Source organism: Antennarius striatus, chromosome 8 (genome assembly GCF_040054535.1).
Source record: "Antennarius striatus isolate MH-2024 chromosome 8, ASM4005453v1, whole genome shotgun sequence".
NCBI classification, from domain to species: domain Eukaryota; kingdom Metazoa; phylum Chordata; class Actinopteri; order Lophiiformes; family Antennariidae; genus Antennarius; species Antennarius striatus.
The window spans coordinates 12,521,722-12,593,810 of record NC_090783.1 but is presented as its reverse complement, the minus strand read 5'-3'; the positions used below and the strand labels follow the sequence as shown (position 1 = coordinate 12,593,810).

The following is a 72,089-nucleotide window of genomic DNA, read 5'->3' as shown; positions in this document are numbered from 1 at the left end:
GAAACCGGTGGACTGCCTTCTCCGAGTGGGGGATGAGGTCCTTCCACAAGTGAAGGAGTTTAAGTATCTTGGGGTCCTGTTCACAAGTGAGGGAACAATGGACGTAAGATTGGATGGACAATTGGGGCAGCAGGAGCGGTATTGTAGTCACTTTACCACACTGTCGTCACAAAGAGGGAGCTAAGCTGAGCGACAAAGCTCTCCATCTACCGTTCAATCTTCGTTCCCATCCTCACCTATGGTCATGAGCGATGGGTCATGACCGAAATAACGAGATTGCGGATACAAGCGGCTGAGATGGGCTTTCTCAGGTGGATAGCTTGTGTCTCCCTTAGAGATAACGTGAGAAACACTGCTCTTCGTGAGGGGCTCAGAGTAGAGCCGCTGCTCCTTCGTGTGGAAAGGAGTCACTGGAGGTGGTTTAGGCATCTGATGCGGATGCTTCCAGGGCGCCTCCCTAGGGAGGTATTTCTGGCACGTCCAGCTGGGAGGAGACCTCGGGGCAGACCCGGGACCAGGTGGAGGGATTATATGTCAACACTGGCCTGGGAAGTTTGGGGCTCCCTGTTGAAGCTGCTGCCCCTGCGACCCGATTCCGGATAAGCGGTGGAAGATGGATGGATGAATTATTTTCAAGAAATTACAGTATTTTCCGCACTATAAGGCACACCTAAAAGCCTATAATTTTCTCATAAACCCACGGTGTGCCTTATAATCCAATGGATTAATATTCATATTAATATTGGTTAAAAACAAGATCGCTGGAAAAAAGCTGGCAGTTTTGCCAGCAGTCATGCCGCACTACGCCACCAGGGGCACCCTCAGAGGGCACTACGCCCCATAACAAAGGTAGTCAAGGGGCCTCGCCAAAGTGCCGGTTCTCACTGACCTGTTGTCTGATGGCAGAGCAGGCTGCGGAAAGCACCAGTGCCTGGCTACGATAATGTTGCAAAACATAGGGAATTTTCAACAATTCTATTAAAGTTTGACTGACTGACTTATCTCAGTATTTCCCAACCACTGTGGAGCCAGAAATAACCCACTTTAACTTGGTCTAAAAAATGCCATCGTCGAGTGTTACTACTGTAATCTGGAATCTAGTGACAGTCCATTCTATTAGTCTGCGAAAACACACGGAGAAACTGGCATAAAAGTGAATGAAAGACCCTCAAAGCTGAACTTCCAGCCTTTTCTGAAATTTCAAGAGCTGAGTCAGTGCTGGACAAAGGTCCCTGGTGTGCTGCAATTGACTTGCAAATGTAGTTGATACCTGAAACAACACTTTACTGTGGGTGGGTGGCACATTTAGGCTTGTGCATTCTGTCTGGAAGCGACGTGCTGTGAGATTCACGGCGGTGACACACCGACGTTAAAGTCAGTTCTATGAGTAAAGCAGAGTGTCGCATTTGCCAGTAAATTAACAGCCTGATATTAAAAACTGGTTACAAATTTGTTTCAACACACAGTGCAGCAGTAAATAGCTTTACCTCACCTCCGACTGGACTACAGATCGATTGAAACAAGATTTAATTATTAAGTAAAGAAGAATGTCGGAGCTTAAAAATCTGCTTCGAACTTTAGATCAGGAAATAATCCGCCCTGTTCGAACTGAGTGGTCCCCTCGTAATGAATTTAACCAGTTTTTAATATCAGGTATTTTAATATGGCGTATTTTGCCAGACAGAGTGGCAAATACGCCACTTTGTCTGGCTCATAGAACTGACTTTTACATTGGTGCTTCACCTCCGTGAACCTCACCACATGTCACTGAGAGCTATAGAAATAAAATCTAATTTTACTGTTTTTTAGATAAATTTTATTTAGTTTTATCAGTACTACAAAATATGAGTTCGCCTGTGGAGGAGATTCACCCGGCCACCACTAACCTCTATCGTTCTCGCCAAAGTGAGATCCCTTCATAACAAGAATCGCCACAGTACGGACATACGCAAGGTACAGTCATGATTTCCGTGAAGCCTCACTGTTTGTTTTCACTGAAAGCTGGTTAAAGCCATCAAAGCCAGACTAACTCTATGAAGTCCCTGGCTTCATTCTGGTGTGAATGGACAGAGGAGGGGGGAGTGTCTACGGTGTGATCTGTGTTTACAACAATGATCTCTGGTGTCGAACCTTCTCAATAAAAACCAGGATATGTGACAATCCCAATGTGGAGATCCAATGTTCTACATCCCTCGTGAGTTCGGGTGCATCCTACTGTTTGCTGTTTATGTTCCCCCTAAAGGGCCAGGAAGAGCTGCACAAGCAGCAAGAACCATCGCTGACTGTGTACATGATCTGCAACTACAGTACCCAGAAGCACCAGCAGTCATGCTAGGGGATCTGGATCAGTGCTTCCTAGACACTGTGCTGCCAGGATTTGAACAGTATATCATGGATGCGACCAGAAAAAATAATATATTGGACAAGTGCTATGTCAACATTAAAAATGCTTATGTAGCCAGGGTTGGGCCACCTATATCGACCTCTGATAATAATGTTGTGTGCATTATTCCAGTCTATAAATCAACTAAAAAGAGGAAAGCCTGAGAAGAAAGTAGCTAGGACATGGACAAACGAAAGCAAGGAACAACTAAAAGCATGCTTGGACTGGACTGATTGAGACACTTTTAGAAAACAAAGCAAATAATCTATTTCCTTCACTGTCTACATTCTTTTGATGAAAGTAAAAGGATTCTTGTCTTTTTTTTTTAACTTATGTTATTATGAGTGTTCTTCAATACTGTAGCACCACCTGGTATGAATGTCTGTCTGTAGCACTAAAGTCACAAATGTCACATCAAATAAACATATGCTCAAAGATTGTTAAACAGGAACCTCAAGAACTGTATACCTCCATGTATAATAACAGCATGTTGACACTGGTAAAAAAACATCACCTCAAACACCATTTATGTTTTATACAGTGAATACAGTCTACTGCCTTCAGGAAGGAGATACAAGGTACCACCTTTCAAGAAGGTTAGACTAAAAAAGTCCTTTGTCCATCAATCTACTTTAATGCTCAACCAAGAGCAAAACCGGAGATAGGCTGAGTGGGGGACAAGTGCTCAACTACTATGTTTCCATGTTGTCAATATGTGCCATGTCAATGTGTGTGATATGTGTGTGATATATGTTCTTCTTTGTTACATAAAACGGCTGCGGTGTTGCAAAACAAATTTCAGCACTGCTGATGAATAAAATCCATGTTGTTCATGTTGTGTTAGTAAATCTCAGCAGCTAAGGAAAAAACCCATGCGTGTTGACTTCTTTCTATGGTGGCAAAGTGATCAAGTGATGAGCTTTTCTTGATGAGGCTCAGAATGGCCTCATTGACATAACAATAGGGGCTGTTCACAGTTGATTAAAGGTACTCACAGGGTCCGTTTCACAAAGCCGGTTTAGTGGAAAACCTGGGTAAGTTAACCCTGAAATCAGGGAAAACCAGAGCTTTCGGTGTCACAAAGGGAGGTAACTTAACCCAGAGTCAGAGAAGTAAACCTAGCCTGTGTCACGAGGTAAACCTCTAGGTTTGTTACCACAGTAACAGACTCTGAAGCTAGCCTGGTCTGGAGGAGGGGCCGAGTCACAAAGCAGGTGCAGTGGAAACCCAGAGTAAGTTAACCCTGAAATCAGGGTTCTTGGTTTCACAAAGGGGGGTAACTTAACCCAGAGTTAGAGCAGTAACCCTGGCCTGTTTCACGTAGCAAGGTAAAGTGAACCTCTGGGTTTGTTACCGCAGTAACACACTCTCTGAACATAACCTGGTCGGGAGCAGGTTTTATTCCACAAACCCAGGGTTTCTTTTGACTCCACCCCCTTTCACCGCCGCTCGCGCGGCTTCATTTCCTGGTTCTGTGAGACGGAGAGTTTTACTGAAGTAAGGTTTAATAAATAACTCCGTATTTTAGAGGCGAACATGTCATGTCCGTTTGACGTGGAGCCCTTTGATGGAGTTTCCGCATTCATTCACAGAGAATTAAATATGTTTGTATCGCGTTCAGATGTCCCGTCATATCCAGACAGTTCTCTTTATGATCGGTACCGATCATACTGATCGGTAAACACACACACACATCCATCGTCACATCTGCAGCAGTGCTGCGTGTAGCGCTCCGTTCAGTTTTTCATTTTTTATTTGCAAACGGTAATTTTCCTATGTAATGTGGGAGATGCTCAGTGTGCCTCGCCTTTAAACTTTTACCCCAGTTTTTCTATTTCCCTGGAGAGAAAACCATCAGAATCATCAAGGAGGAGTTCCACAGGATTGCAGGTGAATGATGTAGAAATCTGATTAATTTGAAAGTATGTTCTCTTAATGATATTGTGCTGCAATCCCAGATATTAATTTCTTTCGGATGTCCCAATGTAATTTGCTGCCATAGATGGTACCCACATTCCCATCAAGGCTCCCTCACATAATGAAGGTGATGATGTGAAGAGGATGTCCATTCACAGCAAATATATGCAGGTACAAGTACATTGACTACTGTTTCTACACGTTTAAGACTGCATCATAGATAAACTAACATCTGTCCAGATCACATGTGATGCAGCAAACTACATTTTCCACCTTTATTTATATAGCACCTAATCACTTCAGCAGACATTTCAAAGAGCTTTAACAGACAGACACCCAACAGAACCCTCCAGAGCAAGCATAGCATACTGATGTGGAGATGGAGTGGTCCTAATCGGTTCCTGACTCACAGGTGTATGATGAGTCTCACCTGAGCAACAGACTAATGCATTAACTAAAGATTAGCACAATAATTTACTTGTCTCCATCGTTTAATCCACTCTAATGAATCTACTTTCCATCACAGGAGTCTGATGGTTGTTTTCTGGGGGACAGGGGTTACCCATGCTAAACCGAGGCTGCTGACCCCTTACTAACCCAGGCCTCCAACAGAACTTCAAATGGGTTCACTGCAGGACGAGAGCCCGGGTGGAGATGACCATAGTTCTGCTGAAAGGCCGTTTCCAGTGTCCGTGACACCTCAGGATGATTCCTGAGAGGACCTGTGATGCAGTTCTGTTCTTCATAGTAGTATTGCCGCTATCAGAGGAGAACAGCACCCTACCCCACAAACTGAACACCCCGATGATGACCCCGTCCACCTGCCAGCTATCCAGGGTGACAGAGCAGTGACTCCATCTGCCAGAATCATTTCAGAGTCTGTGTAACTCACCATCACCACAGTGGGCAATAAAAACATACAATATACATTTCATTTGGTCATCTTTATTACTTATAAATACAGTTATTTCTTAGAATATTTTAGTGGTGAACATTCTAATATTCAACATGATTTACCTGTGAACAACACCCACCTCTAACTTTGTATTTGTATGTTCAAATCTGCCCTCCAAATCTGGAGGTCCAAAGAAACCATTTTTTATCTGTTGTCTGTATTTCATAGAAAGCGAATTGGATAAACTTCTCTAACAAACAGCTGGAAATACAGGAGGAGGACATCAAAACATACAGTTGCATATGAATGCCACAGAAAGAACCGCTGGTGTTCACTGAGCGTCTATCTGTACATTGGATGTGACGGACTGTCCTGCTTGCTCTGTTAAAAAAAGATGAGAAAGTGGTGATCCTTCAGTGGAGGCTAAATGTCTCTCTATATTGCACCAGAATGTTAAGGAATAGGAACAATCGGTAACAGAAAATATTTGACCATCTTGCTTAACTTCAATTTCCTGTTAATTTTTTTTTCTTTTTATCAATTATGTATTATTTGACTAAACGACACAGAGAATTGAACATGGAATGCCTATAGATGAGAGCACATTTATGTGTGTGACAAGAGCATTCTGTTGGTGATAAAACAACTGAAAAGCCGAACGTCCACTTATTATTTACTGTACAATGTCATTATGTTATAATGAGGAAGAGGATCCCTAACGAGATGACGCAGAAGTCTGACCTGAGTGAACGATGTTTTTAAACTTCGTTCTCAACTGTTGACATGTGCGCTTCTCCCCCGCTCGATTGCATCCAATAAAATAATTTAATAAACTATTATTCAAGCCGTTTACCTCCGTAATCGTACCATGAGTCCAACGGACTACGTTTAGACGTACGCATCGACTTGAGCAGCAGTTTCAAGTCATCTCATTCTTCTTTACAGCTGCAACACTGTTCCTCTTTTCATAACATGTCCTCAAAGTCTTCATACACGTAGATTACAATCTGCACTTCAACTGCGTGAAGTAACGCGGAGCGCGTCTCGTCCATCGTCATGGTGACTCGTCGAATCTGGGCTCCATTGATGATGGCTTTTTAAAGTGGCGTCGCACCTGTCAAACTGCGGGTCAACTTACCCTGGGTTACAAAAACTAACCCTGAGAAGCGCTTGTGAAACCGAAAACCCTGGGTTCCCGAGTTCAGGGTAAAGCAACTCAGAACCACAGGTTGTACTTGGGGGTTGTTACCCCTGCTCCGTGACGTGGGGCCATTCAAAAAGCAGGTTTAGTGGACAACCAGGGTGAGGTCACCGTGAAATCAGGGAAATCAGGGGAACCAGGACTTTCATTTTCACAAAAGGAGGTAAGTTAACCCAGGGTTAGAGCAGTAACCCTGACCTGTTTCATGACGCGAGGTGAACTGAACCTCTGGGTTTGTTACCGCAGTAACAGACTATCTGAACTTAACCTGGTCGGGAGCAGGTTTCATTCCACAAACCCAGGATTTCCTCTTACTCCGCCCCCTTTCACCGCCGCTCGTGCGGCTACATTTCCTGGTTCTGTTGGACGGAGAGTCTGACCGAAGTAAGGTTTAATAAATAACTCCGTATTTCAGAGGTGAACATGTCATGTCCGTTTGACGAGGAGCCCATTGATGGAGTTTCCGCATTAATTCACAGAGATTTTTCTTTTTTTGTATCGCGTTCAGATGTCCTGTCATATCCTGTCGGACAGTTCTCTGTATCAGTTCTCTTTAAAAAGGGATAAGAATCTGTTAATACTTCAGGAGCGGATAAATGTCACTCTGTATTCCACCAGAATGTGAAGCAATGGGAAGAGAACAATCAGTAACATAAAATATCATCCCACCTTTGTTTTCTTCAATTTCTTGTTAATTTCTTTCTTTTTTGTAATCATTATTAACTCCTGTGTGTATCATGTGACTAAAACAGACAGAAAATAAAACCTGGAATACCTTAAAGCGGTTATAAGCAGTACAATGCCACGGCCACTGTTGTATGAACTAAAGCAGTTTTGGCTATGACTGTATGAAACGAGCTAATGTCAGGTCTTGATTTCAGTTCTTATATATTATAGGTGTACGCAATGGTGTGAATATCCTTCTCAACTGTTTTTGTAACGTGCATATGTCGATTTACTGTTTCATCTACACAACAATAAAACGTTTTAATGTATTTCATTATTTAACAGAACCTGATATAGATGAGAGCGCATTTATGTGCGTGAAAAGAGCGTTATGTTGGCGATGAAACAACTGAACAGTCAAACATCCACTTAATATATATTGTACAATATCAAACATAATGAGGATGAGGAGGATCCATAACGAGATGATGCAGAGGTATGACCTGTGTGAACGATGTTTTTATTTTCATTCTCAGCTGGTGACGTGCCCTTCTCCCCCCACTGGATCACACCTAAATAAAATAAATTAATAAACTATTCTTGAAGCCATTTACTTCCGTATTTTACCGTGAGTGCAACGGACTTAGAACTTACCCATCGACTTGAGCAGCAATTGACTCCCACGACATGTCGCTCGTCTTTGCAGCTGCAATGCTGTTCTGTTTCTATTCAGAAATTAAAATCTGTACTCCGACTTCCGTAAAGTGTTTACTCTGGGTTAGAAAAACTAACCCTGAACTGCGTTTGTGAAACCGAAATCCCTGGTTTTTCCAAGTTCAGGGTAAAGCAACCCAGAACCACAGGTTTACCTCAGGGTAGGTTAACCCTGCCTTCGTGAAATAGGCCCACAGTCATGAATGCTGTATCTAGTGGACGGATAGCGCAACTACAGCCACTAGTTTTTTAAATCTATTTTAATTTTTTTTATTATATGCGCCTTTTAATCCGGTGTGCCTCATATCTGAAATACATTATAAAATACACAGTTCATAAAAGGTGTCCCTTATAATCCAGTGCGCCTTATAGTACAGAAAATACTGTACAAGTTTTTGTATCACTAACCCACTCATCCACAAGCAGGGTCACATATGACCCGAATAGGTTTGATGGATTTTCAGATGAACCTTTAATTTTTAGCCACTTTTAATGTCCCACTCAGACACCTGTTGTCAATTATTCCTTCTGTTGGAGCTTTCCAATCAACACACTCAGCGTCAGCAAGCTCTCCACCTGAGAGCTGACTTCAGCAGCCCCGTGAACCACCTCATGACACACAACCCGAGCCTCCAGCAGGATGGCGGGCATTCGCAACACTATTCCCAGTCCCCAGCAGCCTGGCAGGTGTTTGTAACATCCAGCAAAGCCTCCACACACATAACCAGAGCCGTCAGCGGGCCAAACAACCTCTGCTGCACCGCGCACATCTCCCACATACGCGGCCAGCTCGTATGACTTGTTAGTTATTTCTCTAAGACCTGAATTTTTAGTGATTATTCTAAAGTGTAATCACTTTACCGGTTAAATTTATTTTATCCATAGTAAAATGGCTAATAGGAGGCCAGCTCTGCTCTCTGTGGACCATGTCCAAGCAATGATCCAGGATGGATGGAGTGACAAGCCAGACGCAGTCATTGACTCAGATTCTGACATCTCAGATATGGAAGACCCAGTCTATTGTCCCCCCACTGAACAAGGGCTGTCAGACACACACGAGTCCTGTTAGAATCCCTGATTAGTCGTCTGAAGAGGTCGTGGATGTTGTGCTGGACCAACTGAGCCACAAGGGCTCATACTGGGCAGAGTAACCCCCCAAACAGGCTGCTACACCAAGTCACAGTTTGATATGTATTCGTCCAGGACCTGTACCTGGGTTTAGGAATGTCTCCCTAATAGATGCATGGAAGGAGTTCATGTCTGATAACATAATAGAAGTGGTGCTGACATGCACAAACAAGGAGAGAGAAAGAGCAGCCTCAGACATGGGGAGAGAGTGGAGAAATGTAACCAAAGATGAGCTGGTGACCTTCATTGAATTGACCATTCTTGCAGGAAGTGAGAAGAACAGGGTTGTGCCAGTGCGTATACTTTTCGGTCCTCTACACAGCCCGTTGTACAAGGCCACTATGTCAATTTGAAGATTCAAAGACATTTGCCGGCTCTTCAGTTCGAAGACAAATTGACCAGGGCTGACCGAATGCTAACAGATCATCTGGAACCTTCCGCCGCATATGAGAGGATAAGTAACACACCTTCTGCCAATTATCTTTTGATTGATGACTTTGACCTCTTTGACCCCTCAAGTCCCGCCCCTTCCGGTGTATATCCCGACCCCTTTCCGGTGAATGGCCCGCTTCTTCCGGTGAATATCCCTCCCTATTGGATGACGTCATATAAATTTAACTGTCAAAAAAATACGGAAAAAATATAAGCCCTCCCTCTTCCGATGAATATCCCTCCCTTTGTCAGTCATGTGTTGATCATGCGGTGATCACATGCTGTTCGCATGGTGTTCGCATGACGCAATGTGTTTTTCCCGGAGGGGGTGTAGGGTGAGGGGCTTCATACGGAGGTACAATGAGAAAGTTGTGGTGATCATGCGGTCTTCATACCCCTCCTTTTTAACTGAATGTCCATCCCTTTTGTCAGTAATGTGGCGATCATGCAATGAGAGTGTCAAGTTAGCGAATCATGGGGTCAAGGGGTTTTCCCCAGTGAAGATCAATTAGTTAGGTAGGGGTTGGGGTAGGTACATGTGTTATACAAGTACCTTATTGTCACACTATGGGGTGAGGGAAAGGCTGTGTGTGCGCGTGTGTGTTCGTGTGTGTGTGTGTGTGTGTGTGTGTGTGTGTGTGTGTCTGTGTGTGTCTGTGTGTGTGTGTGTGTGTGTGTGTGTGTGGAATCCGCTCTGAGTGACTGATGTAGCAGATAATAAAGATGAAGGAAATCTAAGAATGAGTGTTTTTAATAACAAAGTTATTAAATCATACGGATGTTTAGGAGAAACTTGTGTGAAACATTTTAAATGTAGCCACAAGAGGACACAAATTAGTGTCTTATTTTGCCGGGCCCAAGCCTGGATAAATACAGAGGGTTGCGTCAGGAAGGGCATCCAGTGTAAAACTTTTGCCAAATCAAAGATGTGAATAAAACCTATGACTTACATACCGGATCGGTCGAGGCCTGGGTTAACAACGACCGCCATCGGCGTTGTTGACCTACAGGGCGCCGGTGGAAATTGGACTAGTGTTGGTCGAAGGAGGAGGAAAGTGTGTTCGCACGAAGAGAGAGAAGAGGAACACCAAGATTATAGGACTGAGAGTAGGGACGTTGAATGTTGGAACTATGACAGGAAAAGGAGGAGAGTTGGTTGACATGATGCAGAGGAGGAAGGTAGACATACTGTGTGTCCAGGAGACCAGGTGGAAAGGTAGCAAGGCTAGAAGTTTAGGAGCAGGGTTCAAGTTGTTCTGTCATGGTGTAGATAGGAAAAGAAATGGAGTAGGAATTATCTTGAAGGAGGAGTTTGTTAGGAATGTCCTGGAGGTAAAAAGAGTGTCGGATAGAGTGAAGAGTCTGAAGCTAGAAATAGAAGGTGTGATGTTTAATGTTGTTAGTGGGTATGCTCCACAGGTACGATGTGAGCTGGAGGAGAAGGAGAAATTCTGGCTGGACTTTGATGAAGTAATGCAGAGCATACCTAGAAGTGAGAGAGTTGTCATTGGTGCAGACTTCAATGGATATGTTGGTGCTGGAAACAGAGGTGATGAGGAGGTGATGGGCAGGTTTGGTATCCAGGAGAGGAATGCAGAAGGACAGATGGTAGTTGACTTTGCGAAAAGGATGGAAATGGCTACAGTGAATACTTTCTTCCAGAGGAGGCAGGAACACAGGGTGACCTATAAGAGTGGGTGGTAGGAGCACACAGGTAGACTGCATCTTGTGTAGACAGTGTAACCTGAAGGAGATTGGTGACTGCAAAGTAGTAGTAGGCTAGAGAGTAGCCAAACAGCATAGGACGGTGGTGTGCAGGATGACTCTGGTGGTGAGGACTGGAAAACTACAGCTAATGTGATCAGGGAGACAGGTAGGAGAGTACTTTGTGTGTCATCTGGAAGGAAAGTAGATAAGGAGACTTGGTGGTGGAATGAGGAGGTACAGGAGCGTCTACAGAGAAAGAGGTTAGTTAAGAAGAAGTGGGACACTGAGAGGACTGAGGAGAGTAGACAGGAGTACAGGGAGATGCAGCATAAGGTGAAGGTAGAGGTATCAAAGGCTAAACAAGAAGCTTATGATGACTTGTATGCCAGGTCGGACAGTAAGGAGGGAGAGACTGACCAGTTGGCAGGACAGACAGAGATGGGAAGGACGTGCAGCAGGTTAGGGTGATTAAGGATAGGGAAGCCTATTGACAGGTGCAAGTAGTGTGATGGGAAGATGGAAAGAGTACTTTGAAGAGTTGATGAACGTGGAAAATGAGAGAGAACAAAGACTAGAAGGGGTGACTGTTGTGGACCAGGATGTAGCAAAGATTAGTCAGGATGAAGTGAGGAGGGACTGAAGAGGATGAAGAGTGGAAAGGCAGTCGGTCCTGATGATATACCTGTAGAGGTTTGGACGTGTCTTGGAGAGGTGGCAGTAGATTTTCTGACTGGGTTGTTCAACAGGATCTTAGATAGGGAGAAGATGTTTGAGGAATGGAGAAGTGTGCTGGTGCCAATTTTTAAGAACAATGTGCAGAGTTGTGGCAACTACAGAGGAATAAAGCTGATGAGCCATACAATGAAGTTATGGGAAAGAGTAGTGGAAGCTAGACTACGGGCAGAAGTGAACATTTGTGAGCAGCAGTATGGTTTCATGCCAAAAAAGAGTACTACAGATGCAGTATTTGCTCTGAGGATGTTAATAGAGAATTACAGAGAAGGCCAGAGGGAGCTGCATTGTGTTTTTGTAGATGAGGAGAAAGCTTATGACAGGGTGCCCAGAGAGGAACTGTGGTGTTGTATGAGGAAGTCTGGAGTTGCAGAGAAGTATGTTAGAGCGGTGCAGGACATATATAAGGACTGTAAGACGGTGGTGAGGTGTGCTGTAGGTGTGACAGAGGAGTTCAAGGTGGAGGTGGGACTGCATCAGGGATCAGCTCTGAGCCCCTTCTTGTTCGCTATGGTGATGGACAGGCTGACAGATGAGGTTAGACAGGAATCTCCATGAACTATGATGTTTGTAGATGACATTGTGATCTGCAGTGAGAGCAGGGAACAGGTGGAGGAGAAGCTAGAAAGGTGGAGGTTTGTCCTGGAAAGAAGAGGAATGAAGGTTAGCCGCAGAAAAACAGAGTACATGTGTGTGAATGAGAGGGACCCAAGTGGAAAAGCGAGGTTACAGGGAGAAGAGATCAAGAAGGTGGAGGATTTTAAGTACTTAGGGTCAACGGTCCAGAGCAATGGAGAGTGTGGAAAAGAGGTGAAGCAGCATGTACAGGCAGGATGTAACGGGTGGAGAAAAGTGTCAGGTGTGATGTGTGATATAAGAGTTTCAGCTAAAATGAAAGGTGTACAAAACTGTGGTGAGACCAGCGATGTTGTTTGGTCCAGAGACAGTGTCACTGAGGAAAAGACAGGAGGCAGAGCTGGAGGTAGCAGAGATGAAGATGCTGGGGTTCTCTCTGGGAGTGACCAGGAAGGAAGACAGGGTTAGATGGAGGCAACTGATTGACCGGGGGGCAACCCCTGAAGTGAAAAGCCGAAAGGAAAAGAAGATGATGTTTTTCAACCAAACAGATACAAGGGGGTTGTGGTGATTTCCAATTAAGTAATATTCTACACCTAGTCAGTAGCATGGTAAACACCACAGCATTTACCTGGGTGTTCCTAAGGACATGTATAGGTGACACACAAAATATGGCTGTAATTGGGCATGGTTCCAGCGTGATTCCTAAAATTTCTGAGGGGATTTTAAAAATGGAATTCCAGTAATAATCCAGTTTGTAACAATATTGAACATGAGTCAAGTGGCAGGGTGTGCCTTTGCAACAAACAGATATCCTCAGTGTCAGGATATATTTTAGATACCCATGAGCTTGACAGATGTAGTCTTTGAACAAATTTAAATTGTATCAAACTCAAATGAGTCTATTGTATTCTATTTACTGGTATATGCAAAACGCTATAAGGGTATTGCAAATGACCCACCTTTTGCATGTACTCGCTCCTGTGCCATCCTCTGAGCCAGTGCTATCACTCTCTCCATCTCTTCTTCCGTCAAGCACCGAAGTGACACTGCATGCCAGGGCCGTCTTCCTCCCTGAGCCAAGACTAAACTTGACCTCATAACTCAACTAGACAGGAGTTGAGTGGTTTCAGCAGGTTATCAAATGAGCACCCCGTCATCGATGTTTTGTCGATTTAAGCCCATTACACCCCGGAGGGGTTCAACAACAAAAAACAGTGTCCTGGCTCTGCCCCCACTGAACTCCGCCCAACTTTGTCTGTAGTCCTTCAGTGGTATGGCTATGCCACAGCAACTCTCTGTGACTTAAACGTTAAATTTGTTACATGACTGAATTTGTATCTCAAGGTACCACTGTATGTCCCAACTTTGGACTAGTAGGGTAAAAATATACTTAAATGGGAAAGCGCCAAACTGCAAGTCAAAATTCTTCCATACTGAGCTGTTTCAGTAGCTTCATTATGTGCTTCAAAAAGAACCATGTGCATAAATATAGCATGAATATTTAAAACCAAAAAGAGCATACAAAAAAAAAAAATTAGAAAAAATCAACTGGACTTTGTTAAGGTTGGTTTAATACATTCCATCCATCATCCCTCAATGAGGGAGTTTTTCCCCGCCACTGTCACTTATGCTTGCTCTGGAGGGTTCTGTTGGGTTTCTGTCTGTTAAAGTGCTTCGAAATTTCAAATGATGTGCTGAAGCGCTATATAAATAAAGGTTAATAGATTGATTGATCCAAGAGGCTTCTTCAGTTCTGACTGGTAGGCAGCACAGCTACTTACAACAAAAGACCAAAACTAACAAGTCAGTAAGTCTCATTAGGAGTCATTCCAAAAGCAACCTACTGTCTTAGTGGTTGAACAAAGTCTGAGAAACCCTTTGTGTTTTATGTGAATGATGGCTATGGACATTCAAGTTTTTATTTGAATAAAAAGTATTTGCTATAATGCTGGTCATTCAAAAAATATAAAAACGCTCACAAGTTCACCTCATCACAGATTTTTGGTAGGCGGTCATGTGATACCGTACGTGTATTCTATTGGCTGATGGCATTCGGAAGTGCGCTCCGTTCTGTGAGTCTTGGACTTGCGTGAGACACAAAAGTCCTTTAAACAGCTGTTAGAGTGTGGGAAAAGGTAATACAGATAAAAGGTGGTTTGATGTCAGTATGGGAGGGTTCAGAAACATTTCAATTACCGTAAATAATAAGATAGTTTGTCGCTCTAACATGTAATTTGTTAATCACGTGTGGTTCCTGGAACGCATTAACCGCGAGGAACGAGGGCGCACTCTATCTTTCTTAGAGTTCCCACAGGAGTGTACATTTATATATTCTGCACACATTTTCATGAACAGTCTCATTCATTAAAGCAAACACCAAACAAAGTTAGAGATAATTATAATATAACCCAGGCAATAATGCAATCAGCTTGTATCCAGGGTGATTTTTACTTTATGTTTGACGATCTCAGGCTGATAGCAGTGGCGTGAGCACCCTCCCTATTTTTGGTCACCATATTTCTATCCTGTCCTATCTAATTAAAGGAAAACCTGCCAAAACATTAATTACAAAAAGAACCTTTCCTTAACCCTTTCTTCCCTTACCTCGCAGGCGTGGTAATTTACGTCACTCTACAGGTGCGTGCCAACTACAGGCATGGCACACAAGATGTGTGTGTAGTCGACTCCAGCGATGACTCTACCACAGAATTTGAAGCTTTTGCAACAAATGTTGTGGAAATATCTCAGGAAAAGTTGGAAACATTGTTAGAGAATGACACAAGGACAACATTCCACCAAAAACTCGTCCATCTGACTGTAGCTCGCAAGGCTCTGCTAATGAAGCAGGAGATGCACCCCGTCAGATTTGACCACCACCTCCCCATCTCAGCTGCCCTCTCTCTATCAACAGAGAACCAGAACTGGATGAAAAATGTGGCTTTCAATATAAACTTTAAAAACACTATTTTACTGAAATTATAATTTGATCAAATATTTTTATGTGAAATAAAATATATTTGGGGCTTAATGGATACATGTTGGTAGTTCCTTTCCATAATTATTCAAATTACAACAGCCAGATTAGCTGAGGGCACATGGGGAAAATCAAATACTGGGTAGCAGTGCACAGGTTTGTATGTTGGTTTCAAAGTCAGTCTTGTTTAGAACTGCGGGAGGACCTGAGCAATCATGTCCCTGTCACTCTGGCTGAGCCTTTCTGGGAACTTGACCTCATACTCCACTATTAGGTCCCCTCGACGATCAGGCCGTTTGGGATAAGGCAACCCTTCGCCACTGATGCGCCGCCTCATCCCAGGCTGGACAATATCTGTTGTTGACACGGTCACTGTTTTGCCCTCCAGGGTAGGTGCAGAGACAGTGCACCCACACAATGCCTGTGGAGATGTAAAGAAAGATATGTGGATTTTTTTAAAAAAATAACACAAAGTATAGGCACTAAAAATAATTTATGTCATGATAAATGTTTGATTACAAAGTATGTCTTCAGGTACTTTTAGTAAGTGTTTGACACAGTTATGCAACGTAAAAGAGTTGTATGTAATCTCAACTGACATCTTTAAGTGAGATCCTTGCTGGGTAAATGATGTCTGAACTGTCCCGTTTGAATACAGGATGTGGTTTGTCCTTCAACACAAAGACCACATCAGCTGGAATGTTTGTGGGGGTCTGGTCTCCCTCTTTGGGAAACGTAATTTTTGTTCCCTCTTTCCACCCTTTCTTTATCTGCACCTCCAGGATTTTTTCTTCCTTTCGATGTGTTCGTCCGTCTGGGTTCAGCCTTTTACGTGAGATCTTCATTCTCTTTGTGCAACCAAACAGAATTTCCTCCAAAGTTACCTGCAGATCGTGAACCAGGGGGGGGTCCTGCTGCTTTTTTACAATACTACTATGGCTTCCAACTCCCCCCATGCCAGAGCTGAATGATTGAGGGAAACCACCCATTCCTCCACTTCCCATCCCAAAGCGGACAAAAGGGTCATCAGTGTCCATATTCTCATCCATTCCCTCATTACGGCCCCCAAAGAACTGTCCAAAAGGGTTACGTCCACCAAAGAACTCTTCAAAGATGGCATGAGGGTCACCCTGAAAAGTGTAGCTAAAGGTTCCAGGACCCCCACCACCGCCAGATGGTCCTCCACCTTTCAGACCTGAGTAAGACAGCAAATACGAGTTGATACATTTACTGCAACAGGCTCATCCACTGTGTGTTACATTTCATTCTTTTGTCATGTAAGGTTTCAAACTTGGTTCCATTACATCCTTATACTATATATTACAAGTCTTTATGGTGTTTTGGGGGTGACGGTTTCACTAGCGACTTGCTAGTGGAACCTGCTAACTAGGGCTTTTAATCGGTTCCTGGAAGGAAAACAGAAACCAGAAACTTTTGGTATTTTGCCAAGAACGAAAACAAAACCAAAAACTTTATATTTTTTAATGTTCCGGAACAGAAAATAATCGTAACTGGTCAATAACGTTTTGTTGGGTTTTTTTTGCTCTTGAAAAAAAATATCTGACCTCATGTTTCCCTTCTTGATGTTGACGCATATCACCAGCAGTCAACGAAAAGGCAGTCTCCCAACCTCCATTATATTCGTAACAGGTAAACACTGCAGTCTATCAATCTTAACACATGTTTGATTTAGAAATTATCCCATTGGCTGCCAGCCATTTTCAGTACATTGTTTCCCCATTTATCGATGTTTTCTTTCTGTTCTTGACCAATCACAAGATGCTTCGTTCAAACTTTTTTGCATCATAAGCTGCCGCAAATTATCCGTCTTTCTCTGATTCTCTATCCTCTGTTCTGTAGCTGTTGGTCTGTTTACTGGGACAAATCTACAGTATTTAAAGTAATTGCCAATTTGAATGTCCTAAAGCTACTTAATTATTTATATTCACAAGGAACGTTATTGACTGGTTCAGGAACGTCAGTTCATGGGTGGGACGTTAAACCGGAAACGTTATAATTCCGTTTCTGTTCGGAACGAACCGATTACCAAAATATTCTGGTTCAAAGCCCCGCTACTAGCACGTGTGAGTCCCTGTTGGAGCCTCGACTCCTCTGGCTCAGAAACATGTCGGAAGTAAAGGGCAGAGCGGACGTAGTTGGGACCATGACCCACATAACATACATGAACCTCTGTATGATGTCTCGTGTATTTCACAATTTCTACCGATGAAACACTCCATCATGTACCCGATGAACTCACAACATAAAAATTAACTAAATTAAGTTAACTATGTTTTAGTAAGTTAAACCATACCTTCTTCACCATAACGATCGTAGATGTCCTTTTTTTGTGGGTCACTCAAAACGTCATAAGCTTCAGCGACTTCTTTGAATTTCTCCTCTGCTCCAGATGCCTTGTTTTTATCAGGGTGATAGCGTAGAGCCTGCTTCCGATAAGCTTTCTTTATATCATCCTCTGACGCTCCTTTCTTAATGCCCAAAACGTCGTAGTAGTCCTTACCCATTTTGTCCAGAAAAAAAGTCGTGACTGTTTAGGAACCGCAGTTTCCGAACATAAAGGGTATTCACTCAATACAGTCGCGTGTTTTATAGAAGAGCACCACACGTCGGAGGATGTGTTGACTGAACGCGGAGAAACTTCCAGACTCGTCCACACACTGCCCGAACAGGCTTGACTGTCCACGTTCGGCTGAGACACGTCAGGCGTAACGTAACCCTACGCTGGATTCGCGTGCCACGCCTTATCAGTCATTGTGGCCTGTGCATTGAACAATTATTCAACACTCATTGCATATCAGGTTTGTATGCAACTTATATCAGTATACAAAATTATTTATGTTTAAATGCTTGCAACAAACAAACAAAAAGAAAGACGATTTGAACAGCTTAATGCAAGAAAGTTATTTATTTCAAAAGTCAAAAACACAATGATACATGATTTCAGAGGAATATTTTAGAGAGGCTCCACTGTGACTTATCTCAAGTCACAGTGGCGTGACTTGAGGTAACACTGCCAGAAGCTGGTGCATACCACTTGCAACAGGTACATCTTATCATTATTATTATTATTATTATTATTATTATTATTATTATTATTATTATTTATTATTATTATTATTATTATTATTATTATTATCATTATCATTGTTATAGTGATGCTTCCATTAAGAATTCGAGAATGCATGTCAGTAAAAGTATCATGTGTTATATTTGGAAATAAATGTTTGTCATATTTGTTGTGTTTGTATTTTTTTTTTATCTGTTTATTGGAAACAGCTGCGAAATCTAATTTTCCAATAAACCTAACTCACCATGCGGGATAAGCTATGTTGGTTTCAATTCTAAACTTTTTAAACAGATATGCTGGGGCGGCAGTGGCTCAGTGGTAGAGCAGATGTCTTGAAGACAGATCGCCCGGCCATCGGTGGATCAATTCCTGCTCCCGCCATGACATCCCTTGGAGTTTGAGCTGACAGTGGGAGGTGTCAGCTCACCTCCCAGCCACTGCCAAGGTCCTTGAGCAAGGCGCCGTCCCCACTACAGGCTGCTAATTTGGGGCACGACTTCTGTGCGTAACCTGTCACTCTTCCTCCCCTGGACTACTTGCATGATTACAGGCCCCTAGTGTGCTGTGTTTCAGGGGCCTTGTTCACAATACTGTGTGATGTAATAAGACTAACACACACATATATATATATATATATATATATATATATATATATATATATATATATATATATATATATGCATATAGTGAGAAGAGAATTTCCCCTATGGGGATCAATAAAGTGTGAATTATTATGTTACATTTCAATTTTTTAGAAGGAAAAAATAGCATTCATAATAAGAAAGAATAATATAATGTTCTATGCAGCTTTTCTTCATTCGGTTTGAGGGTTTATGGGTAGAAGGTGATTTTTTCATGAATTGTAAACCTCAGGGGTAAATAGTTATTTGTAAATTTGAGCTATACATTCATTCATTCATTTTCCAACCCGCTAACGCAGGTCGCGGGGTAGCCAGTGCCTATCCTGTCAGTCTCAGGGCGTGAGGCGGGGGACACTCCGGGCACGACGCCAGTGTACCGCGGAGCCACATAGAAACAAACAAATCATTCACACACACACTCACTCCTATGGTCAATTTGGGACCGGCCAATCAACCTGAAGCGCATGCTTTTGGAGGTGGGAGGAAGCCGGAGAACCCGGAGAGAACCCACGCAGACACGGGGAGAGCATGCGAACTCCGCACAGAGCGGGACTCGAACCCGGGTCCGCCGTGTTGTGAGGCAGCAGCGCTAACCACTGCACCACCGTGCCGCCCTGAGCTATACATATTAAATGTTATTGAAATTTGACTGTGTGGGGGTTTGTTTTTATCTTTTTTTAGGATTCTCAATTATTTGCTTGGTTTACTGATATTGCACCACTGGTAATAGTGTTTATAAAATTGTGACTTTTGAAATACATTCATTCATTCATTCATTTTCCAACCCGCTTAATCCGCCAACGCAGGTCGCGGGGTAGCCAGTGCCTATCCTGGCAGTCACAGGGCGTGAGGCGGGGGACACTCCGGGCACGACGCCAGTGTACCACGGAGCCACACAGAAACAAACAATCATTCACACACACACTCACTCCTATGGTCAATTTGGGACCGGCCAATCAACCTGAAGCGCATGCTTTTGGAGGTGGGAGGAAGCCGGAGAACCCGGAGAGAACCCACGCAGACACGGGGAGAGCATGCGAACTCCGCACAGAGCGGGACTCGAACCCGGGTCCGCCGTGTTGTGAGGCGGCAGCGCTAACCACTGCGCCACCGTGCCGCCTTTTGAAATACATTTCCGATTTAATTTGGATGAAAGTAGGGCATAATAATCATACCAGTAGTAAAACCCATATGAAACCAATAGAGGACATGACCTTTTTCCCTGTAAATCATCCATCCATTTTCTTCCGTTGTATCTGCCGCAGCTGGTCAAGGGGAGCTGGAGCCTATCCTAGCTGGCATAGGGCGTGAGGCAGGGGACACTCCAGGTACAATGCCAGTGCACAGCAGAGTCACATACAAACACACACACACACACACACACACACACACAATTTTGGACCGGCCAATCAACTTGAAGCGCATGCTTTTGGAGATGGGAGGAAGCCGGAGAACCTGGAGAAACCCATGCGGACACTGAGAGCATTCCAACTTCGCACAGAGCAGGACTCGAACCCGGACCCACCGTGTTGTGAGGCGACAGCGCTAACCACTGTGCCACCGTGCCGCCCTAGCTGACTTGTGACATCGTAATTTGGATAGTGTACCAAAGATCTTTTGTGCGTGTATGATGCTGTAGCTTTGTGTGGAATTATCAGTTGGACAGAATGAACCATATGTCATTCTCAATAACCCTAAACCTAACATTAATCCTAACCCACAACATAATCCTAACCCCAACCCTGTATTTGAGTAGAAGGTACACCAAAGATGTTTGGGCGCACTATGAAAACTGAAACGTCACAATGGAGCTGTAACTGGATAAGGTACGTATCAATTGGCCCAATGGTTCAGGGAACATACATTTTCGGGCAAAACAGTGGCGGTAGTCGGTAGCGCTCCGGACTCTCAAATTGTGTTCGTTAGTGTGCTTGGTTTTTATCCTGCATGTGGCCTAACAATAAACTATCAACAGTAATAGCTCAGATAGATTGACAGATGGATAATTTCAATGGTACCATTTATGGTGATACTTCTTCTTCCTCACTTCTAACTTTGATACCTTTCCACCTGATCTCCTGGACACACAGTATGTCCACCTTCCTCCTCTGCATCATGTCAACCAACTCTCCACCTTTTCCTGTCATAGTTCAAACATTCAATGTCCCTACAGTGATAGTTACAATACCATTAATATAAAACAAGTTTTAGTCGTCCTCCCTTTGTCTAAAACACGTATGTCAAAGTCAAGGCCTGGGGGCCGGATCCGGCCAGCGAACCGATTTTCTATGGCCCCCTGGATGTTATTAATTACTATTAGTTCCCGCCAGTGGGCCACAGCCATCTTTATTCACGTATCAACACTACATTCCCCAAAGTGCAATGGTAGCACCTGAAGTCCCTGCAGCAAGCGGGCCTCGGCTTCATTATTCATCAGCCGTCACTGCAAACCTTAGTGGATGCTGAGAACAGGGAGTTTCAAGCCTGGTAGGTAGTAAGGTAGTATTCAGAGGATATGTTTACAGATGTACAAGGCAAACCTGTGTGTCTCCTGTGTGTAGAAAGTTTGGCTGTAATGAAATAATATAATCTAAGAAGTTACCATCAAACGTCTCAGAAACACAGATAAAAGACGTAATTTTTCTTTTAAAGAAGTTTCGTTTTGTCTGCGTACCAGTTGGAAAATGTTTTCACTTGAAATTACTAACAGCCATAATAAAATATTGCTTATTCATGTACTCATTATATAATATACACTCTTGGTTCAAAAGGCTATGTGTAATCATTTCAATATGTTTTAATAAACATTGAACCAGTCTGGCCGTCAGCTTGAAGCAAATTTTTTTTTGTCTCTGTGTATTTAACTCTGACATCCCTGGTCTAAAACCACAGTACCTTCCTAACATATAGTGCGAAGTACAGTATACCTGTACAGTATACGAAGTGAGCTGTCGAGTAGTTTAACCCTGACGTAAGCATTGACCCTTTCCCATACTGAAACCGCATTGGCTAATTCACTGAATAACAGTAACTTTGGTTGGTTAAATTCAAATTTCGTAGGCGTATACATCGTGACCTCACAGTTTAATCCTCTGTTGATTGGAGGCGATACTGTCACTCACACGTAGAACGTAGAAACGGGTTCCATACTGTAGAGATGAAGCACTACGAGGTGAGTAAATGAGATCCTTAACAGTAAATAGTGATATGGTCCACGGAAGCAGGATGTAATTACTCTGACACTCTTTCACTGTGAAACGCTAAGAGAAAGCTGGGCGAGAAAAATCTATTTGAGAACTTTGAACACAGCGTTGTCCTCCGCTCCACCATAACCTTATGTACGGTGCTATGACCTGGATTTGTGGCCTCTCCTATAAAGAAAATTAAAATTGTGTCGGGTGAAATACAGTCTATCAATATTGACCTGCAGTTTATATTTTGTATCTTATATTGTCTTCATCGCTTATGTAAGCTATAGCAGTCTGTAGTATAGAACGCTGCATTGTTATTAACGTTTTATGGTTCTCATTATCTTCCAATGTCGCAATAATGCAGGTGAATGGTCAAGAGCTCATTATGAACTTACTTACTTGGGCTGGTGGATGTGATTTTTTATTTTGTGTGAAAAATGTAGTTTTACCAAAGACACAAAAATATTACCAGAAAAACGTCTAGTTTTAATTTTCCACAGGAGGCTTTTTTTAATCAATTATACCGCCCCCCTTCTGTATTTATCTGTGCTTGGGACCGGTACAACAAGGCACTGGCTTGTGCCCTCGTGTGGCTACATTCATCTCTGAAACCTAATGAGATAATAATCATAAAACAAACAACATTTTGAGGAAGCCATAGGCACTAAAATATGATGATGACCTTCACCTTTGGCGAAAAGCCAAATACCCACTAGAACAATATAGAAATCATTGCTGCAACCATTCTGAAAGTAGGTCAGGGTAAAATTTTGAAGTCAGGGGTGTGGTGGAATGTTGCAGTCTCTGCCTCGTTTTATCTGCATTTGTAGTATTTGAAGTAATAATCCAGGTTTAGTAGACTGATTCCTAAGACTTTGTGAGGGTCTATTATGAAAGGAAAAGCTCAAAGTTTTTCTGTTGAAATATTTGAGTGTCTGATCATCAAAAAACTTCAGTCAATAAGCAGTGTAGGCACTATTAAAACATAAGCTATAACTTGGTGCGGTAAGTGATACAGCAAGAGTTAGATTTTTGCTTGGCGTGACATACAGCGGCAGAAAATGGATGAATGGATGGTGAACCATTATTTATACAATAACCAGTGCACATGAAAGAAATTTTAATAAAAGATTACACTTGAATTAATGGTTTTATGCATTTTTTTTAAATTTATCAATTCATGCTGTATTTAAGTTTATGGTGTTTCTTTAAGTTTATAATATTTCAAAGTATTTTCTGTGTAAATTAATTTGTTTATAGAAAATAATGTACCAAATAAAATTAAAAATAGATACATTGGGAAATCAATTTTATAGTATCGTGTACCTCGTACTTAAATATTCAGTAAAATATAAAACTGTAATTACAGTGGGCCCTTGTTCTTTGCGGTCAATGCATTCCAGGAACCACAAGCAATTAACGAATTCCGCGATCGAGCAACAAACTATTTATCTTATTATTTACGGTAATTTAAATGCTTATGACCCTCCCCATGCTGATATTGAACCACCTTCACACGTGAACAAAATTGTTGGTACCCCATGTTAATGATAGAAATTGAAATTTACAACAATAACAATAAATAAAAATTTACTGAAAATTAAACAATCAAAATCAGTCATCACTTATTAATTGCCGTTCAACATAATAAAAAAAAAAAAAAAAACAACTACTGAAACATGCCTGGACAAAAATGATGCTACCTCTGTAAAAGATTGAAAATAAAATTGACAAGAGTGACATGAATAACTCAGGTGTGTCCTGTAATTGGAATAACAGGTGTGTTGAATCTCATAAGTAGTCAATCTGTCTATTTGAAGGATGACAAATAGTCACTGTGCTGTTTGGTGACATGGTGTGTACCGCACTGAACATGGACAGCAGAAAGCAGAGGAGAGAGTTGTCTCAGAAGCTTAGAAAGAAAATTACAGACCAGCATGTTAAAGATAAAGGATATAAGACAATCTCTAAGCAGCTTGATGTCCCTGTGACAACAGTGGCACATATTATTCAAAACTGTAAGATCCACGGGACTGTAGCCAACCTTCCTGGACATGGCCGCAAGAAGAAAATTGACAATAGAGACGGATAGTTCGAAAGGTATCCAAAGACCTCAGAATAACCTCCAAAGAAATTAAAGATGAACTCCAAGGCCAAGGTACATCAGTGTCAGATTGCACTATTCGTCATTGTTTGAGCCAAATTGGACTCCATGGGAGACGACCAAGGAGGACACTACTGTTGAAAGCAAATCATAAAAAAGCAAGACTGGAATTTGCAAAAATGCATGTTGACAAGCCACAAAGCTTCTGGGAGAAGCGAGACGAGACAAAACTGGAGCTTTTTGGTGGGGCACCACAACTTAATGTTCACAGATGGAAAAATCAAGCATTTGGAGGAGGTTTGGTTATGTTCTGAGGCTGCTTTGCTGCATCTGACACAGGGTGTCTTGAAACTGTGCAAGGTACAATGAAATCTTAGGACTATCAAGGCATTCTGGAGAGAAATGTGCTGCTTAGTGTCAGAGAGCTTGGTCTCAGTCGCAGATCATGGGTCTTCCAACAGGATAAGAACCCCAAACACACAGCCAAAAACCCCCAAGAATGGCTTGGAGAAAAGCATTGGACTATTCTGAAGTGGCCCTCTATGAGCCCAGATCTAAATCTTATTGAATATCTGTGGAAAGAGCTGAAACATGCCATCTGGAGAAGACACCCTTCAAACTTGAGACAACTGGAGGAGTATGCTCGCGAGGAGTGGGCCAAAATACCTGTTGAGAGTTGCAGAGGTCTCATTGACAGCTACAGAAATTGTTTAATTGCAGTGATTGCCTCAAAAGGTTGTGCAACAGAATATTAAGTTATGGGTACCATCAATTTTGTTCAGGCTTGTTTCATTTGTTTGTTTTTTTGAACAATTCTATGGAACGACAATTCCAAAATAATGTCGGATTTTGATTCGTTTAATTTTCAATACATTTTTATTTACTGTTACTTTGGTAAGTTTCAAGTCATTTTGGTGACCATTGTCGGTTTTTCTTTCATTAACAGATGGGTACCAACAAAATTGTTAGTATTACCTTTTTCCAACACTTTTATCGACTGTTTAAAGCACATTTGTGTCTCACTTAAGTCCGAGACACACAGAAGCGAGCACACTTCTGGATGCCATTAGCCAATAGAATGCACGTACGGTATCAGGTGACTGCCTACCAAAAATCCACGATGAGGTGAAGTCGTGCACCAAAACTACTCTGGAATGAAATTACTTTTCCAGTTTGTCCAGATTCCAAGTACTGTATTTTTACCTTTTGGATTGATGGCAGATGCCCATGTTCTTCTTTGCAAGTGGCTTATTTGGGGCGCACCAAAGAGGAGCTGCCCGCTACTCTTCCTCCCATTGCATGCTTACAGGCCGTGTGTGTGTGTGTGTGTGTTACAGTGGCTCATAGAAAACATATAAAGTAATGCCCCGTTACTTGCGGTTAATGCGTTCCAGGACCACCCGTGAAATTCCGCAATATAGAGACAAACTATTTATTATTTACAATAATTTCATGTGTGCGCTGCGTTTTGAGAGTCTCGGAATGCAACCCACACACAGATGCTGTCAGCCAATAGCATGCACGTACGGTATCACGTGACTACTAAAAATACGCAATGTAATGAAGCCGTCCATCATAAGCGAGAGATCACTGTGTATATATATATATATATATATATATATATATATATATGCATGACTAACACAAGAGTGTGCTCTTAATTTCCCCTCGGGGATCAGTACAGTATATAAAACAAAAAGAAAAGAAAAGAAATGCTAAGCCCCCTAATGAGAAACTGAAATTTGTTTCTTCCTGTGTCATCCTCACCCCAGAGTGCCTTCCCAGTACAGGGTGTCACTGCCAAATCAAGTCTTTACATAGTTAGCATGGCAGTGGGTATGCCTGGAATATGCACACACAAGTGAGATCAGTTAATTTCCTGGAGATCTAAAGCAGTGTTGTATATCCAGTTTCATTTAATCCTACCTCATTTTTTGGGTAGCAGTAAGGCAGCTCAATAAATTTGTTTAAATCAGAGTAAATTTTTGGACGACAGGCTTTTGATCTTTCATCCAACAGGCTTTTTCAGTTCTGAATGGCCGGTAGGGAGTTATAGATATTTAAAGTAGTCGAAGAAATCAAGGTTATTATGTCATAGTGAGAATTGTTTACTATTATTATTATTATTATTCACTAGTGGACACCTACCTGCATTTGTGATGACTCATAACTAGGAGTCATCAGGACCCTGCACTGTGGGACCCAAAACATACTTTCAAGTTTTTCTTTCTAAATCTGATGTTTCTGTGACATGGATGGACATGAGGATAAACTTTTTTATGACAGAAAATCTTACATAGGTTGTTCATTATTATTCTGGTGGATTCAAGTCCATGAATCAAATACAGGCTGTCAATTGTGAATATACAGTATGTTTCTCATTTGATATGGAGACAACAGATGGTGTTCAACAGAGAGTGAAGGGTTGATCATAACCATGGGGAAAAACCCAGAATAATTTCTCAGAGTTTGGAGTATTATTATCCTGCAGTGAGAGAAGTGAAGGACTTTTTGTGTGAATGATGGAACCCTGGATGTTGAGTTTGGTTGGAGGTGTCTGTAGGGAGAGGGCAGGTTTTGCAGTAGCAGTGAGCATTTATATTTAGCTGGTGAAAGGGGAATGTTGTTGGTGACAATATTGCACTTCCAATTTTTGACTTATGTCAGCGTTGAGAGGTGTCAGGGGTCATAGAGTCTCCATTTTTGGGGAGGACTTATAAAGGTCACTGAAATATAAAGCTTCTTCTGCGCTGGTAGTTTCCTTCATATAACATAATATATTTTCGTCTGTCTGCCAGGGGGATAATAGGCATACGTCTGCACTCTAGGGGTCTGCCCAGAAGTTAAATTAAGCACTAGAAGTGACTGTGAGAGAGGGTTAAAGAGGGAGGGAGTCTGAAAATTACAAGTGAGGAAGAAGAGGGAGGGGCAGAATAACAGGAGAGACAGATTTATTTCCACAGCTGCATGCTGTCCCTCTCTGCTGTGATTTGGTGTGGATATTGGATAGGCAGTTGAGGGACAGAAAGGAATAAACTGAGTGCAGCAGGAAGACTGTGGACATGGATACCTTAGCAATAGAGGCCACTGGAGGTAAAAAGCAGACTGTTGGGGCGGTGGCCACCCCAATGCTAGGTCCACCTCCAGTCAAACGCAAACCTGCTAAAAAAGCTAAAAAGGCTGTTGTTTTCTTTGAGGTGGAGATACTGGATGCCAAGACTAAGGACAAGCTTTGCTTCCTGGACAAGGTGAGGTCCTATTTAATCTGTTTGAATTTGTCCGTTTTTGTCATGATTTAAGAATAATATCTCTGCAAAAAAAATGTTTTTTTTTAGATATTATCTAATTTTAAGTGTGTTAAGTGTATGGTTGTCTTATTCATAGAAACAACTGAAGAGTGCCTTTTCACATATGACATTAAATAACTGTGTATGTGAATCAAGTGTTTTCTGGACCAGTTGGAGCATTTGCTGGTCTAAGCAACTCAAATGCTGCAACCCTATTTACACATGTGACACAAATATTTACACATGTGCTTGGTTCAGTTATCAAGGTAAGGGATGCTTTTCCGGATTGCATACACAAAGTAGGAAAAACTGTGGAGCTGTCCAAACTGATATATAGCAGTTCACCAATACTTCCTGCTCTTTGATCAGTATGTAGGTTAACTTAATATTTGCTACAACAAACAATGAGCCTGAGCAGATTTGGCAGATTTCTTTTTAAATAATCAAACTCAGGCATATACAGATACAAGTAAAAGCAGCATACACAGGAAGCTTGCACACAACCCAAAATTTAATTTGGCAGTGTTTTAAACCTGAAGTCAGGAAAAATGCTCTTTGTTTCTTTATGACCAGAGATATGACATATAAACTCAAACACAAGTTGTGGTTCACCTTCAGGACTAAAGGGTGTCACTCGTATTTTGATGAGATGTTAAAAGCTGTTGTTCTAATGTACATTTATAGTAATTTGTATATTGCCTGTACTTTATTGCTATTGCTATTACTATTATTATTTTTATTGTTATTTCTATTATTATTATTCATTCATTCATTTTCCATACCCGCTTCATCTGCTGTCGTTGGGGTGCTGGAGACTATTCTGGCCAACCTGGAGTGTGTGGCAGGGGAACTCCAGGCGCGATGCCAGTCCACAGCAGAGCCACATATAGACAAACAAACCCACACTCACACTACAGACAATTTGAAGCCTGCCAATTGCTTGAAATGCATGTTTTTCGGGATGGAAGGAAGCCGGAGAACCTGGAGAGAACCCACGCAGACATGGGGAGAACAAGCAAACTCCACACAGAGCGAGACACAAACTGGGGACTGCCTTGCTGTGCGGTGACAGCGCTACCACTGTGCGACCATGCCGCCTCTATTATAATAATAGCAATACATACTATGCTTGCTTTAATCTGTCACTGCTAGGCCTGTGTTTTTGAATGGCTGTATTAGAAGGGTTTCGTGTATTATTGGTGTAAGCCTGTTCTATAGAGTTGCATTTGTCAAGTTCACAGTGGTGTTTGTCTGCCAATCACTTAATCGAGACTGGAAAGAGCTATTCTTACTAGATATTACCTGTTAACAGATTACAATTTCACACAAATTCACAGATTTCCCCACTGTGGGGATTATTTTATCTGATCTTATTAGCAGGGTGTCCACTGTGAAGACATTTGCTGTGCTTTTTGGAATAGAAAAGAGAGACATACAGTGATACCTCTGTACTCGACCATAATCCGTTCTGAGGTGGTGGTTGAGCACCGATTTGTTCGACCACCGAAACCAATTTTCCCATAAGAAATAATGGAAAGTATTTTAATCCGTTCTTACCATTTAGAAAAATACCTAAAATATTATAAGAACGTGTATCTAAACAACAATGAATACGTAAATGTGCACAAGCAGTACATGATAAAGATAAAGCATTATAAACCATTTTGTATAATTTACTTTACGTTTTAGAGAGTGGTTGATGGCACTAGCGTCATCATGGAAGGGGAATCCCCTTCCATGATGACGCTAGGTAACGCGCCTCCAGGGGTTTTCTCCCTTCTCTCTCTCTTCCGTGGAGGTGAATCTGGCTGGGCAGTAGCCTTCCTCTATTCTTTAAGAAGGAACCTGTCCATTGTCAGTTGCTTCTGCTTCAAGATAGTGGAAATGGCTCGTACACCACTTTCATATTTTGCTATAATTTCCGTACGTCTTTGCGTACGTAATTTGCGTACGTGTTACTCCGCTGGCGGTCTGAGTCGAACTGACGCTTACCCGCTGGCCGAGCAGCGCAGCCGAGGAGCGCGTTCGGGTCGACTCGGCTAGTCGAGTACCGAAAATCTGTTCGGGGTCCGATACATTTTCTACTCGAATTTTTTGGTCGAGCACCGATTTGGTCGAGTATAGAGGCGGTCGAGTACAGAGGTAACACTGTATTTGATAAATCTGGATAGTAGAGTCAGGAAAAGAGACTGGGTTTGTGTTACCTGGGTCACAGTTTATAGGAAAGACTGCAGTATTTACTGAAACCTATAGAGAGAAGTTAGTCGGGGGTGGCAGAGGTTTCCCAGAGGCAGTTTGTCAGTCTCAGTAATATCACCGGACTGAAAATGGTCTGGCAATATGAACAGAGGTTCAGCAGTAGGCATTTATGGTCTCATATATGGGTCATTCACAAACTGCAAAGTACTAATATAGGAAAATAAACATAAAATATCATCTGTTAATAGCAGGACCTCTTGTTGAAAGACACATTTGCTTTTTAAAGTTCCAGGCTTCTTATATCATTATGTACACCTTAAGGCACATGTGTCAAACTCAAGGCTCAGGAGCCAAATGTGGCCCACGAGAGGATAAAAGGTCTGTGTCTAAAAATAAATAGGTCAGCAGTTTTCTTTGACCAAAACTACATTTCCCACAATGCAGTAATTAAGCCCATTTTAAATTTGGCAAAACCATTTTGAACAAAGTTTATGTCCTAACTTGTGTTTGATGTTTTTTTTTCTTTATTCACTTGTATAGTTCGATCCTTGATGGACTTCTGTGGGTTTCATAACCTGACAAGTTAAAAAAACTTAATTTGCAACAAGCTAACATTTTTTCTGTGCAACTATAGTGTTCATAACTTCAATTAGTAATGAATTCAGCGTTATTTAACATTAAATAGTTACAGATGATGTGGTCCTGTTTGCTTCATCGGCGTGTGACCTGCAGCAATCACTGGGCCGGTTTGCAGCCCAGTGTGAAGCGGCAGGGAAGAGAATCAGCACCTCCAAATCTGAGACCAGTCCACCAGCAGGAAGCTGGTTGAATGCCTTCTCCGAGTGGGGAATCACTGTAATTAAAGATTAAATTCACTTTTTTGGTCCCACAATGGGGAAACTATCTTCTCACTAATTCATGTACATGCATATATACAGTATATATATATAATGTACATGTGTGTGTATATGTGTTAATCACAGCACAATGATAGTGTGTTGTGTCTGAAACGGACACAACACACTAGGGGGCCTGTAGGCTTGCAATTAGTAAAGCAGTACAGGGGAGGTAGAGTGACAGGTCGCGTTAGGGATCGCGCCCCAAATGAGTAACTTGTGGAGGGGGGGAGGCGCAGTGGCTGGGAGGTGAGCCGACACCTCCCTCTCAGCTCACACTCCGGAGGATGTCTTGGCGGGAGCGAGAATCGAGCCGCCGATGGCTGGGTGATGTCTGGTCTTCAAGGCTTCTGCTCTACCGCTGAGCCACTGCTGCCCCGCAAATGAGGTCCTTCCACAAGTGAAGGAGTTGAAGTATCTTGGGGTCCTATTCACAAGTGAGGGAACAATGTAACGTGAGATTGGACAGAGAATTGGAGCAGCAGGAGCGGTATTGCAGTCGCTTTACCGCACTGTTGCTACAAAGAGAGAGCTAAGCTGAGAGGCAAAGCTCTCCATCTACCGTTCAATCGTTGTTCCTAACCTCACCTATGATCTTGAGCAATGGGTCATGACCGGAAAAACGAGATCACGGATACAAGTGGCGGAAATGGAGTTTCTCAGGCAGATAGCTGGTGTCTCCCTTAGAGATAAGTTGAGAAACACTGGTATTTGCGAGGGGCTCACAGTAAAGTCGCTGCTCCTTTGGGTCAAAAGGAGTCAGCTGAGGTTGTTTGAGCATCTGGTGTGGATTCCTCCGGGGGCTTCCCTAGGGAGGTGTTCCTGGCACATCCAGCTAGGAGGAAACCTTGGGGCAGACCCAGGACCAAGTGGAGGGATTGTATCGCAACACTGGCCTGGGAACACCTTGGGATCCCCCAGTCAGAGCTGGTGGACGTGGCCTGGGAAAGGGAAGTTTGAGGCTCCCTGTTGAAGCTGCTGCACCCGCGACCCAACTACAGACAAGCGGTAGAAAATGGATGGATGGATGGAGTTGTTACATTTATTTTACATTTATGTTACATTACATTGAGTTACATTAATAAGCTAAAGCTGGTCCTTTGAGGACAGCCATTATGCTGATGTGGCCCTCAGTGAAAATGAGTTTGAACACAAGTTGTAAGATAATACATTATTCCTACTCAGCTGTACCGGTCTGGTAACTTATCCATATGTCTGTATTTAATTTCTAGTACACTCAAAATCAAACTGTGGAAGAGTGGCTTTTAAGTTATAATTTTATACCTTAGTGGTAATTTCCATGTATGATGTGTTGTTTGACATTAATATGGTATACATTGTTTTGTGCTGTCTAGAGACTGTTTTGCTGATGAACTTGGGACTATATTGGGAAAATCAGCCCAGGATCTGTCCAGAGCTGAACTCTCACATGCAGCTCTCAGTAGTCGATAACCAGATGCGTGATCACTTTATTTGGACTTCAATACCCTTTTCAGTGTTATTTGCAGTGCAATCTGTAGCTATAGTTTGGGGCGCAAATAGTTTGGGGCTAAAAAATATAAATCTGTAGCAACAAATATGTAATTTGAGTCATGAAGAATAAGTCACAAAATATGATGTGATATCATTAGTGATTTGGAAAAGCTGTCCCATTCAAAAATGAAAAAACAGTTCAAATATCAGCAGTATCAACATTGATCTAATGATTGTAATATACAGTGCGCCCTCGTTCTTTTGCGGTTAATGCGTTCCAGGAACCACACTCGATTAAAGAATCTGCGTTTGAGATTGCAATCTATTTAGCTCATTATTTAAGGTGATTTAAACGTTTATGAACCCTCCCCATACTGATATTAAATCACCTTCTATCTGTATTACCTTTTTTCACACTCTTATTGACTGTTTCAAGCACTTTTGTGTCTCATAAAAGTCCGAGACTGACGGAACGGAGCGCACTTCCGGATGCCGTCAGCCAATAAACTGCGAGTACAGTATCATGTGACTGCCAACCAAAATTCTGCGATGAGTTGGAGTCGTGAGCGTTGATGCGCCAATGCACGAGGACGCACTGTAATAACCTTCTCAGTGATTTGAGTGATTTAAAGAATCTGTGGTCTTTTGCACTGACATGGCTCAGTCATTATACTTAAAAGTACAGAGCTTGGTGCCTACTGGTGAATTAATCTCATGTGACTCAGGGTCAGTCTAAAAGGTTTTATTGCTCAGTTATCTGATCTGTAACTTTTGTGTGCCCAAGATTGAATGTAGGCTCTTCATGTTTCAGTTTTGTTGTCATTGTGTTTATATTTGGGGTGATTCGACCAGAGCTGACAGACTGGCATAAGGTTGCACTTAACTGTGTATATATGTATATACATGTGCCCAGTTAAGCTCCTTCAAACTTTAATACCAACTGTTGAATACTCGACGTACGTGTCGTTTGGGCACAGCCAGAGCTAATTTTAAATCTAAGCACCATCATAAATTGAAAATAGGGTTATCTTTTGCTCTGTCATTGGGCCCATTTCACGAAGCAGGTTTAGTGGAAGCCTGTAATGCCTTAAAGCTGTCATAAGCAATACAATGCCATAGCTATTTATGTAAGAACCAAAGCAGCTTTGGCTGTTGTCAAGGAAACCATGCAAAAGAGCTACATATCAGCTTTTGATTGCAGTTCTTATATAATCTAGGTATATGCAATGGTATGAATATTCTTCTCAACTGTTTTTGTAACGTGCATATGCCGATTTACTGTTTTATTATATAAAATTAAAATGTTTAAATAGATCTCCTTATTTAACAGAACTTGATATAGATGAGGGTCAGCGCTGCTGCCCCACAACACGGAGGACCCGGGTTCGAGTCCCGCTCTGTGCGGAGTTAGCATGCTCTCCCCGTGTCTGCGTGGGTTCTCTCCGGCTTCCTCCCACCTCCAAAAGCATGCGCTTCAGGTTGATTGGCTGTTCCAAATTGCCCGTAGGAATGAGTGTGTGTGTGCATGGTTGTATGTCTGTGTGTGGCTCCGCGGTGCACTGGCGTCATGCCCGGAGTGTCCCCCGCCTCACGCCCTATGCCGCTGAGATAGGCTCCGGCTCCCCGTGACCCGCTGCGGCGGATACGTCGGTGGTACTCTGGTACTCTGAAGATGACTGACTGATATAGATCAGAGCACATTTATGTGTGTGAAAAGAGCATTATGTTGGCGATAAAACCATTGACCAGTTGAACATCCACTGTACTTACTGTACAATGTCAAACAATGAAAATGAGGTGGATCCCTAATGAGATGATAAAGAAGTCTGACGTGTGAATAATGTTTTTATCCTTCATTCTCAGTTGATGACATGTGCACTTCTCCCCAGCTGGATTGCACCTAAATAAATTAATAGACTATTATTCAAGCAGTTGACCTATGCAATTTCACCGTGATTGCAACAAACTACGTTTAAACTAACAGATTGACTCAAACAGCAATTTCCTCCCACACCATCTCACTCTTCTTTGCAGCTGCACTCTTCATTCTTCTGAAAATGTACTCAAATTCTTCGTATGCATATATACGGGGCTCCATTGATAATGGCTGTTTAGAGTCGTGTCACACCTGTTAAACTGTGGATCAGCTTACCCTGGGTTAACAAAACTAACTCTGAGGAGCCTTTGTGCAACCGAAAAAACCCTGAGTTTCCATCTCAGGGTAAGTCAACCCAGAGCCACATGTTTTACTCAGTTTGTTAACCCAACTTTGTGAAACGGGCCGCATTGTCTCGTTTTTCTGTGTTTGCATGTGCACTGCAATCTTCTTATTATGATATTGTACATAGGTGGAGCCAAATGCCACTATTGGGGAGATCAAGTCTATGTTCCACAAGAGTCGTGAGTGCTCTTTGCAAGCATCTAAATCTTCATGAATCGGATTTAAGATCAAACAAATACTTATTTTATGTCTTGTGTAAAAAAAATTCTGTCTTTCAGATCCTCAGTGGTATCCAGCCAGACAATCCATTCGGCTTGACCCCAGTAAGTTAACCATCGTGTATGGGTATACCAAAGTGAATATAATACTACTACAGTCAATTTACTAATGATGTATATGTGCATTTGTCTCAGAAGGGAAGTCTCTGAAGGATGAGGATGTCCTGCAGCATCTCCCAGTGGGAACAACAGCAACATTCTACTTTAGAGACCTGGGAGCCCAGATCAGCTGGGTCACAGTGAGTAGACTTTGGAGGACATTCCAAGCTGTACAATGCAGAAATGCAACACAAATGATTACCTGCTCACTCCCATGGTGATGTAAATTGGGTGAAAATTAGTAGTTAATAAAAAGATTGTATTTGAAATGGAAGTGAGTTAATAGTAACTGAATTTTTACTTTTTGGTTCAGCTGTTAAGGTTGAGGTCGAGGAAAGAAGGATTGAGATATACTGTGAATTCCAGATTATAAGCGGCTGTGTTTTTCACACTTGCAGTTTAAACAATGATGTGGCTAATCTATAGATTTTTCTGGGCTTCAATGCATCCAGGGGGTGCTCTAGCTGGAAATGCAAGAGTGAGGAAGACTCTATCATAGTTTGTGTTTGAACAGACATTTTGCACATCATGCTCAATTTTATGACAGGCAAAGAAAGCCATATGATGCAGCACTTACATTAAAGGCAATTGATCTGGCTGTTGAAGTAGGAATTAGAACTGCTGCATGTAAGCTTGGCATCAGTGAATCGATGATGACACATTGGAGATGGCAGCGCTGTTCGGAAGAATGCAGTAATTAAAAATTCTTTCTGTGTAAATATCTCTTGTTCCATCACCTTAACAGCCTATATATGCCGCATCAGCTAAAATTTTCTTTTAAATTTTAGTTGATGTGGCTTATATGCAGGTGTGCTCAGTAGTCTGGAAATTACAGTTTTTATCTTTGCATCGCATCGACAAGCCAAAACACCATAAAAATAAAGCTCTCTGATGTTTTTTCTTTTATATTTTAGGTTTTTCTTGCAGAATATGCTGGCCCCCTGATCATTTATCTGATGTTTTACTTCCGGGTTCCCTTTGTCTACGCACCCAAATATGATTTTACCACCAGCAAACACTGGGTTGTACAGTGAGTGTCTATAACACATCTTCACAAAATAGGAGAGTCGACTTACCTTCCCCTGATTTTATCGCAGTTGGCAAAGCGTGTCTTTTACAAGTTAGACATTTGAAAACAGGTGAAAGAAATGAAATAAGAATGTCTTGCAGAGAGTTGTGAAGATTGATTCCGCTCTCATTTCTGTAGATTAAAATATGAATGTAGATCCAGCAAGTCCGTCCTGCCAACCTCTGTAAGGACTGGACTAGCATAAATAAACATGGATTGTAATTGACACTTTGTTGTTTAAGCTCAGAGGGGAACAGACTGATACAAACATACAAAAGTATCAATAAACTTTTATTGAAACGATTATTATCATTACATCCTGACCAGACTGGCTTCAAGGCATTCATTCACCAGCGGTTATCTTAATGCCCCTTTCTACCCATTAAGTTTTGTTGATATTAATGCTGTGGAAGAAAACACATTGACTTGTGATTTTAACACACAAGACTTATTTTGATGAAGATAATATTTTTTTTCATTAAAAACCTTTTGTCTGTTAAGTAACTATTGGTCGTACCAAATTGTCCATGGGTGTGACAATGAGTGTTCATGGTTGCTTGTCTTTTGTATGCTTCTGCGGTGAGCTGGCAACTCATTCAGGGTATACCCTGCCATTCACCCATAGCCAGCTGTGATAGGCTCCAGCAGACCCATGACCCACAAGGCAGATGAGTTACCACTCTTTTTCTGTTCCCCGACTTTTAATGATTAGAAACAAAAAGAATGAGATAAAACAAAGACACCAAATTCCAGCATCAGACATTTCTCAATTGAATTAACTGGCCACTCCACCAGTATATACCCCACCACCAGTAAGAAAAAAAATCTGTGTTGCTTCAGCATTGGCATTCTTGCAGCTGTTATTTTGTCCCCAATCTTGGTGCATTTTTACATGTGTGGGTTAGTTTGTCAAGGAGTGACCATTTAGAATCAGTCCGATGAAAAAACCTTGAATATTTCTCTAAAAGCTGATTTAACATTCAAGACTACTTGCAAAAATCAGCCAAGTGTGATCAAACCTTAAATGTTAAGAACTACCTACTATCAACCAATTTTAAGATAGAAAAACAAGTTAAATTTGACCAAAAAAACATGTTTGATTGTAAATTTGTTAATGTGATTACATCTGTCTTTGCTTCGTCAGTCTCGCCTGTATGTGTCACTCTTTTCACTACGTGAAGAGGCTGCTGGAGACTCTCTTTGTTCATCGTTTCTCTCATGGAACAATGCCGTTACGCAACATATTTAAGGTGAGATTCTTAAAAATAAAAATAAAAACCCAATATTATATATATATATATATATGTATATATATATATATGTGTGTGTATATATATGTATATATATATATATATATATATATATATATATATATATATATATATATATATATATATATATATTTGTGTATATATATATGTGTGTGTGTGTGTGTGTGTATATACATATATATACACACATATATATATACATATATATATGTGTGTATATATACATATATATACATATATATATATGTGTGTGTGTGTATATACGTATATATACATATATATATATGTGTGTGTGTATATATATGTATATATATGTATGTATATATATATATACTGTATATGAAACATATTGCTCACTAAATGTCTTTATGCACCATGCTTAATGATATATACACTGTATATACAGTATATGTATATACATATATATGTGTATATACAGGTAGTCGTCGACTTACGACCTATGCAACTTACGACCGACCGACTTTACGACCACAATGTCCGGGCAACGCGGGCATTCCCTCCAGCTACAGTACTCACGCTCTGAGGCTCCCGCGCTCTCTTCAGTCACCACGGCGCACACACGCTGTTCAGTCACACTGTGAGATCAATAGCCCAGCCCACTACTGATGGGCTGGGCTGCTTAGGAGGCTGTGATGGAGAAATGTATGAATGGTGTATGGAAAAACTGTCAAGCGTTACGTGAACTCTTCTGCTGGATTTGAAAGTGACGAAGAACTTGATCAGATTTGGGAGAAAATAGTGAAACTGGCAAAAAACCTCTCCTTGGAGAACTTACGAATGATCGCGCTGTACGAAGAACTGATCGCGCTGGAAGAAGAAAGAGTGGAAGAAGAGAGAAGCAGAGAAAGAAAAGGAGGAAACAGAAAAAATGTTCACCACCAAAGGCTTGTCAGAAGGCTTTTCCCTGTTAAATAAACTCAGTGCACACTTTGAAGAAATGGACATAGAACATAGAAACATTTGCAAGGATTGAACGGATGGCAAACGACGCTTTCCGTCCATATCGTGAAATTTATGAGGAGAAAAAGAAACGAACAATTCAGAAAAAGCTCACAATGATTATGAAAAGATCGTCTCCCGCTCCCACCAATCCACGCGCTGCCCCAGCTGACGATCCGGACGACCCACAGCCAAACATCAGCGCTGCTGGATTGAATTTTTACTTAAGAGTCGATTTACGACCAAGTCGAATTACGACCGATCTGTCGGGACCAATCGCGCTCGTAAGTCGACGACTACCTGTACTGTATATACATATGTGTATATATATATATACATATATATGTACACATAATACACACGCACAGTATATGAACACATCCACTCACAAATCGTGTGTGTATAATATATATATATATATATATATATATATATATATATATATTACCAAAAGTATTAGCTCACCTGCCTTCACATGCATATGAACTTCAGTTGCATCCCATTCCTAATACAAAAGATTTAACATGTCGGTCAACCTTTTGAAGGGGTAACAGCTTCAACTGTTCTAGAATAACTTTTCACATTATAGGAGTGTGCTTATGGGATTTTTTTGACCATTCCTCCAAAAGGGCATTTGTCAGATGTTGATGTTGGACAAGAAGGTTTGACTCAGTCTCTGCACTAATTTATCCCAAAGGTGTTCTGTCAGGTTGACGTTTGGTCTCTGAATGAAATGGAAGAAGCTGGGGAGAGATTTTTTATTTAACAAACAAATATGGTTTTTGTAGGAGGACAAACCTGACAAACATTCTTAACGTTTTCAATGTTATAAAAATCTGCTTAAAAAATACATTCCTACCAAAGTGTATGGAGGTGATGAACCTTGTGATTCAGATGATAAACAAGATTCAGTAATCCCTCGCTTATCCGAGCTTCAAGATATGCGGCTTCACTACATTGTGAATTTTTAGTAAGTGATACCGTATGCGCATGCTATTGGCTGACAGCATCCCTGTGTGCGCTGCGTTCCGAGACTCACGGAACGCAGCACACTTCCGTGTATTAAAGAAACACTTTTCTTTAATTCCAAATTGTTTTAAACGGTCTATAAGAGTGTGTGAAAAGGTAATGCAGATGTAAGGTGGTTTAATATTAATATGACAGGGACACACAGTGCAGCAGCGAGCAGTTGAGCCTCACCTCAGATCGGACTACCAATCGATCAAAACAAGATTTACATGTAATTAAATATCTGCTTTGAACTTCAAATGAGGAAATAAGTTGCCCTGTTCAATCTGAGTGGTACACTCGGAATACATTTAACCAGTTTTTAATGTCAGGCTGCTAATTTAATGGCAAATAAGCCACCCTGTTTGCCTCATAGAACTGACTTTAACGTAGTTGTCTCACCGCTATGAACCTCACCGCATGTCACTGGTTGATAAACGTTTAAATTACCATAAATAATAAAATAAATATTTGGTCGCTATATCAAAGAAATTTTTTTTTGCAGGTAGTCCTTGAACGCTTTAACTGCGGGTAACAAGGGATTACTGTAATTGCAAAAACATTAAATCACCGTCAGTTCCAGGAATTACTAGAATTATTAGTTGACAGTGACTCTTCAGATCTCCTGCTACACAACAAAGTCCGCCGGCAGTCCAGGGGTGAGGTTTTGCTTGTTTTTTTGCTCATTTGGAACACATGAAACATTCTTGAAAAGCAAAGACCGGAAGTACCCACAAATGGAAGACACCGAATGGCTGAAAAAACTGCACTTCATGGTAGATGTGACAAGTAACCAAAACATGTTCCATAAAAGTCTCTGGGAGTGGGGAAACACTGCACTGAAAAGGCCGGAAGCTGTTTTGTCAATGGAACGAAAGCTGACTGTATTCGCCATGGACATACAGCGAGGCAAGCTATCTCACTTCCCCTGAATGAAAGAGTTCAGACGCCCATCACAATCACAAACTCAACAGGGATTATTTACACAAGAGCGATGGTTGTTATGCAGGCTGTATTTAGGAGCAGATTTAACGAGTTCATCAATACAACAAAACGTAATATACAGTAATGGAAGTTAAAGCACTAAAAATTGTATAATGGAGTAGTCATGTGCCTCATTCTCTCCAGGATGCACTGCAGATAAAATAAACATTTAATCATCAATGCTCATTATATGTATTAGTAGTCTACTTAGTCATTTTCTAGCAGGGTAATATAGCTAATATACACTTATAGCTTGTGTTGCCTTCATATAGGCAACACCTTCATATATGTATACATATATACATATATACATATATAATATATATATATAATATATGTATATATAATATATATAATATATTATACATATATAATATATATATAATATATAATATATGTAATATATATATAATATATATATATATATATATATATATATATATACTTGTGTTGGAGGTGGAGCGTTACCAGTTGGATCTGGTGGGGCGTACCTCCACGCATAGCCTCGGTTCTAGATCCAAACTCCTGGATAGGGGTTGGACCTTGTTTTACTCCGGAGTTGCGTCAGGCGTGAGGCGCAGGGCGGGTGTGGGGATACTCACAAGCCCCCGGCTGAGCGCCGCTGTATTGGAGTTTACCCCGGTGGATGAGAGGTTCGCTTCCCTACGCCTTAGGGCTGTGGGGGGGAAAACTCTGACTGTTATTTGTGCATATGCACCAAATATCAGTTCAGAGTATTCGGCCTTCTTGGGGTCCCTAAATGGGGTCCTTGAAGGGATCCCTGCAGGGGACTCCATTGTTCTCCTGGGGGACTTCAATGCACACGTCGGCAATGATGGAGACACTTGGAGTGGCGTGATTGGGAGGAATGGCCTCCCTGATCTGAACCCGAGTGGTGTTGTTGGACTTCTGTGCTAGTCACGGATTGTCCATAACTAACACCATGTTCGAACACAAGGATGCTCAGAAGTGTACCTGGTGCCAGAGCACCCTGGGTCGGAGGACAATGATTGATCTTGTGATCGTATCATCTGATCTTCAACCGTGTGTTTTGGACACTCGGGCGAAGAGAGGGGCAGAGCTGTCAACTGGTCACCACCTGGTGGTGAGTTGGGTCCGTTGGCGCAGGAAACCTTTGGATAGAACTGGTAAGCCCAAACGAGTAGTGCGGGTGAACTGGGAACGTCTGGAGGAGGACTCTGTCCGTGAGGCCTTCAATTCACACCTCCGAAGGAGCTTCTCGTACATCCCTGTGGAGGCTGGGGGCATTGAACCTGAATGGTCGATGTTCAAAACTTCCATTGCTGAAGCTGCAGCTGAGAGCTGTGGTCTCAATGTCTTGGGTGCCTCAAGGGGCGGTAACCCTCGAACACCGTGGTGGACCCCGGTGGTCAGGGAAGCCGTCCGACTGAAGAAGGAGGCCTTCAGGGGCATGTTGTCCCTGGGGACTCCTGAAGCCGTTGCAGGGTACCGACGTGCCAAAAGGACTGCAGCCTCGGCTGTGATGGAGGCAAAACAGAGGGTGTGGGAGGAGTTCGGAGAGGCCATGGAGAAGGACTATCGGACGGCACCAAAGTTGTTCTGGAGGACTGTCCGACACCTCAGGAGGGGGAAAAGGGGATCCATCCAAGCTGTATACAGCAAAGATGGGACACTGTTGACCTCAACTGAGGAGGTTGTCGGTCAGTGGAAGGAACACTTTGAGGAACTCCTGAATCCAACTACCCCAACTGCCCCGTCCTCTGTTGCAGAGGCAGAGCTGGAGGATGATGGGGGATCAGAGTCAATCTCTCGGGGCGAAGTCACCGAGGTAGTTAAACAAGTGCACGGTGGCAAAGCCCCGGGTGTTGATGAGATTCGCCCAGAAATGCTGAAGGCTCTGGGTGTTGAGGGGCTGTCATGGATGACACGCCTCTTTAACATTGCGTGGAAGTCTGGGACAGTGCCGAAAGAGTGGTAGACTGAGGTGGTGGTTCCTCTTTTTAAAAAGGGGGACCAGAGAGTGTGTGCCAATTACAGGGGCATCACACTCCACAGCCTCCCTGGGAAAGTTTACTCCAAGGTGCTGGAAAGGAGGGTCCGGCCGATTGTCGAGCCTCAGATTGAGGAGGAACAATGTGGGTTCCGTCCTGGTCGTGGAACAACGGACCAGCTTTTTACTCTCACAGGGATCCTAGAGGGGGCTTGGGAGTATGCCCATCCAGTCTACATGTGTTTTGTAGACTTGGAGAATGCATATGATATAGTCCCCAGGGATATACTGTGGGAAGTACTGCGGGAGTATGGGGTGAGGGGGCCTCTCCTCAGGGCCATCCAATCCCTGTACGCCCAAAGTGAGAGCTTCGTTCGGGTTCTCGGCAGTAAGTCGAACTTGTTCCGAGTAGCTGTTGGCCTTCGCCAGGGCTGCGCTTTATCACCAATTCTGTTTGTGATTTTCATGGACAGGATATCGAGGCGTAGTCGTGGTGAGGAGGCTTTACAGTTTGGTGGCCTGAGGATTGCATCGCTGCTTTTTGCAGATGATGTGGTCCTGTTTGTGTCATCAGCCTGTGACCTGCAGCGCTCACTGGTCCGGTTTGCAGCCGAGTGTGAAGCGGCGGGGATGAGGATTAGCACCTCCAAATCTGAGGCCATGGTCCTCAGCAGGAAACCGGTGGACTGCCTTATCCAAGTGGGGAATGAGGTCCTTCCACAAGTAAAGGAGTTTAAGTATCTTGGGGTCCGGTTCACGAGTGAGGGAACAATGGGTGTGAGATTGGACGGAGAATTGGGGCAGCAGGAGCAGTATTGCAGTCGCTTTACCGCACTGTTGTCACAAAGAAGGAGCTAACCCGAGAGGCAAAGCTCTCCATCTACCGTTCAATCTTCGTTCCTACCCTCACCTATGGTCATGAGCGATGGGTCACGACCGAAAGAACGAGATTGCGGATACAAGCGGCTGAAATGGGCTTTCTCAGGCGGATAGCTGGTGTCTCCCTTAGAGATAAGGTGAGAAACACTGCTGTTCGCGAGGGGCTCAGAGTAGAGCCCCTCTACTTTTCTTCTATGGTGACCAGCAGCACAGTGGCACCACAAGGGACCGTGCTCTCCCCCATTCTCTTCACCCTGTACACATCGGACTTCAAGCACAACTCTGATACATGCCACATACCGAAGTACTCCGATGACACTGCGATAGTGGCATGTATCCGGGAGGGTGATGAGGGGGAGTACAGGGCATTGGTGGCTGACTTCATGGAGTGATGCCAACAGAACCAGCTCCAGCTCAACATCTCAAAGACGAAGGAGATGGTGCTGGATTTCTGGCGGGCACCTCCCTCTCCACAACCAGTGATCATCGAGGGCAGTGAGGTGGAGGTGGTAAAAAACTATAAGTACCTGGGACTGCAGCTAGACAGCAGACTGGACTGGTCACTCAACTCGGACTGTGTGTACAAGAAGGGGCAGAGCAGGATGTACTTCCTGAGGAGGCTGGCCTCCTTCAACATCTGTCCTAAGCTCCTTCTCATGTTCTATCAGTCCGTTGTCTCCAGTGTGCTGTCATACAACATTGTGTGTTGGGGTGGTGGGGCCAGGAAAATAGATATGGACCGTCTTAACAGACTCATCCACAGAGCGGGCTCAGTGGTCGGGCTGAGCCTGGACTCTGTGGAGACAGTTCTGGGGAGCAGGACCATGTCTAAATTCAGGGCCATCATGAACAACACCAGCCACCCCCTGCACACCACCTTCCTAGCAGAGGAGCACCTTCAGCGACAGACTGTTGTCACACAGCACCTCCACAGAGAGGCTGAGGTCCTCATTCGTGCCCTGTGCCATCAGGGGGTACAATGACTCTCTCAGGAGGAGCGGGGGGGAGGTGGCGAGGTCAGCACGCGGTTAAATGGATTTAATTTGATACTGTTTATATTTTCATTTTATACTGTTTATATTTTAATTTAAACATTTTTTAGTATATGTACTGTTAATGCTACATGTGTCTGTTAGTGTAGTGTATGTCTTGTGGTATGTTCTGTTTTTGTTTTTATTTTTTCCTGGTGTTTGGCTGAGCAGTGGATATGTGCAATTTCCTCCGGGATTATCAAAGTATCTATCTATCTATATCTTCTCCCTTTGTTTGTTCCCTTCAGGGGTCGCCACAGCAAACCAGTTGCCTCCATCTAACCCCGTCTTCTGCATCCTCTTCTCTCACACCAACTACCTTCATATCCTCTTTCACTACATCCATAAACCTCCTCGTTGGTCTTCCTCCAGGCCTCTTGCCTGGCAGTTCAAAACTCAGCATCCTTTTACCAATATATTCACTATTTCTCCTCTGGACATGTCCACACCATCTCAGTCTGGCCTCTCTGACTTTATCTCCAAAACCTCTAACATGTGTTGTCCCTCTGATGTACTTATTCCTGATCCTATCCATCCTGGTCACTCCCAAAGAGAACCTCAGCATTTCATCTCTGCTATTTCCAGCTCTGTCTCCTGTCGTTTCCTCAGTGACACTGTCTCTAGACCAGGGGTCGGCAACCTTAAACATTCAAAGAGTCAAATTGGACCAAAAAAAAATCAAATCAAACCTGTCGGGAGCCTCAAAAAAATGACAAGCCTTATATGAAGGCAACACAAGCTTTAAGTGTCTATATTAGCTATATTAGCCTACTATCAAATTGATTAACTAGTCTACAAGTGCATAATGAGATTCATGATTATTTTCCATCCATTGCATCATGCAGAGAATGACTCTCCATATGACTACTCTGTTGTACCATATTTGGTGCTTTAAGTTTACCTCCCATTACTATCTTACTGTGTTATGTTTTGTTGCATTGATGAACTCGTTAAATCTGCTCCCAAATGCAGCTCACATATTGACGATTGCTCCTAAATACGGTAATCCCTGTTCAGTGTGTGATGGTGATGAACGTCTCTGGACTCTTTCAGGGAGGGGAGGTGAGAGAGCCTCGCTGTACATGCCTGATGAATACAGTCAGCTTGAGCTCCAATGACAAAACAGTGTTTTGGCTCCTGGAGACTTTTATTGAACATGTTTAGGTAACATGTTCTAAACAAGCAGTGCTATTAATTCCATCATCTTGCGGCTTGTCAGAGTTCACATACCTGCACAACAGCACTGTTCAATATCGATGACATCACATGACTCATCACATTTAATTGATAATGATGGAGTTGAATTAATGTTCTTGATTTGCTGATTGGTAATGTTGCGTGTTCTTTCCTTCACTGTCTTTGCAGGGAGAAGCATGTCTAACTTTCTGTATTCACTCTGTTTTGCTTTCATTATTTTAATGAATGAGTCCTTCGTGTAATCACTATCTATGGGAGATATACTCGGGGGGACTGTTTGTTTGTGTATTGAAACCACCTTATCTACAGCGGTAACTCCGGTCAGAGAGCAGGCACCACAAAGGGAACAGTTGATATCTGGCATTTAATCGGTAACTTGCAGCATTACAGAACATAATTTCATGAACGACTGGCTTTTGTAGCTCTCCAGAATTGCCTCCATCCAATGGATATGTCCTCCTTCAACAGAGCAACAGGTGCTTCTCCGGTCCTGAACCCGGTCCCAAGTTCACCCTCTACCAGAAAAACCTGACCTGCGGACAGGCCATAGATACATAATATTACACATAATAAGTTTGAACAAACCGAAACAGGAACAACTACAGCATTCCCATCGTGATTATTAACAGTGAAATTAGCAGTGGCATGGCTGGCGCGATTCACATGACCAACACACCTAGCGTGGCTAACATGATCAGCCTCACTAGCGCAGCTAGCACGATTAGCGCGGCCAGCACAGCTTTCAATTCCCGTCTAATCTGTATGAACTCATATATATACACATACTGTACGTATATGTGTGTACTGACAAGCAGCGGACCTTCTCCATTCACCATTGAATGGCCGCAGCGCTGCTGTCCTTTATTAAATACACTCAAGAAAAATATAAACGCAACACTTTTGTTTTTGCTCCCATTTTTCATGTGATGGACTTAAGATCTACAGTTCATTCCAGATACACAATATTACCATTTTTCTCAAACGTTCACAAATCTGTCTAAATGTGTGATAGCACCTCTGCTTTGCTGAGATAATCCATTCCACCTCACAAGTGTGCCACATCAAGATAGTGATCTGACATCATGATTAGTGCACAGGTTATACCTTATACTGCCCACAATAAAAGGCCACCCTGAAATGTGCAGGTTTTTTTTGCTTTATTGGGAGTCTGGGGACTCAGAACCAGTCAGTATCTGGTGTGACCGCCATTTGCCTCATGCAGTGCAACACATCTTCTTCGCATAGAGTTTATCAGATTGTCAATTGTGGCCTGTGGAATGTTGGTCCACTCCACTTCAATGGCTGTGCGAAGTTGCTGGATATTAGTGGAAACTGGTACACGCTGTCGTATATGCCGGTCAAGCACATCCCAAATATGCTCAATGGGTGACATGTTCGGTGAGTATGCTGGCCATGCAAGAACCGGGACATTTTCAGGTTCCAAGAATTGTGTACAGATCCTTGCAACATGGGGCCGTGCATTATCTTTCGAAACATGAGGTGATGTTCATGGATGTATGGCACAACAATGGGTCTCAGGATCTCATCATGGTATCTGTGCATTCAAAATGCCATCAATAAAATGCACCTGTGTTCTTCGTCCATAACAGATGCCTGCCCATACCATAACCCCACGACCACCATGGGCCACTCGATCCACAACATTGACATCAGCAAAGCGCTCACCCACACGACACCACACACGCTGTCTGCCATCTGCCCTGAACAATGTAAACCGAGATTCATCCGTGAAGAGAACACCTCTCCAACGTGCCAGATGCCATCGAATGTGAGCACTTGGCCACTCAAGTCTGTTATGGTGTATCTGGAGTCAGGTTAAGACCCCGATGAGGATGACAACTATTCAGTTGAGCTTCCCTGAGACAGTTACTGACAGTTTGTGCAGAAATTGTTTGCTTAGGCAAATCAATTGTTGCAGCAGCTGTCTGAGTGGCAGACTATCTTGGAGGTGAACCTGCTGGATTTGGAGGTCCTGGGCTGGTGTGGTTACACTTGGTCTGTGGTTGTGAGGCTGGTTGGATGTACTCCCAGTACATCCAACCAGTGCCAGTACGCCTTTGGAGACGGCTTATGGTGGAGAAACGAGCAACAGATCTGGTTGACATTCCAGCTGTCAGCATACCAATTGCACGCTCCCTCAATGCTTGTGGCATCTGTGGCATTTTGCTGTGAGACAAAACTGCACATGTCAGAGTGGCCTTTTATTGTGGGCAGTGTAAGGTACACCTGTGCACTAATCAGGATGTCAGATCAGCATCTTGATGTGGCACACCTGTGAGGTGGGATGGATTATCTCAGCAAAGCAGAAGTGCTCACTATCACACATTTAGACAGATTTGTGAACAATGTTGGAGAGAAATGGTAATATTGTGTATCTGGAATGAATTATAGATCTTTAAGTCCAACTCATGAAAAATGGGAGCAAAAACAAAAGTGTTACTACAGCGCAAATACTGCATCTGTAGTACGCTTTTTTGGCATGAAACCAGACTGCTGTTCAGAAATGCTCACTTCTGCCCTTAGTCTAGTGTGAACTACTCTTTCCCATAACTTCATTGTATGGCTCATCGGCTTTATTCCTCTAGTTGCCACAACTGCACATCTCCCTTGTTCTTAAATATTGGCACCAGCATCCTTCTCCTCCATTCCTCAGGCATCTTCTCACTCTCTAGGATCCTGTTGAACGACCCAGTCAGAAACTCTTCTGCCAGCTCTCCTAGACAATCCCATACATATATCATCAGGTATATCATCAGGCCTTTCCCACTCTTCATTCTTTTCAATGCCCTCCTCACTTCATCCTGGCTAATCTTTGCTACTTCCTGGTCCACAACAGCCACCTCTTCTAGTCTATGTTCTCTCTCAGTGTCCTCATTCATCAACTCTTCAAAGTACTCTTTTTTCAATTTCCCAATACACTACTGGAGCCTGTCAATATGTTATTTAATAAGTCTTGGATGCACAAGTTACCGATACATCCACTCTTTCACAGGGGAGGTCAAACATGACCCCACGGACTGATTTTTTTCCAACAGCCTCGAAATGAGAAGTTTCATTCATATTCAAGGTATTCGCAATGAAGTTTGTGACAAAATCATTTGAATTATTTATTCATTCATTTACTGGAAGAATTTGCAGCATAAAAAGACAAATCTCTCAATGTCTCTATCTGTCACAAACTACTTGCTTCTGGCTGTGACCGTTGCATACAGGGTACTGTATTTGACAGCAATCGGCGGTTTTACAATCTTTCTGTGACACAACCTGCACCTCTTCCGCTGGCAATGTGTGTCTGTTCCCTCCGAACGGGTTGCAGCAGTCTTTGTCACTCTGACCTTTACCATTTCGGCTGTGATGTGGGCTGGTAGGTTCGGAGTACCTTCCAGTCGACTTCTCATGCGAGGTGTCACAAGCCGCGTTGAGAGCTCCGAGAGGAATTGTCGTCTTCAATGGGTGATGCCTGTGTAAACTTCAGAGTGCTGAGCACTGTAACGTGTATAGGCATTCAGAGCAGCGGCATCAATTATGTTATACCAGAGCACCATGAGCCATCTCTGCGTCTGGCGTTTGCAGGTGTAGTTGCCAACCATCTGGTCCATTATATTCACTCCTCCTTTGGTCTGATGTTAGAAGAGGATCAATTCTGGTTTTTCCTTTGGGCTGGTTTCATCCACATATCCCTTGTTCTTAAAAAAGGGAACCAGCACACTTATCCATTTCAGGCATCTTCTCACTAAGATCCTGTTGAACAACCCAGTCAGAAACTCTACTGCCACCTCTCCGTGACACTTCAATATTTCCACAGGTACATCATCAGGACCTAGTGTCTTTCCACTCTTCATCCTTTTCAATGCCTGACTAATCTTTGTTACTTCCTGGTCCACAACAGCCACCTCCTCTAGTCTTTGTTCTCTCTCATTTTCCTCGTTCAGCAACTCTTCAAAGCACTCTTTCCATCTTCACATTAAATTACTGGCACCTGTCAATACACTTCCGTCCCTATCCTTAATCACCCTAACCTGCTTCACATCCTTGCCATCTCTCTCTGTCTTGCCAACCTGTATAGATCAGTCTCTCCCTCCTTACTGTCCAACCTAGCATACAAGTCATCATAAGTCCCTTGTTTGGCCTTAGCTACCTCTACTTTCACATTGCATCTCCCTGTACTCCTGTCTACTCTCTTCAGTCCTGTGTCCCACTTTTTCTTTGCCAACTTCTTACTCTGTATACACCCCTGTACCTCCTCATTCCACCACCAAGTCTCCTTATCTACTTTCCTTCCAGATGATAAACCGAGTACTCTCCTACCTGTCTCCCTGATCACATTAGCTGTAGTTGTCCAGTCATCTGGACAGCACCTCCTAACCACCCAGAGCTTGTCTTAACACCTTCCTAAAAATCCTGCTACACTCTTCCTTTTTCAGCATCCAGTAGTCCAATTTCGACCGGCACCTTGTAGGTGAACAGCCCCTATGGCGGTCGTTGTTAACCCGGGTCTCGACTGATCCGGTATGGAAGTCATATCTTTGATTCTCATATTTGATTTGGCAAAAAATGTACGTCGGATGCCCTTCTTGAAAACCGTCTGTATTTATCCGGGCTTGAGACCGGCACAATAAGACACTGGCCTGTTCCCTTTTACGGCTTCATATAGGGGTTATATAAAGCTTTTAATTTTTTGCATCTCCCGAAAGATTTTATTTTCATTTTTTGGTCCAGTATGGCTCTTTTAACATTTAGGGTTGCCATCCCCTGCTCAGCGGGGTTCAGGTCCAACAAGTTTTCTGGCCAATCAAGCACAGTTACACCATTGTCATTGACCCAGCGTTTAATAAGATATAATTTGCCTACTCGCAACAGTGCAGCAGTGCAGCACCAGTGATTTAACTCTTTTTTTACCTTCAGGGTCACCTTTTGACTCTACTTTTGCCTCTAATTTGCTTATCATCAAGACGTACAGTAGAGAAGAACTACTTCAGATTAGGATGCATTATGGAGAGTCCAACTCGATTCGGAAGTTCAACAATAATATCTCACCAGCAATACCACGAACGGCAAGCAGCCCGTGGTTCGCTATTCCCTGGCCTGAACAAGGGAAGAAGTGGCACAGAAAGCGGGGCTGCTGAGCCGGCATACAGGCCCAACTACGAATAAAGCTCCACAGACCAGTGCTACCCAACATTTTCCTCATGAACGCCAGATCAACATCGACACGCAGAATAATCTGCGGGATAGATGCCACTTGCCACCAGTTTTGCCATATTTCAGAGCTGCAACATCCCTTGAGTGCCCAAAAGCACAAGATGTGCAATACTCAGAGACATGTCCAAGGTAAGAAAGGCTGATAAACAACCACCACTGAACAAGACACACAAGCTGAAACATTAAGACTCGGCCAAGAAATATTCAAGACTGATTTTTCTAAGGTTTTATGGACTGATGAAATGAGAATGAGTCTTGATGGGCCAGATGGATGGGCCCGTGGCTGGATCGGTAAAGGGCAGAGAGCTCCAGTCCGACTCAGACGCCAGCAAGGTGGAGGTGGGGTACTGGTATGGGCTAGTATCATCAAAGATGAGCTTGTGGGGCCTTTTCGGGTTGAGGATGGAGTCAAGCTCAACTCCAACCACTCCTGCCAGTTTCTGGGAGACACCTTCTTCAAGCAGTAGTACAGGAAGAAGTCTGCATCCTTCAAGAAAAATATGATTTCCATGCAGGACAATGCTTCATCACATGCATCCAAGTACTCCACAGCGTGGCTGGTAGAAAGGGTCTAAAAGAAAAATTAATTACATGGCCTCTTTTTTCACCTGATCTGAAACCCATAGAGAACCTGTGGTCCCTTATCAAATGTGAGATTTACAAAGAGGGAAAACAGTACACCTCTCTGAACAGTGTCTGGGAGGCTGTGGTTGCTGCTGCACGCAATGTTGATCGTGAACAGATCAAAACACTGACAGAATCCATGGATGGCAGGCTTTTTGTCCTTGCAAAGAAAGGTGGCTATGTTGGTCACTGATTTGTTTTTGTTTTGTTTTTGAATGTCAGAAATGTATATTTGTGAATGTTAAGCTGTTATATTGGTTTCCCTAGTGAAAATAAGTAATTGAAATGGGTATATAATTTTTTTTGTTTGGTTGCCTAATGCACAGTAATAGTCACCTGCATACACAAATATCATCCTAAAATGCATAAACTAAAAAAGCCCCACTCCAACTTCCAAAAATATTCAGCATTGATATTAATGAGTCTTTTAGGTTCATTAAGAACATGGTTGTTGTTCAATAATATATTTAATCCTCAAAAATTCAACTTGCCTAATAATTCTGCACTCCCTGTATATATAATGTAGCCGCAAGAGGGCACAGGCCAGTTAGATGGAGGCAACTGATTCGCTGTGGCGACTCCTGAAGGGAAAAGCCAAAAGAAGAAGAAATAAAAATGTAATAGTTTGTTTTCATTTTTGCTTGTCACTCAATAATTTTCTTTGCCTTTAATTCATACATTCTCCTGTGGACACTGCACCAAGCTGAAAGAGCCTTCTCCACACACAAATGCATGTAGTGTTCTCCAGCTGTATCAACGTGCCTCAACCATAGAAATAATAATTTTGAGTCGGATTTTTGCTGGTTTTCGCTTGGCTTCTTCTACGTCTCTATAGATATTATACACATTACTATCTGCAGCTTTTTCTTAACTTTTGATTTTTTTTTTTGAGAAAGCACTCACTGTCACTTGGTTTTTCTCCAACTTTTTGCATCTTTTTTGTTGGCATGGTGATAATGTAAGACTAACTCCTTGCTCTCTCACTGTAGCGTGTAAAACGAGCAGACATCGTGTTGCCATTTGGTTGATTTTAAAAAGACTGAGTCACACAGGTGAGTGTCGTGACGAGGAATTTGTGCGAGATCAAAACATGACGGAGATTCCCGGGTTTGAAATTTAAGTCGAGAAATGGATAAAATGGGAATATTTTCGTTGAATGGAAATGTATCTTTCCCCAATATTGCAGAAAAAAATAGCATTGAATTTTTTTGTTGCAAGTATTTAAAGCTTGCATCCCAGGGATGATCATGCATCCTATCATGCTATCAACAAATGTGCACCAAAGACGCAAGAACGCACTCTCACGAGAACACTGTATAATGCATACATGCATTATATACATATATAATGTATATACGCATTCATATATGTATATATGCCCGTATATATACATACTATATATACATGTATTAAAAATGTTACGCAAAATGTGTTTCCCAAGTTCTCTAATGTTCTCCATTTCAGAACTGTACATACTACTGGGGCTTTGCAGCATGGATGGCCTATTACATCAACCACCCGTTGTACACACCACCAAGTAAGCATACATACATACATGTACATCCATTAACTCACATCTTTTTACCAACTGTAAATGTTTTTCATCATGACTCATAGTTATATAGACAGATTATTAAGATGAATTTCTTCTTCTTAATTTTAACTGTCTTTTTTTGCAGTTTACGGAGAGCAACAAATCAGACTAGCACTCATCATATTCTTAGTAAGAAGTTTTTTATTCTCATATTTTGTAATTTATCGTGGATTTGAGTCAGTTTGTCTGATCAAGAAAACCTAACTCAACTGGCGTCATTTGGACTTTTTTTTTTTTCCATTACAGGTATACCTTGACTTACATTGTTTTGAGTTAAATTGTTTTCAAAATTAGGACAGCACGGTGGCGCAGTGGGTAGTGCTATCGCCACACAAGGCGGTTCCAGGTCCGCGTCCTGCTTTGCGTGGGTTCTCTCCGGGTTCGGTGTCTTCCTCCCACCTCCAATTAACATATGCTGTAGGTTAATTGGCTAGTCCCAAATTTACCATAGGTGTGAGTGTGTGCGTGCGTGTTTGGCTGCGTCTCTGTGTGGCTCCTCGGCGCACTGGCGTTGTGCCTGGAGTCCCTCATGCACAATCCAGCTGGGATAGGCTCCAGCTCCCCACAACAACAGATGAAGCGGTTTTCAATAGAAATACAGGGAAAAATAGTAATCACGTTTACGTCAAGTTACTCAACTTTCCATCTGTTCGCCACAAATATTGACATCATAAAATCACTAATAAGCTATTAAAAACATATGTCATCTTACTGTACATTAAATAAGAATAAAAACATAATATATTATTAGCCCATATTCAGCTGGGATAAGCTGCGGCAACCCCCATGACCCACAAACTAGAAGAAGCAGCTAAAGGTTAGATAGCAACTTATTTCCTGTACTATATTAAAAAATGAAACTTACTTATTTCTGGGCTTAAAATAAATCTGTATTATCCATACTTTATTGAAAATGCATTCATAAAGTACAGTACAGAAAAAGGAATGGTTATGGAGACAGTTGTCATTCGGCATCTGTCGTTTTTCAACTTATGTCACATCTCCTGGAACCAATTAATGATGTAATCCAAGGTATACCTGTAGTACTCTGTTTTATGATGTCAGAACTTTGCTTTCATTATGTGTTGCACTACATATTTTAATCACTTGTGTGACTCTTATCCTTCTTAGTTTTGTCAGATTGGCAACTTCTCCATCCACGTTGCACTTCGAAATCTTCGTCCACCAGGTACACACCTTCACATGACTCTCATGTGAAGACACTCACAACTGCACAGTTTAGTTGACATTGATTATCGCCGCACAGCAAGGCGGTTCCGGGTTCAAGTCCCGCTCTGTGTGGAGTTTGTATGTTCTTCCCATGTCTGAGTGGGTTCTCCCCGGGTTCTCCAACTTCCTCCCACATCCAAAAACATGTGCTTCAGGTTAATTGGCCGGTCCCAAATTGACAATAAGTAATGAGTGTGTGTGTGTGTCTGTGTACAGCTCCGTGGTGCACTGGCATCACACCTGGAGCCTCACGCCCTAAGACAGGCTGGGATAGGTTCCAGTTCCCTGTGACCCGCGTAAGCTGATGAAGCGGGTTGAGAAAATGAATGAATGAATGTACGTTAGGTGAAGGTAGAGTATGAGTGACATGAATGGAGTGGTGCAGAGTGATCCAAGTTGGAGCAGACTTCAACGAATAATTTGCTGAAGAGAATGAAAGATGAGGATGTGGTAAGGACTGATGTTGTCAAGCAGAGGAATAAGTAGGCAGAAGTAGAAGTAAATGTGTCCCAATGCAGAGAGCCACATGATCAGTTACAGTATATGAAAGCCTGGACACTAATGAAGGAGAAAATAACTGTAAAGGTTATAGCTAGGCAAAGGGACAAGGCTGGTAAGGATGTACAGCAGGTTAGGATGATAAAGGAAAGTGATGGGAATGTGCTGACTCCTGATGAGAATGTGTTGAGAAAGTTGAAGGAGTGCCGTGAGAAGGTGATGACTGAGGGAAATGAATGGGAGAGAAGAGCAGAGGCTATTGAAGTCATGCATGGAGAAGTGGAGAAGATTAGTAAGGATTATGTGAGGAAAAAAATTGAAGATTGGGAAGGCTGTTGGTCCAGACAACATACCTTTGGAAGTATGGAAATGTTTTGGTGAGATGGAAGTTTCTCATTCAAGTTATTTTTTTTATTTTTTTTATTTTTTTCCGACATGTTAATATAACAGGCTTCACACCTTGATCACATTTACAACATCCAAAAAACAAGGGCTGACGGGTAGAAGCAAATAGGCTTGTGAAATTCCTGTCCTCCAGAATCCACAAACATCTCCCTCATTACAATATGTTGTCAGCAAACTCATACATTAAATATTTTCAACCAGCACATCCATTGAATTTTGACAGATGTTCATACTCTTATCTACTTCCAGATATTAGTCTTTTTCCCAGATATAATTTAGAGCATAATAATGTTTACATTCTTCCTAGGAACAGCAAGGTTTGTTAACATCATAGATAGTCAAAAACAAGAAGTTGTCCTTGAATATCTTGCATGGAGCTACTCAATCCTGGAAAATGATACCAGAGGAGTGCTGAAGAATAATACTGATTTCTATATTCAAGAACATCTGAGTTGGTCTTTTGGATGAACTTGTAGGAAAGAATAATGGAGGTTGAGATTAGAGATGAAGATCAGTAAGCAACAGTATGGTTCATGCCAAGCACTATAGATGTGGTATATGTTTGAGAATGCTGACATAGAAGTACAGAGGAGGCCAAAAGGAATTGTACAGTGTCTTTGTGGATTTTGAGAAAGCATATGGTTGGGTGCCGGGTGAGGAAGTGTGATATTGTATGAGGAAAGCGTTAATGTTACATGACATGCATGAGAGAAGTGTGACAGTAATAAGGGGGCTGTACAGAGGTTTTTAAAGAGGTAGGGTTACACCAAGGATCAGCTCTGAGCCATTTTTTGTTTGCAGGGGTGATACAAAAGGCTAAAATATGAAGTCAGGTTACAGGAGTCACCTTAGACTATGATGTTTGCAGAAGACAGAAATATTTTGTGAGAGTTGGGAGTGTTGAGGAGAACCTGGACAGGCTGAGTCTTGCATAAGACACAAATAAAATTAAGCAGGAATAAAACAGCGCACATATTTGTGAATGAAAGAAAGTGTGTTTCTACCATTTTCTGTTCTTTAGTTATCGGCAGTAGAGCAAAGACTGGTTTCACCCAAAACACAATTTTTTGACCAAAGAACTGAGAAAACTAGCTTTTTAATGGAAATCTGTGTACTGTGGAACAGTGACGCTAATAGTTTTTGCTTTAGTCACATCTGACACATCTTGACAGAGGATTCCTTTTATAAAAAAAAAAAAAAACTGAGAAAGGGCTTTTGATAGCAAAATAATTTATTTATGAATATATAACTATGTTTAACTCCATATTTGGCAAAAACATTATTTTTAGTGTAGGTTTTTTTGTTTTGTTTCTTTTTTTCTTTTTTTTTATTGCTGTTGTAGCTATAGTGAATCTAGTAAGCTCCACGGCAGCTCTCTGACATCTGTGGGTTCCAGTGAAACAGATCTCATTTGAATATAAAGCCATTCATTCTGTCCTTTATAACGGTCATCTTTTCTCATGATTGAAACACTTTCTTCTTGACCTATTGCGACACATATTGTGTATGAGTGTGAGCTGCTGGAATTTGTCAACTCCCACAGTTTTGCCATCGTCTCCTTCTCTGTCTTCTTATAAAATGCATACTTATCTCCCATTCAAAAATATCACTACAACCACTTAAAGGGGATTAGTTTGTGACTAAGTGTAGAAGTATGATATTGATAGAGGAGCTCGGCAAAACATCCACTAACCAGAGAAAATAACTCATTTCTTGTTATTGGTGATGCTTCTCTATAAGTTTCTGAGGTTCCATATGCTCTGCCACTGCTCCCCAGGTTCTAAAGCCAGGAAGATTCCTTATCCGACCAAGAACCCCTTCACATGGATTTTTGTGTTGGTTTCCTGTCCAAACTATACCTATGAGGTAAAAATTTAGACAAGTATCGGCTGAAAAGTTTGCATCATTCATTAACATTATTTTGGGGATGTTTTGACTTGGATTAAAAACAAGTACAGCTTGTATGTCCTTCACAGCTAGGTCTTTTAACCTCATGGTAAATTTTTCTGTGAATGTCTTTCAATATTGAGTAATGACCATTGACAGCTTTGCTAATTGTGATTTATGCTGCCCTCTTGTGGTTTTGCTGTGTGACATCACTCCTGTTGCAGCTGGGCTCCTGGCTTGGTTTCACCTTGATGACCCAGTGCCTGCCAGTGGGCTTCTTCACCTTGGTGGGTTTCATCCAGATGACTGTGTGGGCAAAGGGAAAGCATCGCAGCTACCTGAAGGAATTCCGAGACTATCCACCGGTTCGCTCACCCATCCTGCCTTTCATCTTGTAAAGGATCATTTGACCACTTTAGCGCTTCCTGCTTATAGGAGTTAAGGACACCATCACCTCTCCTGTTTCACCCCTGAGATGGCTAGCCTCCAGTCTACACTGAAACTTAATGGACGGACTGCAGGAATCCAACCCATTGTTTCGTTTTTCTCTCAACTAAATTTTATGTTTAGTCTCTTTCTGCAGTTTCTGTTGAGTGAAAATGTAAATGTTTGCTTCAATTTTTTTGCTTCAATTTTTTTAACGACCATTAAAACCACTCTGATTGGTTTACCGACTTGCATAGATTTCAGTTCTCAGATGTCACACTACTCAGTGAATATAGTTTTCAAATGCTCTTATGCCATGTTTAAATCATCTTAAAGTGTTTTTTGGAGCTGGGGCTGAATCAGCATCTTGTGAGACCTGGCAAACCCTCAAAATTAATTTGATCAATTAATCGAAATTTGAAACAATGACGGCATTTAATGTTCATTTCTATTTCTGTAAGTAATTTTATTAAAAAGGGAAAACAAAATGTTGTCACCTCATTCTCTATATGTTGTATATGTGTGTAATATAGGTTTTGATGTGTATTCTTACGAAAGACTTTGCTACACCACTCTGTTCTGTAAACATTGGAGCTATGTACATGCATTGTTGTAGCATTTAAAATTAATTTGACATTTAAATGGATCTTACTAACACATGACACAGTGACAGGCCATACCTGCAATGGGAAAATAAGTATTTAATACACCACTGATTTTGCAAGTTCTTCCACATGACTCTTAAATAATTAATTTGCATTTTATTGCATGAAATAAGTATTTCATACAATAGAAAAATATAAGTTCAGTTTTGCATACACTGTAGCATGATTTTTCCATGATTATGTGATGACTTAAAGGAGTCTTATGAAAATCAAACTTTTTCAGGTCTCTACATATACATAGTGGTCCTCTCTAACCCAACCAACTCCTAGAATCTGGTAAACAAACGCTCCCAGCATCAATAGATACTTGGAGTTTTAAGGAATTCATGGCCCGGACAGAAACAAAATGATCGGATTGTGCTAGAGTGGTATTTGTGACGTCACAAATCTGGTCTGTGATTGGACAGTGACTGACGATATTGATTGGTTGACATGCTCAAGGACGTAGCCATCGCGGAGGAGGGGAGTTCGTTCAGGCTACGGTAGCATTGTGTGGTAATGTTCTAGCTCAGAGCTACAAACTGAAAGTTCCTCACAAACTATTGAACTCAGTTAGCATTTGGCTAACGAGTTAGGTCCACTCCAGTAGTGTGTGTGTGTGCATGCGCGCGTGGTTCGTGATCAGGCTATGTAGCGGTTTGTGGTAATGACCTTGATCAGAGCTACACACTGAAAGTTCCTCAGAAGCTGTGAATTCAGCTAGCATTTGGCTAACTAGTTAGCGCTGCCTCAATCAGGTGTTTGTGTGTGTGTGTCCACCCTAGGCTATCCCCAGTATCACAGCGAATACATAACCAGTTTCACATTAATTATGAATTCAGAACAACCAGTAAAATCTCATGTTTCATTAGTTTGCATTAGTTAGCTCCTGTGTTATCCACGATCTGTCATTGTTCATGACGATTTTAGGAAAAAACGGCTTTAACAATCCTTATACATAACTTTGAAGCGGGATGTAATTATCTCACCGGCCGGTCTGATCATGTTTACACAATGAGCTATGAGTCTTCGTTCAGCAAAGACTGAGGAATGTGAGGAAGCAGGTCCACGCGCAGCGCCGAAAAATCATCCGTTATATCATGAAAAATGAGTGGAAAACACAAGAAGAATCAGAGTGAAATACGTAGCAGTGAAGTTACTGAAAGTTTAAAAAGTTCCAGACTATGCCGATTGATCAATCTGTAATGCAGGTGCATTTGGGTGGTGCAAGTAAACAAAGGCACGTTAACGCACGGGGGACGGCAGTGTTGATCGGGCAGCTCAGAAGGGAGAGGGAGATCAGGAAGTCTCAGAAGGGGGAGGGGTGGAGACGGAGCTGAGAGCTACGCCCCATTAAAACAGACCTTTTGAGAGTGGAAGAGGATTCATCAATATTCAGTCAAAGATATTGAGGACCATGGATCACTTTGGGGCAGGACATTTCAAATACAGTGTAGTTGGACATCTGGCAGCTGAATGACATGAATTAAAAAAAGCATAATATGGGACCTTTAAAATCTATCCAAGCTTTCACAGGAAGGCAGTGCAGAGATGCCAACACAGGAGAAATATGGTCTCAGGTACTGGTCCCGGTCAGAGCACGAGCAGCTGCATTCTGGTTAAGTTGACGTGTTTTCAGTGAATTTTTGGGGCAGCCTGAAAAAAGTGAGTTACAGTAATCTAGTCTGGAAGTGATGAAAGCATGGATTAATTTCTCTGCATCATTCCGTTTTAAAATATGCCTGATTTTAGCAGTGTTGGAAAAAGGACATTCTCCTGAGAGCTGCCAACTTATCTTGGTGGGGAGTTTGAGTGCCCAAATGATCTCAGGAGCTATGTTGTCAGGGGCTTTATGGTCCTGCTAGGGTCTCCCTAGGCAGACAGGTCATGGTTGACAGGCCAGACTAAGAGCAGTAGCAAAACCCCTATGACGAGTAAAATATCAAGTACCGTAACATCGCCTGGTATGGCGCAACTGGGGCCACACCCAGGAGCCAGGCCCGGGGTTGGGGCTCGTATGCAAGCGCCTGGTGACCAGGCCTCAGCCCACGGCCCCAGCCGGACTCAGCCCAAAAGGACGACATGAGGCCATCCTCCAGAGGACTCATCATGCGCCAAGGAAACCTTAGAGGATGGGTGCAGTGTGGATTAGGTGGCAGTCGATGGGGCTCAAGGACCCAATCCCCAGACAAAGGGCCTAGCTCTAGGGACATGGACAGTCACCTCACTGTGGGGAAAGGAGCCAGAGCTTGTGAGGGAGGTTGAGAGGTACCGACTAGATATAGTCGGGCTCACCTCCACTCACAGCTTTGGCTCTGGAACTCAAACCCTCGAGAGGTGCTGGACTCTCCACTTTTATGGTGTTGCCCAAAGTGGGAGGCAGCAGGCTGGTGTGGGCTTGCTTACAGCTCCACAGGTCAGCCGTCATATGTCGGAGTTCACCCCAGTGAACGAGAGGGTCATGTCCCTGCGCTTTCGGGTTAGGGATAGGTGTCTCACTGTTGTTTCAGCCTATGGACCAAAAAGCAGTGCGGAATACCAGGCCACCCTGGAGTCCCTGGAAGGGGTACTGAATAGGGCTCTGACTGGGGGTATTATTCTCCTTTGGGACTCACATGGGTAATGACAGTGAGGCCTGGAAAGGGGTGATTGGGATGAACGGCCTCCCCGATCTGAACAAGAGTGGTGTTCTGTTATTGGACTTCTGTGCTAGTCACAGTTTGTCCATAACAATCACCTTTTTCAACCACAGGAATGTCCATAAGTGCACATGGCACCAGTCGATGATTGACTTTGTTGTCGCATGATCAGACCTCTGACTGCGTGTGTTGAATACTTGGGTGAAGAGAGGGGCAGAGCTGTCAACCGATTACCACCTGGTGGTGAGCTGGATCCGCTGGCAGAGCAGGGGCCGGAAAGACTCGGCAGACCCCAACCCATTTTGAGAGTCTGTTGGGAATGTCTCGCAGAACCCTCTGTCAGTGAGGTCTTCAACTCCCACCTCTGGGAGAGCTTCTCTGAGATCCTGCAGGAGATTGGGGACATTGAGTCAGAGTGGACCATGTTCTCCACTTCCATTGTCAAAGCGGCTGCTTGAAGCTGTGGTCGCAAGGTCTCCAGTGCGTGTCTTGGCGGTAACCCCTGCACCGGGGTGGACACCGGAAATAAGGGATGCCGTCAAGCTGAAGAAGGAGTCCTATCATTCTGAATCTTGCTGAATTGTGGAACTCCGGAGGCAGCTGACAGGTACAGACAGGCCAGACGTAATGTAGCCCAAGTAGACGCAGAGGCAAAAACTCGGGGAGGCCATGGAGGAGGACTATCAGTCAGCCTCAAAGAAATTCTGGCAAATATTCGGCGCCTCAGGAGGGGAAAGTGGTGCACAGCCAACACCGTTGGCTGTGCAATCTGTGCAGAGCTGCTGACCTTGACTGAGGATATTGTCGGGTGGTGGAAAGAATACTTTGAGAATATCCTCAATCCCGCTACCATGTCTTAGACAGAGGAAGCAGACTGAGGTCTTAAAGGTGGACTTGTTCATCACCCAAGCTGAAGTCCCCGAGGTGGTTGCCAAACTCCTTGGTGGCAAAGCACCAGGGGTGGATGAGATTCGCCCTGAGTAACTCAAATCTCTGGATATGCAGGGACTGTCATGGTTGACACGTCTCTGTAACATCGCATGGCAGTCGGGGACAGTACCTCTGGATTGGTGGTCCCTCTTTTCAAAAACAGGGACCGGAGGGTGTGTTCCAATTATAGGGGGATCACACTCCTCAGCCTCCCGGGGAAAGTCTATTCCAGGGTACTGGAGAGGAGGATTAGACCGATAGTCGAACCACGGATTCAGGAGGAACAATGTGGTTTTCATCCTGGTCGTGGAACACTGGACCAGCTCTACACTCTCCATCCAGTGCTCGAGGGTTCATGGGAGTTTTCCACAACCAGTCCACGTGTGTTCTGTGGACCTGGAGAAGGCATTCGATCGTGTCCCTCGTGGTATCTTGTGGGGAGTGCTTTGGGAGTATGGGGTTCGGGGCCCTTTGCTGAGGGCTGTCCGGTTCCTGTATGACCAAAGCCAGGGCATGGTTCGCATTGCCAGCAGTAAGTCAGACCTGTTCCAAGTGCATGTTGGACTTTGGCAGGGCTGCCCTCCATCACTGGTTCTGTTCATAATCTTTACAAACACAATTTCTAGGCGCAGATCCGGAGGGAGTCCAGTTTGGGTACCAAAGGATTTCATCTCTGCTTTTTGCGGATGATGTTGTCCTGTTGGCCTTATCAAACCTGGACCTTCAGCGTGTCCTGGGACAGTTTGCAGCTGAGTGTGACGCGAGTGGGATGAGGATCAGCAACCCTAAATCCGAGGCCATGGTTCTCGACCGGAAAAGGGTGGTGTGCTCTCCTCAGGTCGGTGGAGAGTCTTTGCACCAAGTGGAGGAGTTTAAGTATCTTGTTCATGAGTGAGGGAAGGCTGGAACGTGAGATTGACATACGGATCGCTGTAGCTTCTGCAGTGATGCGGTCGCTATATAGGACTGTCGTGGTGAAGAAGGTGCTGAGTCACAAAATGAAGCTCTCGATTTTACCAGTCAATCTATGTTCCTATTCTCACCAATGGTCATGAGTTTTGGGTCATGACCGAAAAGACAAGATCCCGGATACAAGCGGATGAAAAGAGTTTCCTCCGTAGAGTGGCACCCCTAGAGATAGGGTGAGGAGCTCAGTCACCAGGGAGGAGCTCAGAGTAGAGCTGCTGCTCCTTAGCCTTGAGTGGAGCCAGTTGAGTTGGCACTGGCATATGCTTTGAATGACTCCTGGCAAGGTGTTCCGGGCATGTATTACCGGGAGGAGACCTCTGGGAAGACCTAGGACACCCTGGGGGAACTATGTCTCTCAGCTGGCATGGGAACACCTCAGGATCCCCCCGGAGGGCCAGCCAGCCAGCCACCCACAACACCACCACAGACCTCCATGAGTACACGAAGACCATCACTGCATACATGAGGAAATGCATGGATAATGTCACGATCATCAGAATCATCTCCATTCGGGTCAACCAGAAGCCATGGCTGACAGGGGAAGTCCACAGGCTTCTTGGGCTACGGAATGCGGCTTTCAGAGCTGGAGAAGAGGTGGGCTTAAGGACAGCGAGGGCCAACATGTCATGAGTCATTAGAGTGGCTAAAAGACAGTACTCCAGGAGGATCGCCGACCACTTCCGCGACAGCAGAGACACCAGGAGCCTGTGGCGGGGGATTCAGTCCATTACAGACTACAAGCACCCGCCGCAGACCTCCGACATCTCCACCACTCTGCTGAAGCAGCTAAATGACTTATTTGTGCGCTTTGAGGCAGACAACAGCTTCCAGGCACAGAAGACTCCACATCCTCCTGGCAACCAGACATTGACACTTCCTCCAGAAAACGTGAGGCAGGCCCTCAGAACGACCAATGCACAGAAGGCACCGGGTCCTGACACCATTCCTGGTCGTATCCTGAGAGACTGCTGAAAGCTCACAGATATCTTCACAGACATCTTCAACATCTCCCTGACCCAGACTGTTATCCCTACCTGCCTCAAAGCCACCACCATCATCCCAGTCCCGAAGAATTCGCCCCCATTCTCCTTGAACGACTACCGCCCGTTTGCACTGACTCCAATCATCATGAAGTGCTTCGAGCAGCTAGTCATGCAGCACATCAAGTCTGCCCTCCCTTCTACCCTGTACCCTTTTTAGCTTGCCTACCAGTCCAACCGCTCAAGCAATGACATTATCTCCTCTGCCCTACACTCAACCCTCACCCACCTGGAGACCAAAGGCTACGCCAGAATTCTGTTGATCAACTTCAGCTCAGCATTCAACACAATCATCCCCCAGCAGCTCATTCTTAAACTGGACCAGCTCGGACTCAACACCTCCATATGCACCATATGCAACTGGCTGCTGGACTTCCAGACAGGGAGACCACAAGCAGTTTGAGTTGGCAGCACCGCCTCCAACACCATCACACTGAACACACCTCCCAAGGATGCGTCTTGCACCTCCTCCTCTTCACTCTGCTAACCCACAACTGCACACCAGCGTCCATATCCAACCTCTTCATAAAGTTTGCAGATGACACAATTGTGGTGGGTCTAATCAACAATAACAATGAGACAGTCTACAGAAATGAAGAGAGCCGCCTGGCTATGTGGTGCAAGGACAACATTCTCCATCTGAATGTGGAGAAGACGAAGGAGATTGTTGTGGACTTCAGGAGAGCGTGCACCAGGCATGCTCCACTAACCATTTATTTATTTATTTTTATTTATTTATTCAGTTTATTTTTCTTCTTTCCAGACATGTTATTACAAATATGTCACTTTCATCAGTGTTGAAACATCATCAACAACATCCGAAAAGAAAAAAAAAGGTTAACGCGTAGAAGCCATTGGCTTGTAAGATTCCCTTTCCCTAAATCATCAACAAAACATATCTCTCATTAGAATATGTAATCAACAAACTCAGACATTAAAAGTCTTCAACCAGCTCATGCATTGAATTTTGACAGACGTTCATACCATTATCCACTTCCTGATATTAGGCTTTTACCCTAGAGTATAACCATGTTTACATTTTTCCTCGGGACACAAGTTTTGTTAACATCATGGATAGTCAAAATAAGAAGTTGACCATGCCTGTGTTCTCCACAAGAATATAATGATCATATTCACCTCTTTCAGCAGAGTGTTTATACAATAATTAACCAGTTTGTTGCAAACACTTTAACAGTTTCACATGGTATTATATTGTCAAAAAATATCAACATGCTCTTTAGAGTCTCAAAGTTAATGTTGTCCCATGTTACAAATATCAATCAATCAATCAATCAAGTTTTATTTATATAGCGCTTAATCACGGCAGCAGACATTTCAAAGCACTTTAACAGACAGAGAAACCCAACTGAACCCTCCAAAGCAAGCATAAGCAACAGTGGCGGGGAAAAACTCCCTCGATGAGGAAGAAACTCCAGGCAAGACCCAGACTCTTTTGGGCGGCCATCCGCCTCGACCGGTTGGGTGGAAAAGAAATCAAAAGAAGATGAGAACAGCATCAGAGAGAGACAGACAGAGAGAGAGTGACAGATAGGCCAGATAGAGCCAGTATCAATATGGTTAAGGTTGCTAAAGTCAAGGCACAATTACAGCTGCGTGGATGACTGTATGGTGGCACGGAAGAAGAAAGGAAGCAGGACCCCAGCCGATGGATAGTTGAGGGGTGGTACTGGTGGGCTTGGAGGAGAAGGTCCACAGCACATGGAGAGATGGGGGTGATACTGGTGGGCTCGGAGGTGCAGGTCCTTAGAGGAAGGTCCACGGCGGCTGGGCGGATGAGGGGTGGAACAGTAAGATGACACCAAGGAAGAGAGGCAGCAGGACCCCAGTCGATGGTTAGGTGAGGGGTGATACCGGTGGATGGGAGGTGCAGGTCCACAGCAGATGGTCCACAGCGGATGGGTGGATGAGGGGTGGAACAGTATGGTGGCACGGAGGAAAAATGAAGCCGGACCACAGCCGATAATTAGGTTAGGGGTGGTACTGGTGGGATGGGAAGAGCATGTCCATAGCAGATGGGTGGATGAGGGGTGAACCTGAGAAAAACCTGTGAGGACATAGAGCACAGAGACTCCAGGGAAGAAGTTTAGTTAGTAGGGTGTGATTGGAGACTTGGTGAGTGAGATCGGAGAAGAGGAGGAGTAACAGAGATGGTTGGAGAGAAGGGGGAGGAGAGAGGAACTCAGTGAGTCTGGATGTTGAGTCTCCAGCAGTGTAGGTCTATATGAAAATAAACGTAGTAACCTAAGTTGCCATTAATTGTAAAATTTATGAAAAGAAAAGTTTTAAGTCTAGTCATAAATAGTGAGAGGGTGTCTGACCCCCGAACTGAGGTAGGGAGGTGGTTCCACAATAGAGGGGCTTGATAGCAAAAGGCTCTAGCCCCCGTCCTACTTTTATAAATTCTAGGAACCCCCAGTGGGCCAGTATGTTGAGAGCGTAATGCTCTAGATGGATTATAAGGAACTAAAAGTTCCTTCAGATAGGTCGGTGCCTGGCCACGAAGGGCTTTGTAAGTGAGGAGGAGTATTTTAAAATCTATCCTAGCTTTTACAGGAAGCCAGTGCAGAGAAGCCAGCACAGGACAAATATGGTCTCTGGCACTGGTCCTGGTCAGAACACAGGCGTCAGCATTCTGAATTAGTTGAAGAGTCTTCAGCGACTTTTTGGGGCAGCCTGAAAAAAGTGTGTTACAGTCATCTAGTCTGGAAGTGATGAAAGCGTTGATTAATTTCTCTGCATCACTCCGTTTTAAAATATGCCTGATTTTAGCAATGTTTCGGAGATGGAAAAAGGCCGTTCTAGAAACCTGCTTAATGTGTGTGTTAAACGAGAGTTCCTGATCAAAGATAACATCTAGGTTCCTCGCAGTGGTTCTGGCCTCAAACGTGATGCCATCCAAGGTTATTACATCACTTGGCACTACATCCCTAACAATTTTTTGGCCGAGCACAACAACCTCAGTTTTATCAGAATTGAGATGCAAAAAGTTATTCTTCATCCAATCTTTAATCCCTTTGATACACGCCTGTAATTTGCACAACTGGCTGACTTCATCAGGTTTAATCGAGAGATATAATTGCGTATCATCGGCATAACAATGGAAGTTGATGGAGTGTTTCCTTAACAAATTACCCAGAGGAAGCATGTACAAGATAAACAGTATTGGCCCAAGAACCGAGCCTTGAGGAACTCCATAACTAACTGTAGTTCACTGAGAGGAGTTGTTATTAACGTGAACAAACTGGGAACGGTCAGTTAAATAGGACTTAAACCACATCAGTGCTGATCCCTTAATACCAATTGTTTGGTCCAGTCGTGCCAGAAGAATATTGTGGTCAATTGTGTCAAACGCCGCACTAAGGTTCAAGAGAACCAGTATAGAAACAAGTCTTCTGTCTGAAGCGGTTAGAAGGTCGTTGCTAACCTTGACAAGTGCTGTTTCCGTATTATGATGTTCCCTGAAACCTGACTGGAAATTCTCGATTAAACTGTTGGATTTAAGGAAATCACATAACTGATTAGCGACTATTTTCTCCAAGATCTTAGATAAAAACGGGAGATTTGAGATGGGTCGATAATTATTTAGAACAGTAGTGTCCAGGTTAGGTTTTTTGAGAAGTGGCTTAATTACAGCTACTTTAAAGGACCGTGGTACACATCCAGTAGATAAAGACATGTTAATTATATTAAGGAAGTGGTTGCCAAGCAAAGGTACGGCTTCTTTGATGAGTTTAGTTGGAATTGGATCTAACAGACAGGAGGATGGTTTAGCTGAGGAGATTATTTTAATCAGCTGACTGATCTGTATTGGAGAAAAGACATCCATAGAACCAAAGGGTTCAGGAGTCAGCTGTGTGTTTTCCGGACCTAAGGGACCTAAAGAAGGACCAGAGTTTGAGGGTAGGACGCCATTAATTTTGTCTCTGATGAGCAGGATTTTATTATTGAAGAAATTCATAAAATCATTGCTGTGGAGACTTGATGGAATACTAGTCACAAATGCAGTGTGGTTCTTTGTCAGTCTGGATACAGTACTGAACAAGAATCTGTGATTGTTTCTATTGTCCTCGGTTAATGATGAATAATAGGCTGCTCTAGCGGAACGAAGTGCCTTCCTGTATTTATGTAAACCATTATGCCACGCAGTGCGGTATTCTTCTAATTTAGTAGAACGCCATTTCCTCTCAAGTTGTCGAGATTCTTGCTTTAATTGGTGGGTATGAGAATTAAACCAGGGAGCTCGCTTCCCCTGTTTTATAATCTTATTTTTTAGTGGAGCAATTAAATCTAAGGTTTTTCGCAGAGAGTCTGAAGTAACATCAACAAACTCATCAATTTGAGATGGGCTAACATTAACTGAGTTCAGAAAATGACCCGCTGTGTAGTTCAGTAGTGGGATTAGATTAAGCATACTTGGGATTTCTTCCCTGCATTTAGAAATAGTATGATCTGAAAAGTTTCTAGTACAAATGTTTTTTGCAGGAAGAGAATTACACAATAGCCGATTGTCGAAAGTTATCAGGCAGTGGTCAGAAAGGATAGGATTACGAGGAAAGATGACCAACTCCTCAATTTCAATCCCATAAATCAAATCCAGAGTATGCTCGAACTGGTGGGTAGGTTCCTGTACACACTGACTAAAGCCTATGGAGTCTAGTAATGACATAAATGCCCTACTGAGGCTATCATTACTGTCGTCCACGTGAATATTGAAATCACCAACAATTATGACCTTATCAGTTTTAAGAATTAAACTAGTTAAGAAATCAGCACATTAGGATAGAAAGTCACTGTATGGACCAGTAGGATGATAGATGATGACAAATAATAGGGGCTGAAGTAGTTTCTGGATTGGGTTTGATAGGCTCAGACTAAGACTTTCAAATGAATTGAAGATCATTTTTGGTTTAGGACTCAATTCTAGTGAGGAATTAAAAATTGATGCAACTCTGCCACCTCTGCCTGAGACTCGAGGGATCTGATAATTTAGGTGACTAGGAGGAGTAGCTTCATTTAGGGAAAAATACTGTGGTGGGGGTTTCGTTTTTCTTAAGGACAGGAGACAGTGTAAAATACAAGATATTTATTTGTCAATTCAAATCATGTATTGGTTGAGTAGCAGTACAATAATATCATCAATAGGTTGAGTATGAGTCCAATAACATCATCGATGATATTGACAGACAGACAGGTTCAACAAACAGACAAGTTCAACAAATACTTATCTAAGCATGATGAGAGCTCTGGGGACGATGAAAAAGTCCTCCGGTGTGTTGTTGCAGAGTACTCTGGGTAGATGAAAACTTCAAATACAAACTAAAATAATGAATCACATATCTTTTTATACCCTAAAGGTGTGACTAGGGGGAGGTATTAACCTCGGCCATCTGCTTTTAACCAGTTCTTTATGGGCTTTCAGTTGGTACGTCATGACCTCCAGACGTTACCAAAAATATCAAGTCGACAGTTTCACAAAACTATTTGATGACATAATATAATTAGTCACGTAAACCCTGTGAGGATCTGCTGCAGGCATTCTCTGGATGACCCTGTGCAGAAACATACATTCTAATTTCAGGTACAGTGTCTGAAATGATCTGGCTAGCTGCTTCTGTCAGTGTCTAACTTCTTCAAGGATACCCACAGTCATGCAAGCATTTCCAAATATGGTCTAACAGGAATTATTTTCATGCAGCGTCTTCATGACCTCGAGACATCCTGGGGCCACCTTCACAAGAGCTGAATAATATGACAGACACAACAATCCAGATCTTTGGTTCACTTAGATGATATTGTTTTGCAATATTATTTTATTGTATTAAAAACTTTCAACCAAATTCCCCCCTTCCATGGCTTTTAAGCCATGGACCAAAATTTATTTAATAAAATGCAACAACCCAATTTTTAACAAAGATGGCGCAGATCTATGGCTACTGTCTCACTATTCTTCACTACAGACGGAGGCGAAAACCCCGATGATTACATTCTTGGGGAAAAATTCCTCCGTGACCCTCACTGAGCGATCGCTTTCTTAGCCTGCAGGGAAGACAATCCAACCTTAGTAGCCTCCAAAACATTTGAACATGACCTTTTCATCTATAGCTGTATCATTGCTAAAGTTTTAAATAATTCATGATTCATTTTATTTCATTATTAAAAAAGATTTTTAAAAGGTTTTAAACAACTGATCAATCAAGTAAACACACTTCTAATATGAATTATGACATTCTGATTACTAAAAAACAAAGATTACTGAAAAACTGAACAATATGTAGTAGAGAGTTTATGAATTATCACTGAAAAACTTCTTGGTGACACAAAGTTATCAGTCCTTCACAGTGTTCTCGTCCCGTACTTGGCTGCATGGTAATAAGGACATTCCCCCAGAGCTCAACCCCTAATGGTGTGAGGATCTCCCTGCTTCACTGACATCGAGACGAGTGGAATCTATACATCCACCCCCCTTTGTAGTCAGACTTCCCCTCACACCAGTGGGTGAGTTCTGGCAGGAGTCCCCACCGCCGCTGTGTGCGTTGTAGAGGGACGCCTCACTCATCTTTTCCTCTGGGATGAGTTGTCTGGATCTTTTCCTCTGGGATGAGTTGTCTGGATCTTTTCCTCTGACACCAAAACAACCGACGTCCTCAACGACTCAACACACAATGTTCTCAGTTGAGGCCGTTGCCTTTGTTGGTTCCTCAGCCGAGGAACTCTCTGGGGTTGCAAGGGCTGCAACCTCTGTTTCCAGATCAGGGTCTGGAGTGGCACCTTCACCAGCAGATCCTTGGTCGGCTCTGGCTGGTCTGGTAGATGAAGTGTGGCAACACATGTCCCCCTTTTCCCAGAAAACGGACTGCAGTTCCCGTTCGCTCAGTCACTTGGAAGGGATCTGTCCACCTAGGGTCAGAGCATTTTAGTTTTGTTTCTTTCAGCCACAACACTTTCACACACATCCATTTCTCTGGAGACATCCGCCTGTTTTTCTGTGAGATGGGAGAAAGTGATAGTTAGTTGTCTCAGGCCTGGTGGGCCTTCAGCACCTTTGGCTGTCAATGGAGCTGTAGGAGCTGGAAAAGGTCTGTTAGTGTGAATCCAGCCTGTGGAAGAGTTCAGTGACGTCCAGGACCACTCCTTATCTCCCTTCTAATTCTGCTCTGTGGATTATTAACATCATTATTGGTATCACTTCTCTTTGGGGAATTGAATAAGTGGGAACTGTGCTGTATCATCATCCCCATTATAGCCAGGAGGAGAAGACGGAGCATTCCCCCCTTCCAGGGAATCCTTCCCCTGGCCTTCATCTTTGTCACTGAGAATGTCAATGGGTGCCTTTAAGCAATGCTTTAAATGACACCACGTAGGGGATCCTTTGACCTGCACTGCAGTGGAAGTTGGCCCTCACCACCTCGTATGGACCCTCCCGTCGGGGGATGTTCCACTTCCGTCTGAACACCTTCATGTACACCGAGTCTCCTGGTGTCACTGAAGGTGGGGTCTCCTCACGGTCAGCTTTTGCCTTTAGTTCTGCCAACTGGCTGGAACACGGCTGCACACACTCTTCCATTCGAACAATCTCAGTTTTGCCATGTTTTAACTCAATAACTGCACAACCTGCTCTGAGTGCTTCCCCATCTCTGTAGCAGGAGCCGTCCACGAACAGAGTCATGTCGGCTGACTCCAAAGGGATAGCACTCAAGTCAGACCTTAGTTTAGCATCTCTCTCTGCCTCAGCCACACAGTCATGTGGTTCTCCCTCAAACGGGAGTGGAATGGAGTCTGCTGGGTTCTTCACCCTGCAGACATGCAATGTCACATCCGGGTATTCAAGAAGTCGGTGATAGTCAGTCAACCGTTGTGCGGTTAACACAAATTTTCCTCTTTCAATTAAGTTTATCAACTTATGATGTGATAAAATCTCAATCGAATAGCCCATAGTAAGAGCTGATGCTTTTTCATACAACAAATGAGTGGCAGCCAGGTGCTGGTAGCATTCTGGCAAACCTAGTTCTACCGGCGTTAGTGCAACAGAATAATAGGCAACTGGTTGAGCATGTACCTGTTTTCTGGCCTAACATCCCTACTGCATGTCCCTGACGACACAACACAAACAACTGGAACGGTTTCTCATAGTCTGGACGAGTCAAAGCTGGCGCCTACTGTAGCAAAGTTTTAATAGTCTCAAAAGCAGCGTGTCCCTCTGATGTCCAAAGTAATCTGCTTCACAAATTTCCAGCTCCATTTTCTTTAATCATGTTACTCAGAGGCTGGACAATAGCAGAATATCCATCAAGCCATTCTGAACTGTACCCCGTCATCCCCAGAAATGTCATCATTTCTTTAACAGTGGTTGGCTTAGGAGCTTTTGACACCGCCTCCAACTGGGAGGGAGAAACTGATCGTGTCCCTTCTTTGATCAACCTACCCAGGTACTCTACATGATCCATGCAGTACTGTAATTTCTCTTGTGAGGCCTTGTGGCCCTTTTTAGCCAGCATAGTTAACATCGTTTCTTCATCAGGGCGTGATGTAACAGCCAGCTGATGACCCCCCTTAGGATCCTCAAGGCCCCCCTACTACCCAGCAGGAGGTCCCTGCCAGGGGTTCACAGGTCCCCTAAAATTTTGTTGGTAATTGTTCTGTCCTTGCATGTTTTGCCAAGATCCAGCATAATGAGGTGCCCTGCAATTATTGCGGACGTGTCCTACTTTTCCACAATTATGGCATCTAGGTGGTCCCATTTTAGGATTGTTCATTCCTCTTGCTGTCATTCCTCTGCTTCGTCC

General features: G+C 43.0%; 2 protein-coding genes across 3 annotated transcripts; one reads left to right on the top strand and one right to left on the bottom strand.

Moving 5' to 3' along the window:
• Positions 1–14,237: 14,237 nt before the first annotated feature.
• dnajb1b (DnaJ heat shock protein family (Hsp40) member B1b) lies at positions 14,238–18,035 on the bottom strand. The gene is made up of 3 exons (XM_068321252.1): positions 17,643–18,035; positions 15,928–16,523; positions 14,238–15,749 (listed from the first exon to the last, which is right to left on the bottom strand). Exons 1-3 carry the CDS (start codon positions 17,851–17,853, stop codon positions 15,516–15,518), a joined length of 1,041 nt encoding a protein of 346 aa, XP_068177353.1. The 5' UTR covers positions 17,854–18,035; the 3' UTR covers positions 14,238–15,515.
• A 4,139-nt stretch (positions 18,036–22,174) lies between these two features.
• On the top strand, positions 22,175–57,551 carry tecrb (trans-2,3-enoyl-CoA reductase b). 2 transcript variants are annotated; one of them, XM_068321000.1, is made up of 12 exons: positions 22,175–22,229; positions 27,550–27,600; positions 34,556–34,607; positions 34,707–34,751; positions 34,842–34,945; positions 35,720–35,835; positions 37,019–37,124; positions 52,488–52,560; positions 52,703–52,746; positions 53,749–53,806; positions 56,528–56,616; positions 56,862–57,551. In XM_068321000.1, exons 1-12 carry the CDS (start codon positions 22,215–22,217, stop codon positions 57,033–57,035), a joined length of 927 nt encoding a protein of 308 aa, XP_068177101.1. In that variant the 5' UTR covers positions 22,175–22,214; the 3' UTR covers positions 57,036–57,551. The 2 variants fall into 2 exon arrangements, with proteins under 2 accessions (XP_068177101.1, XP_068177100.1); XM_068320999.1 differs by lacking the exon at positions 22,175–22,229 and having other exon boundaries at positions 26,706–27,600.
• The last annotated feature ends 14,538 nt before the right edge of the window (positions 57,552–72,089 follow it).

Coding starts and splice junctions, on each gene's coding strand:
- dnajb1b (XM_068321252.1), bottom strand. CDS start 17,853: ATGGGTAAGGACTACTACGACGTTTTGGGCATTAAGAAAGGAGCGTCA. Junction 16,524..17,642: donor CGATCGTTATGGTGAAGAAG/GTATGGTTTAAC, acceptor TGTCTTACTCAG/GTCTGAAAGGTGGAGGACCA. Junction 15,750..15,927: donor CAAGGATCTCACTTAAAGAT/GTCAGTTGAGAT, acceptor ACATCTCCACAG/GCATTGTGTGGGTGCACTGT.
- tecrb (XM_068320999.1), top strand. CDS start 27,415: ATGGATACCTTAGCAATAGAGGCCACTGGAGGTAAAAAGCAGACTGTT. Junction 34,752..34,841: donor ATCCATTCGGCTTGACCCCA/GTAAGTTAACCA, acceptor CATTTGTCTCAG/AAGGGAAGTCTCTGAAGGAT. Junction 52,747..53,748: donor TAGCACTCATCATATTCTTA/GTAAGAAGTTTT, acceptor TATCCTTCTTAG/TTTTGTCAGATTGGCAACTT.